The sequence below is a fragment of the Hylobates moloch genome, unplaced genomic scaffold (genome assembly GCF_009828535.3).
Source record: "Hylobates moloch isolate HMO894 unplaced genomic scaffold, HMol_V3 SCAFFOLD_11, whole genome shotgun sequence".
In the NCBI taxonomy this organism is placed as follows: domain Eukaryota; kingdom Metazoa; phylum Chordata; class Mammalia; order Primates; family Hylobatidae; genus Hylobates; species Hylobates moloch.
Genome location: NW_026652286.1, coordinates 58,636,694 through 58,698,065, shown reverse-complemented (window position 1 = coordinate 58,698,065; position 61,372 = coordinate 58,636,694). Strand labels below are relative to the sequence as shown.

The following is a 61,372-nucleotide window of genomic DNA, read 5'->3' as shown; positions in this document are numbered from 1 at the left end:
CTCTTGCCACTTCTGTTCAATGTAATACTGAAAGTCCTTAGAGCAATGAAGCAGAAGAAAGACATCCAAGTAGGAAATGAAGAAATAAAACTACTGTTATTTGCTGACAACATAATTATGCATACAGAAAACCTAAGGCCAAGTGTGGTGGTTCAAGCCTGTAATTTCAACCCTTTGGGAAGCCAAGGCAGGAGGATCACTTAAGGCCAGGAGTTTGAAACCAGCCTGGTCAACATAGTGACACCCCATCTCTACAAAAAAAGAAAAACCCTAAAGATTTTAACAAAAAGCCATTAGAATTGATCAACAAATTCAGGAAAGTTGCAGGATACAAAATCAACAAACAAAAGTCAGTAACATTTCTTTACATTAACAATGAACTTTCCAGAAAAGAAATCAAGAGAACATATCATTTACAGTAGCTACTAGAAATAAAATACTGAGGAATATATTTAACCAATGAGGTGAAAGATTTATACAAAGAAAACTATAAAACATTAATAAAAGAAATGGAAGAAGACAAATAAATTGAAATATATCCCATGTTCATGGACTGGAAGAATTAATATTGTTAAAATGTCCATACAACACGAATGATCTGCAGATTCAGTTCAATATCTATCAAAATTCCAATGTTATTTTTCATAGATATAGAAAAAACAATCCTAAAATTCATATGGAACTACAAAACAAACAGCCAAGGCAATCATGAGCAAAAAGAACAAAGCTTGAGGTATCACACTACCTAATTTCAAACTATACTACAAACCGATAGTAACTAAAACAGCATGATACTGGCATTAAAATAGATATTTGAACAAATGGACAGAATAAAGAACCCAGAAATGAAATCATGTATCTACAGTCAATTAATATTCACCAAAAGTGCCAAGAATATACAATGGGAAAAGGACAGGCTATTCTGTAAATTGTGCTGGGAAAACTGGATATCCATAGACAAGAGAATGAAATTGGACCCTTATCTCACACCATATACAAAAATCAACTCAAAATGAATTAAAGACATAAACATAAAACCTGAAACTGTAAATCTATAGAAGAAAACACAGGGAAAACTACATGACATTGGTCTGGGCAATGAATTTTTAGATTTGACCCAAAAATGCAGGCACCATGTGCAAAAGTGGACAAATGGGATTACATCAAAATAAAAAATTGCTACACAACAAAGAGAGCAATTAACAGAGTGAAGAGAAAACCTACAGATTGGGAGAAAAATATTTGCAACCCATAGATATGATAAGGGATTAATATCCAAATTATGTAAGGAACTCAACTCTATTAAAAAAAAAAAGAGAGAGACATGGGCAAGGAACCTGAATAAATATTTCTCAACAGAAGACATATGAATGGCTAACAAATACACCAAAAAACGTTCAACATCACTAGTCATTAGAGAGATGAAAATTAAAACTACAAATAGCTACCACTTCACATCTATTAGAAAGGCTATTATCAAAAAGACAAAAGATAACAAGTGTTGGCTAAGATATGGGAAAAAGGGAACCTTTGTACACCGTTGGTGGGAAATATAAATTAGTACAGCCATTATGAAACACTGTATGAAGATTCCTCATAAAACTACAAATATAATTACCATATGACCCAGTAATCTCACTTCTGGTTATTTGTCCCAAGGATTTGAAGTCAAATATGAATATGTCAAAAGAGATGTTCATTGCAGCACTATTCACAATAGCCAAGATATGGAATCAACCAAGTGTCCAACAATAGATGAATGAATAAAGAAAATGTGGTATATATACACAATGGAATAATATTCAGCCATGAAAAAGAATGAAATGCTGTCATTTATGGCAACATGGATGGAACTGGAACTTAGAGAAATAAGGTAAGAACAGAAAGTTAAATGCTGAATGTTCTTCCTCATATGTGGAAGCTAAAAAATAGTCGATCTCATAGACATAAAAAGGATATGTGGATAGCATTGGAGAACATTATGCTAAGTGAAATACACCAAACACAAACAAATACCACATGTTCTCATATGTGGAATCTAAAACTCATATAAGCAGAGAGTAGAATGATAGTTCCCAGAGGGTGGAGGATGGGAGGAATGGGGAGATGAATTCAAGTGTACAAAGCCTCAGATAGGAAAAATAAGTTTGATTTTTTTTTTTTTTTTTTTTTTTTTTGAGACAGAGTCTGGCTCTGTCACTCAGGTTGGAATGTGGTGACATGATCTCAGCTCACTGCAACCTCTGCCTCCTGGATTCAAGCGATTTTCCTGCCTCAGCTTTTCGAGTAGCTGGGACTACAGGTGCGTGCCACAACACCCAGCTAATTTTTTGTATTTTTAGTAGAGACAGAGTTTCACCATGTTGGCTAGGCTTGTCTCGAACTCCTGACCTCAGGTGATCTGCCTGCCTCGGCCTCCGAAAGTGCTGGGATTACAGGCATGAGCCACCACGCCCAGCCAACTTTGATATATTTTTGAGATCTGTTGCACAGTGTAGTGAATATAATGAGCACTGTACATGTCAATATCGCTAAAAGAATAAATTTTAAATATTCTTATCACAAAAAGTTAAATAAGGTGATGGACATTTTAATTCAGTTGATTTAATTATTCCACATTGTATTCAAAAATCACAATATCACTTTATACCCCATAAATATATACAACATAAATATTACAAATAATTTGTCAATACATAATTTTTAAAAATAGTTTTTAAAGGGTCTGACTGTAGTACTGACTGCTACCTGTGACAGTAAATTATAAGTTCAATTCCTCCAGTGAAAAGGTCTGTGAAGTTAAATCTGCTCACCTGAACATACCAAAATTAACTTTTTTTTCTTTAACAAGGAATTCTTTTTTTTTTTTTTTTGAGACAGAGTCTGGCTCTGTCACCAGGCTAAAGTGCAGTGGCACGATCTCGGCTCACTGCTGCCTCCACCTCGGGTTCAAGCAATTCTCCTGCCTCAGCCTCCAGAGTAGCTGGGACTACAGGCACGTGCCACCACACCCAGCTAATTTTTGTATTTTTAGTAGAGACAGGGTTTCACCATGTTGGCCAGGATGGTCTCAATCTTTTGACCTCATCAAAAGATTTGATCCACCCGCCTCAGTCTCCCAAAGTGCTGGGATTACAGGGATGTGCCACCGCACCCGGCCAGCATTCTATATTTTTAAAAAATATTAGTACAACACTATTATAGTAATTTATTATATATTAGAAACAAATTACTTCAAGGGTGCAGCAGATGTAGATTCAGGCAGGTCAGGCAGTCTTGGGGAAAGCCTATTGTTTTAAATATTGGTTAATGATGGTTGGCCCACCATAGAATGATTTTTTGAGGAAATGAAAGGCAGAAATGGAGAAAGATTAGGGAAGAGGTTCCAAAAAAATTGTGATCATCAGCAGGTATGCTTGTTTCATAGAAAAAGATAACATTAGCAACAAAATTTGCCCAATTTCAGCTTGAGTGAATATTTTCTCCGTAATTATTCAGGGCTCAACACATTCCTATTTTGTATTTGTAGTAGGGCAAAATGAAAGTTTAAATGTTCACAAACATCTTCCCACGTAAACTTTCCCTCATTTCCCAAGGGAGAGATGTGGCAGGCAGAGAGCAAATAGTCTAAAAGACGTCCTTCTTAGCTTTTGTATTTCAGAAATCTAGACTTCACTCTATTTTACCTCAATCGGTCAGACAGGGCAGGGAGAGGAGAAGAAAGTGTACCTGAGCGAGTTAGAGAAAACGCCACACTTTGAGACAATTAAGAGTCCGTTTAGCCGGCGGCAGAGACAGCCAACACTCAACGTTCTCCCAGCCCTGAAGAAGGGGCTAGATTTTCTTTTATACTTTGGTTTAGAAAGGGGAGGGGGGTCAAGTTAAAACAATTTTACAGAAATAAAGTAGGCAAAAAGTTAAAAGGATAAATGGTTACAGGAAAGTAAACAGCTCCAGGTGCAGGGGCTTTAAGACTATTACAAGGTGATAGACTCGGGGCTTTGGGCGTTATCAATCAGACGAATTCCTGGGAATTGCGGATATTGCTCGCCACAGGATCTTATCAGTTAATTGCAATCTTGGATGTGCGGGGAGTCAGCTTGCACAAGTTAAGTCCTTGAGGAAGGGGCTGCCAGTGAAAGAGCCAAGATGGAGTCTGTCTGGCTCTCTTAGCTAAGGGAGAGTCAATTCAGGTGGAAACAAGGCTAGGTGATTAAAGGAAAAGGGAGAGTCTAAAAACAGGGTTAGTAAAAACAAGGTTGGGCATTACAAAAGTATGAAGATAAATGAAGAAAGTTTTTAGTTGAGAACAACCATACCTTAACTGAAAGTCAGTGCTGTGACAGGGAGATAAGTCCTCTTGAACAGCACCTGCAGCTTAAGAATGAATGCAAGTGAAGTAGTGGGAGACTCACTTCACAGTGCACAGTTATTCCAAGGGTATAGAAATAGCTGGACAAGGGAATGGTATCTTGGGAGGCCCCACGAAAGTCCCAGGTATGTCATGAATGAGAAAACTCAGGGAGCATTGTTCTGGCCTCCTGAGGGTAAATAGTCTAACCCATCTCTGTGATGTTCACACATATACCCCTCTGGAAAAGTCTAGGATTGGGGGAAGAGGGAGGGGTAAAATGTACCATTATGAATCGTCGTGCACAGTCAGGCGCTTAGAAAATATTTATTATTGCCACTATTCATTACAGACGAAAAAAGTTTTGTACACAAAGTCATGAAGCAGCAGCAGGGCTGGGTCAGCAGCACCCCAGCAGCCATAGTGAAGCTGGGTCCGATTCCCAGCCCCTGTGCCGCAGGTTCTAGCCCTCAGGACCATTTAGACACCTTCACTGCCATCAGAGATGAGTATAGGAAATAAGTGGGGGGTGGGAGGAAAGCAGGAGTGAATTCAGTAAGGGCTTAACAAGCAATCTAATGAAAGCACCAAATCTAAACAATGATTTTTTTCTCTGAGGTAAAAATACGCAGTTTCACAATCACCCCCAAACATGTAAAAGATAAAAACTTTCCCCAGGAAACGCAGAGCCAGACTTTGAGTTCTACACAAGCAACCGGGAGCCAGGCAGGAACTTGTTCAGGGGCCACAGGTTGCTCTCGCCCACGTTGGAGGTGCGCCTCTGGCATTGCTTGCAGCGCCGATACTTCTCACACTGGTCGAGGAGAAACAGCTTGTCTGAAGCCCTGAGGAGAGGAGAGCAAATGCAGATCAGCAGGTTCCTGGAGCTCCTGGAGGCCCAACTTGGAAGCTGGTATGGCAGGAGGTACACAAAAGAGAAGTGACACCTTGCGTTCTCTGCCTGCCGTGCTTCAGTTCACCCCATCCTGGCATCCCCTGCTTCCAGACTTCTGCTGGCTTGTTGTTCTCTACTGAATAAAAAGCCTCGACTTGTGCCTTCACAACAGTCTGACCCTACCCCTCCCCAGCCTCAACCACCCAAGCCCACAGAGAACTTGCCAAAGGTCACACAGCCAGCAGACAGTGGCTCCAAAGCCTCTCTGTTGACTGCTTTCCCACCTGGATTATACCTCTACCTGTTGAGCTCCTGGGAGACGGTGTTTGAGAGGCATATCAACCATTAAGTTGCTGGTTATCAGCTAACAATAGCAGAGAGTTGAGAGGACTTAAATGAACTATCCCAGGAGGCCAGAAGCCTCTGGAGAATTTAAGGCAGGAAAGGGAGTGCAGACAAAGAGGAAGACAAAAGCAACTAAAAGCAGAGATAAAGAGGCAGTAGTAACTGATTTTCCCCTTTGATAGTTTTTCTTCGTTATGCAAAACAGTCCCTCTTGTGCTCCTCTACCCCATCAGAATTTCTCCACAGGTGGATTTTTTTCTTTTCTTTTTTTTTTTTTGAGACTAGGTCTCCCTCTGTCACCAGGCTGGAGTGTGCAATCACAGCTCACTGCAGCCTTGACTTCCTGGCTCCAGCGATCCTCCCACCTCAGCCTCCTGAGTAGCTGGAATGACAGGTGTGCACCACCACACCCAGCTAATTTTTGTATTTTTGGTAGAGAGGGGGTTTCACCATGTTTGCTCAGGCTGGTCTCAAACTTCTGAACTCTAGCGATCCATCTGCCTCAGCCTCCCAAATTGCTGGGATTACAGGCATGCGCCATGGCATCCAGTCAGAATTCTGTTTAAGAAGGATTATCGGCCGGACGCGGTGGCTCACCCCTGTAATCCCAGCACTTTGGGAGGCCGAGGCGGGCGGATTACGAGGTCAGGAGATCGAGACCATCCTGGCTAACACGGTGAAACCCTGTCTCTACTAAAAAATACAAAAAATTAGCCGGGCCTGGTGGCAGCCACCTGTAGTCCCAGCTACTCGGGATGCTGAGGCAGGAGAATGGCATGAACCCAGGAGGCGGAGCTTGCAGTGAGCAGAGATTGCGCCACTGCACTCCAGCCTGGGCAACACAGCGAGACTCCATCTCAAAAAAAAAAAAAAAAAAAAAGGATTATCAAGGGCAGTCAAAGAATAAACTATCTTGGAAATGAGCAGGGGAAGACCTGCCTGGCTTGGTAATGGAACACAGTATCATGAGCTAACTGCATACATATGGACTTTGGTTTTACTTTTGCTTTATTTTCTTTTTGTGCCAACCAATTCCTTCTTCCTACTGCTGCCTGCCCAAGTCTCTGTTCACACTTGGCCTAGATCCTCAGACAAGGCTGCTCCACGATATACCTGGAGTAGATTTGTTAGCCTGCCACTCAACATTATTTCCTGTGTCTCCTCAATCCTTTATCACCATGTTGGCCAAGCACTCTTCCCAAACACAACTAAAATCTCCCTGGCATTAATCTCACTGACTTTTACCTGCCTTCCCAGATCATTGAGAAAATTGAAATCCCTAACTGCCCTTTCCTCTCCTTTCCTCTCAGCCAAATGACTCCACTTCTCCTTTGGAACCTGTTTTCCACATCATCACTCATACTTTCATTGTCACAAAATATGGGTTCTACTCATTAAAAGACAGGTGAGAAATGCTTTACAAGAAAACCTAAAAGGAAAAGTAGAGTTACAGATCAAGATCCATTCTACAAATTTTATCCATGATTAAAAATTGATAATTGGCAATTTAAACTATTATTTTGGTATATTTGGGTTTTAATAATTTGATTGTATAGACTTGATCTTTTTCATCACATTTTTAACATGCTATAAAATCATACCTTACATTTGTATTTTAATTTTTTTCAAGGGTAATACAACAGTAGTGATGTGAATATTTAAGCTGAGGAGAGGGCAGGCATGTAATAATTTCAGAAAGATGCTCTTGGTTGGCTCCATAATAGGCATCTTACTTTTCCAATTGCCAATCTTACAACCCCTGACCCTGCTCTTAACCATTCCCTAAGCCTTGAAAATGTTCAGATTAGGCCGGGCACGGTGGCTCACGCTTATAATCCCAGCACTTTGGGAGGCCGAGGTGGGCGGATCACGAGGTCAGGAGATCGAGACCACGGTTAAACCCCGTCTCTACTAAAAATACAAAAAATTAGCCGGGCGTGGTGGCGGGCGCCTGTAGTCCCAGCTACTCGGAGAGGCTGAGGCAGGAAAATGGCGTGAACCCGGGAGGCGGAGCTTGCAGTGAGCCGAGATTGCGCCACTGCACTCCAGCCTGGGCGACAGAGCGAGACTCCGTCTCAAAAAAAAAAAAAAAAAAAAAGAAAATGTTCAGATTGGAAACTCACTCCCCCTACTTCCAAATAGTTATTTCCAAAGAGAATCTTCACTCTCCACAAAAAGCAAATAAAGCCACCCTAAGCAGAGGCAAATATTAGAGCAGAATTAGTAAATACCTAGCATACAACTTGGCATTCTCCAATCCCTTGTCTATAACAGACATTTCTAATCAATCACGGCAGTATTTCCCATGGAATACAGACTTGCTTTCTCCACAAAGTTCTCTAGGCAGCCACTACTAATCAAGTGGAGTTCCACTTGAAACCTGTTGCTATCCCACAAGAAGCAGGAGAATTTGGGGGTTCCAATCAGGCATTACCGTTCAAAAGCCTTCTCCTCCAGGTCTCGCTGCTTCTTCATCGCAGCACTCCTCTCCCAGTCCTCCTGTAAGCGTTGGTTGACTCTATTTACTCGCTCCAGCTCAGTGGTTCTGTCTGCCAAGTGCCTGGAGAGAAAAGAACAGCCTGACTTCATAATACTTGGAAGAGCATGCACCAACTTTGGGAGCCCCATTACTTTTATGTTAAACAAAAAAACCTTCTGGTTTTGTTCACTACTCTGAAATATACTAAAAAGCATGAACACTGTAAAAGCATACTGAAATTCCTAGCTCTCAAATAATTTATGGGTCAAAGATCTTTCATCTTCAATCCTGGTTTGATTTAATAGGATTGAAACCTTTTTCCAGTTAACAACTTCAGCCTCTAAAACCATTAATTTCCTTTGAGGCTAATTTAACTTATCTGAAGAATCATCCCAAATGGATTTCCTATACTCTGTTTCTTTCCTTTTAGTCCAGCCTCGCAGCTGCCAGTACTCAGCCTACCAGTCACTGCAGACATATTACAAGGCAAAATAGGTATACAAATGAAAGTCTACAAAAAGAGAAAATAAACACAAGTGACTAAGCAAGGGAAAAGAAAATAGAGAAAACATTAACATTGTGAAGAAGGCAAGAAAAAAAAACACGAATGTTTGGTGAAGGCCATATCATCAAAGAAGTGACTGCAGTATAATCTCTCTCTTCATAGGGAGATATTCCCAGTGTTGTGTTTCTATCACTGGTCTCCAAACACTCCATCACTACTGTTGTGAATCACATTAAGCCTGGTTCTGATTATGTGTTTATTTCTTGCCAAACTGAAATGTTTACTGTCAGTTCTCACTGAAATCTAGAAGGAGCTTCACAAAATGTTAACTGTTGATGTAGCCTGCTCTGAAGGGCTTTGTGTTACAGGTAGCAACGGCCACTGGGTGTCAGGATCCTCCAATAAAAATCAGTTAATGTCCTCTATACTGTCTCACTTTTTCCTTAAACGGCACACCCTTTCATCTAACAAGCATTGATTGAACAGCTATTGTATGGTTATTATAAAGACTAAATGATACACAGGAAGTGCCAGTGCCTATCATGTAATTGGAGCTCAATGACTGAAGAGTACCTATTACGTTTTTCATAAGTTATTTTTCTTTTCATAGATTTTTTTATCGTGGTTTAAAAAAACATGTAACAAAATTTACTATCTTAACCATTTCCAAGTGTACAGTTACTTAGTGTTAAGTACATTCACGTTATGCAACCAATCTCCAGAACGCTTTCACGTTACAAAACTGAAACTACACCCATTAAACAACTCCCCATTTCTGCCTCCTCTAGCCCTTGGCAACCAACATTCTACTTTCTGTTCCTATGAATTTTACTTCTCTGGATAACTCATATAAGTGGAGTCATACAGTATTTTGTCTTTTTGTGACTGGTTTATTTCACTTAACATAATGACCTTGAGGTTCATCCACAGTGTAGCATGTGTTAGAACTTTCTTCCTTTTTAAGAGTGAATAGCAATTCCATTGTACAGTGTATATATATATACACACTACATTTTGTTTATCCATTCATCTGTCAGTGGACACTTGGGATGCTTCTACTTCTTGGCTGTTATAAAAAGTGCTGCTATGAACATGGCTGTACAGATATCTTTTGAGATCAGCTTTCAATTTTTTTTGAATACATATCCAGAAGGGGAATTACTGGATGATACAGTAGTTCTATTTTTAATTTTTTGAGGAACCACCATACCGTTTTTCATAGCAACCGTACCATTTTATGTTTGCACCAACAGTACACAAAGGTTTCTACTTCTCACCAACGTGTGTTATTTTTTTCATAGTAGCTATCCTGATGGATGTGACATGGTATCTCACTGTGATTTTGGTTTGCACTTTCATAATAATTTGTGTTGTTAATCATTTTTTCATTTGCTTGTTGGCCATTATGTTATTTTTTTTTAAGGATAGGTTAAAATAATTTTAAATGCTCAGAAAGTAAGAAAATGAGGCAGAGATTATGCAGGGGACAACTAGCATCCTCACAACATTGCTGAGAAGCAAGTTGCTATGCCTTCTTAGAAATTTAACTGTCAGTTTCTGGTAATATTTCAAATATATCATACATTAGCCAGAAGTGGTGGCATGCACCTCTAGTCCCAGCTACTCGTGAGGCTGAGGCATGAGAATCACTTGAACCCAGGAGACAGAGGTTTCAGTAAGCCAAGATCGCACCACTGCACTCCAGCCTGGGTGACAGAGTGAGACTCTGTCTCAAAAAAAAAAAAAAAGGGAAAATTAGATGTATCGTACGTTTGACACAGCAGCCCCACTTTTGGGAATTTATCTGATAGAAACAAAACTATAAAAATATATATTAAAAATGTTTAATACAGAACTGTTGTAATAGCAAAATATCTGGAAACAAAGTGAATGTTCATCAATAATGTAAAAGTTAAATTATTATACATCTATATTATAGATAATATGCTGCTATTAAAGAAGAATGAATCTTATATATATGTACTGACTTGTATATGACATTGTTAGGTTAAAGAAAGATTAGTTTGCAGAGTAATGTATAAGATCTCAAAGACTATTTCATTTACAAAAGTAGAAGGAAAAATATAGATGTGCATATTACTTAAATAGGAAAAATTGTTTAAAATTTTTTATAAAAAACAAGGTTAATATGTAACCTACTTTTAAATTATTTTTTACAAAAAAATTTTTAAAAATTTTCCTATTTAAGCAATATGCACATATATATTGGCTACTTAGTAGGGGAGATTATTAACTGTTTTTTTTTTTTTTGAGGCAATCTCTGTCACCCAGGCTGAAGTGCAGTGGCGCAAACTCAGCTCACTGCACCCTCTGCCTCCCAGGTTCAAGCATTCTTGTGCCTCAGCCACCCGAATAGCTGGGATTACAGGCGCACACCAACACGGCCAGCTAATTTTTTTATTTTTAGTAATGACGGGGTTTCACCATGTTGCCCAGGCTGGTCTCAAACTCCTGGGCTCAAGTGATCTGCCCTCCTCGGTCTCCCAAAGTGCTGGGATTACAGGCGTGAGCCACCATGCCCGGCTAACCTTCAGTTTACTTCTTTTAATGAGCATGAATTGTTACTTTTGAAAATAAGAGTAAAAAGAAAAAAAACAAGTATAAATAGCTTAGCAGTCCTGTCTGGATCACCCTGACTAAATTATCCCCTCTGAAAGAAAGTGGCCTTCTATTTGTCACAAGAGAATCTAAGATCACATGTTGAGATGAACCAGAGAAGGACCAGGGAGTTGGAAAAGATAAGGGAAGTGAGAGAATCTGCCATAACCAGTAAAGAATATGTAAACAGAAAACGAGGATCTGACCAATACAGAAACAGGGATTTGTTCAGAGCTTACAGTTTCCGAAAATGCTCTCACATACATAATCTCATCTAATTCTCCCAGTAAGGTTAGGAGGGGCAGATGTGATTATCCTTCTTTCTCATATGAGGACAATAAGGCTCAGAGACTTTACATGTGATCTGGCCCAAGTCATACAACTTAAAAGTGACAATTTAACCCTCCAAGTTTAGGAAATAACTAGATTCCAAGTTTAGGAAATAACTAGATTCCAAGTTTAGGAAATAACTAGAGAAGCTAACAGATAGAAGCAGAAGAGGAAGTAGCAATAGTCTTAGCAACAAATACAGAGGGTCCCATATCTAGCTATGGAAAGCACATTTTGCTTGCCACTATGGGATAAGTGATGGTGGTTCTGCTGTTATAAAACAGAAGCTAAAGAGGAGCTGAATGCTTACCTAAGGGAATAAATTTTTTTAAAAAATCAGTGGGAAAGACATCTCCTTTCAGGCATGTTTAGGCTTTACAAATACATCAGATAAAGGACTTATACACAGAATATACAAAGAACTTTCAAAACTCAACAATAAGAAAAGAGTTTATAAAATAAGCAAAAGATTTGGATTGATACATTATACCCTTAACCAAAGAAGATACACGAATGGCAAATAGGCACATGAAATGATGTTCAACATCACTAGTCATTAAAGAAATGCAAATTAAAGCATGAGACACCACTATGCACCTATTAGAACAGCTAAAATTGAAAAAGACTGATCAGCCTGGGTGCTGTGGCTCACACCTGTAATCCCAACACTTTGGGAAGCTGAGGCAGGAGGATTGCTTGAACCCAGAAGTTCGAGACCAGCCTGGGTAACATAGTGAGATCCTGTCTCCCCAAAAAGTTTAAAAATTAGCCGGGCGTGGTGGCACTCGCCTATAGTCCCAGATACTCCAGAGGCTGAGGTGGGAGAACTGCTTGAGTCCAGGATGTTGAGGCTGCAGTGAGCCATGATCATGCCACTGCACTCCAGCCTGGGTGACAGAGCAAAACCCTGTCTCAATCAATAAAATAAAATAAAGACTGATTACACCAAGTTCTGGGAATGATGGGGAGGACTAGAATTCTCATATGCTATTGGTTAGGAATGTAAAGTAGTACAACCACTTTGGAAAACACCAAAGTGTCAAGAGAGGTTTTTAAAAATTTATTTAATAACTTTATCTTCATATAATGAAATAGGATAAAACAAGATGAAGCATGTAATAAGTTTAAAACAATGTCTTGCACAAATAACTCCTCAGTGTGTTAGATATTATTCTTACTTCTCCACTATTGTATGAGAAAGATGAGGGGCAGGGACAGGGTGGAGAAAGAGAGAAAAAGGAAGCGGAATAAGTGAGGAGAAGTGGAGGGAGAAAGATCAGGGGTCTCCTTACTCTCTTTGTGTCCTCTGAAGCATTTGCAAATCCCGCCTCTGGTCCACTAGTTGATGCAGGATGGCTTTCCTCTTGTGGTTAGCAGCTGCCTCCAGCTGGTGTTTCATGTAATTTTGTTCTCGCTTTTGCTTTTCCACCATCAGTTCACCCTCATTCTTACCAAAGATGGGCTCGGAGGAGTCCGGCTCAAAGCGGGGCAGCCGGGAGGGTTTGTTCTTTATCTTAAACAGAGATACACATAATGCAGGTTATCATTCTACGAGGGAATAAGCTTTATGCACAACCCTGTAATGTGGTAAAATACCAGTATCTTACAGGAAGGAATGCGGGGCACAAAAACTACCAAATGCGTAACACATAAAAATATTCATAAAAATTTACACATATTTTAGGATGTTATTGACGCATTGCATAATTTTAAAAACAATAATATTTGTCCCCTTACCTGTGCATCCAAAGCTCTCTTGTAACACTGTGTTTCTTCCATCTTATCTTTTAAAAATTTCGCTCTTTGCGCAGCAAGTCTGGCAGTTAAGAACAGGAGAAGATGGACCACAGTTTTGCAGTCTTTAGTAATACGGATTCACATCATCAAAACATGTTTAATAAGTATTAAATAGGAACAAGAGTCTGGTAAATAAAAATTGATGTTTTATTCTGGTAGCTTTCATTTTAAGAAAGAAAAGAGTAATTCAAATCCATAGGCGGCCGGGCACAGTGGCTCATGTGTGTAATCCCAGCACTTTGGGAGGCTGAAGTGGGCAGATCACTTGAGGTCAGGAGTCCGAGACCAACCTGGCCAACATGGTGAAACCCTGTCTCTACTAAAAATACAAAAATTAGCCGGGGGTGGTAGTGGGTGCCTGTAATCCCAGCTACTCAAGACGCTGAAGCAGGAGAATTGCATGAACCTGGGAGGTGGAGGTTGCAGTAAGCCAAAATCACACCACTGCACTCCAGCCTGGGCGACAGAGTGAGACTCCATCTAAAAAAAAAAACATGGCACATGTATACATATGTAACAAACCTGCACGTTGGGCACATGTACCCTGAAACTTAAAGTATAATAATAATAAATTAAAAAAAAACCTCAGGGTGCAAATGATAAAATGCACTCTTTACCCATGTAAAAAAAAATTTTTTTCTGTACATTTGGCATTTTAATATAAACTATATACCATTATAAGTCAAATCTTTGTAACTAATACAAGTCACAAATCCAAATAAACACGTTTTCTTCATAAAAAAATTATAGTTCTTTGATATACATATATTTTATACATACACATGTATGTGTGTTTCTAAATTTGAATTTATTCAACTCTGGTATTCTAAGAAAAAATGTAAATCTTATTTTTGTTATTATTATTCACTAATAGTATAAAGTATGGTTCCCAGTCTGTGGGTTGTAGGCTCCTGGGCTTGAAGACCTATAAATACCAAGTATTATCTTAAAAAAATGAATAAATATGTTTTGAAAAAAAAATCCATAGGCTAGTGAACAATGTGCTGAACACAGGACAAACAGGACAGGTATAGGCAGGTGACTGACCATATTGTCCAAATGCCTTACTACTAAAACAGCAGACACATCACCACCACTCCACCTCTTCCCACACCCACCAGTTCTTTTAAACATGTACATAAGAAAGCAGGAAGTGACCATTCTATAAACTGATTTATTTTCAACTCTCTTAAGTTACCTATCCTATTAAAAATTATGGTTCTGTTATATGTAACTTCTAAAGAACCCATATATGATCTTTCAAGTGAGTATAATGGAACATATACATTTTATAGAAACAGATTTTTTTCATCACAGAAACTTGCTTCTTATTTGTTTTAGGAGTTTCTGTTCACACTATAACAGCCTCCACAGTTGCTCTCCCAATCTCAGCAGCAAAAATGTGGGCCCCCTTAGGCATATGTATGTAAGCAGAGGGAAAGCTGCTCTACATGGCTTTTGGTCTCTGGTTCCAGTCCTTCCTATGTTCCCTGTACATTCCTGCCCTCAGGTTCCATGGGACACCCTTACATAATTATAATAAAACCTCAGCTTTGCCATGAGGTCATTTGAACATCTAATAGCTAGGAACAGCTGCTCAAGACAAGTTCCTTTCTTCATCTACTGGTACTGGCAATTGCAAAAACAATACAAGATGATGCTCTATATTATAGTAATTACAGATTGACCATCACTACTATAATGATAACTATGACAGCTTTTTCATTTTTGTAATAAAAAATTGTGGTACTGATACAGAAGGGAAGTGCTGGGAAGGGAAGAGCGTGGTCCCTTTAAACGATATGGAAGTGGGGGAAGGGCATGGTCCCTGGCTAGGGCTCCACCCTAGGACATGGTCTCTGGCTAGGGTTCCATCTGTGTGCCCATGGACCTAGATGAGGACAGGCATTTTTGTTTCCCTGCCTAAATGTTGCATTTCTCAAGACCACCCTGGCCTGCCACACCCCCATCCTGTGCCTATAAAAACCCCCGAGACCCTAGCAGGCAGGCACACAAGCGGCTGGACGTCGAGAGAAACACATCAGCAGAGGAACACACAAGTGGCTGGATGCTGAGAGGATGTCCAGAGCACACCAACAGGCACTGGCACGCCAGCAGGCCATCAACCAGCGGAATGACGTGGAGTTTGGCTGGGGTGGTTGGAGGGGAACCCGGGCCGCACAGCAGCCCAACTCCAGGGAAAAACCATCTCCTTTCTGGCTCATCCATCTGTTGAAAGCTACTTCCACTCAATAAAACCTTGCAGTCATTCTCCAAGCCCACGTGTGATCCAATTCTTCTGGTACACCAAGGAAAGAACCCTCGGATACAGAAAGCCCTCTCTCCTTGCGATAAGACAGGGGTCTATTGGGCTAACACTAACCACCTACAGATGGCTAAACTAAAAGAGCACTCTGTAACACATGCCCACTGGGGCTTCAGGAGCTGTAAACATTCACCCCTAGATACTGCCGTGTGGCCAGAGCCCCATAGCCTGCCCGTCTGTATGCTCTCCTAGAGGTTTGAGCAGCAGGGCACTGAAGAAGCAAGCCACACTCCCATTGCACGCCCTGCTAGGGGGACGAGGGAACTTTTCCCATTTCAGTACTGGCTGCTAACTGGGTTAGTTTGCTCAGTTGGTTACGGTGTGCTAATGAAACTACCAATGCTGATTCAATCCTACATGGAAATTAACTTCACATGAAAATTCCAAATCCATTTGTCAGAGCGTGTGTAGCTGGACTCACTCCTCTGTGAGTTGCACTTGTTCCAGGCGGTCCATCAACTCTCTGTATTGTCTTTGCTTTATTTCGTTTTCCTGTCTGTTATCCATTTGTTTCAGGAGACTCTGGGAATACTCCTCTTGCTTAAGAGCATTAAGCGCAGGACTGAGTGGCCGTTTGTCAAATAGGAAGGATTTCTAGAATGAAAGAGAAGCAATTCATTTATGCTAGAGTACCGAAAAACAAGGTTAATAATTCAGAAGACTAAAATAAATCAAAGTATTTCTTAATTTATAATATTTGCCCAGCCCTCAACACACTGACCAGCCAGTGTTGAGGTAACCTGTAGAATCATATGAGTGTGTTCAAGGATGAAGCTGAGCTGAGCTGACTGTGTTACCAAAACACCAGGAGTTTGGTCTAGGTGCTCACGGCACAGAAAGCCAATCACTGAGACAATGATTATTGCCAAGGAAGAGGGCTTTAATTGGGTGCTGTAGCCAAGGAGATGAGAGATCAGTCTCAAGTCCATCTCCCTGACCAACTAAAAGTAGGGGTTTATATAGCAGGGAAGAATTGAAACTATGGGAAAACCAGAATTCGGGAGGGATAAGGAAGCAATCATGGTCAATGGAGGGGCCTGGCTCATTGTCTGAATTGAATCATCTGGTGAGTTTCAATTGTTTGACACTTTTTGGAAGGCCTAGTGGTTCTTTTCTGAGGAGGAAACTCAGATAAAACAAATGTTAAGTTTCAAGCTTTAAGACCAAAAGGGTCAATTTCTATGTTTATTTAAAACAAAAACAAAAAAAACCTGTCTGTGGGACTATTGGGTCAGTTTCAACTGGAATCCCATTGCTGAGACAGAGATTAAAAAGGACTCCATGGAGTAGGTTGTGAGTTAGCATTTACAACATCCGATGGAAGGAAGAAGGAATTCTGAGTGCATGCAAAATCATGCAAGGACAGAGAGGAACTGAAAAGAGGGCAAACTGAATACCTACTGTGGGCCTGGCCATTCTAGACCCTGGTGATCCAACAGTGAGCAACAACAGAGATCCTCGCACTCATCAAGCCTGCATGCTGGTGCAGGAGACAGACAATGAACAAGAAACGGTACATCAGGTCATTTAAGATAGTGCTAAGTGCTAGGAAGCCCTTATGATAGCAAGTGGCTGGGTGGGAAAAGAGCTAAACTGGCTGGTTATTAGGGAAGGCTTTTCCATGGAGAAAATGAATCACCTTCACTGTAAATATCAGGGAGACCCGTGTTCCATACAGAAGGAACATTAAGTGCAAAGACACTAGATGGAAACAAACTAGGCATGTTCAATGAGCAGAAAAAAAGTCTCTGTGGCTGAGACATAGTGACCAAGGGAAAGGAGAAGGCATAGTGACCAAGAGGAAGGCAGGAGTCAAAGCGTGTAGAATTTGATAGTTGAAGGTGAGGAGTCTAAATTTCATTTTAACTCAATGGGAGGCCAGTGGAGGTTTTAAACGGGATAATAGTATGTTTTGGTTAACAATATTATAATATCACTTTGGCTGCTGTGTGGAGAATAAATTATAGGGAGCAAGAATGCAAGCAGTGAATCTAAAAGTATTGAAGAAGTTGAGCATAAAAATGTGGCTTGGCAACACTTTCAATGTGGCAACATTAAAGATGAAGACATTTGGACAGATATTGGATACATTTTGGAGGTAAAGGCAACTGGACTTGCAAATGATCGGAAGTCAGGAACAGAGAAAGGAATACTGAGATCATGACTAGATACAGGTTTGTGCAAAAATGGATGGTTGGTGATGCCACTTACTAACACGAGAAGACAGAAAGGAACAGGTTAAGGAGGGAATCAAAAGTTCTGTTTAGGTCTTTTTAAATTTAAGATGTGTATAGATCTATCAAAGAAGAGATACACAGCAGTGATAAATATAATCTGGAGCTTATATATAAGAAGAGAGAAAGATCATGCCTAAATTTCAGAAGCCCCATGCTCGCTCTCTCTCTCCTTCCTTCCCTGCTTCCCTGCCTGGAATGCTCTTCCTCCCTTGGTTTCTTTACCTAACTCCTGTATGCCAGAAAGTCTTCCCAGATCTCTGGTCTAGGTTAATGAATCTCTTCTTTTGCTCATATAGTGCCCTTTTTCAGAGATTTATCATCGCATTTATTACACCACACAGTTGTCTCTTTAAGTGTCTGTCTCTCCCACTACAGACCTCTTCAGAAGGGGGAACCTTGTATTCCTAGACACCAGCACAGTGGCCAGCATGGAGGAATTCAATAAATGTTTGATGATGAATAAATAAATTATATTTTATTAGATTTACATCCGGAATGTCGACTACCTAGATGGTGGTATATAAAGAGAAAGATTCAGGCAGAAATAAAGGTAGGCCCATGATGATTGAAAACATTAAATCAAGCAGTGAAGCAGTTGGCTCACCACCATCTGAATCTGAGTTTCTCAAACATTAATGCAAATGCAAATCACCTGGGGATCTTATTCCACCATAGATGCCCATTCAGGGAGTCTGGGGTGGGGCCCTAGATTCAGCATTTCCAGCAAGCTCCCAGGCAATGCTGATACTGCTGGTTCTCTTAGGTCCTTGGGCTGGACTTTAGTAGTATACTGCTCCCTCCTCTCCACCCATCCCACGTCCTGGTTGAGAATTACCATAATTAACAAGACCTGCAGTGACTAGTGGGAACGGTACAGTGAATGTGAGTGGTGTGGCTATAGACACTGGACAACACCTGCCCTAGAAGAAAGCTTCAAAGTGCACCACCCACTTTTCAACTCTGCTGCTTAAAAAAATGGCACAACTGGCCAGGCATGGTGGCTCACACTTGTAATCCCAGCACTTTGGGAGGCCAAGACGGGTGGATCATGAGACCAGGGGTTCGAGACCAGCCTGGCCAACATGGTGAAACCCTGTCTCTACTAAAAATACAAAAATTAGCGGGGCATGGTGGCGGATGCCTGTAATCCCAGCTACTCGGGAGGCTGAGGCAGGAGAATGGCTTGAACCTGGGAGGCAGAGGTTGCAGTGAGCCGAGACCACACCATTGCACTGCAGCCTGGGTGATGGAGCAAGACTCTGTCTCAAAAAATAAAAATAAAAAATAAGGCACAACCTGCAACACAGGGAGTGGATCCAAAGACTCACAGATGGGCCAGGTGTTAGCAATAGAAATTTTTTAAAGACTTACATAAAATTCCGGTTTCTCATTCTTGTGGCTTCTTATAGCTTCAGCAACTCCAAGATTATAGGCAGCATTTTTCTGATTCTGTTCTCTAGTAGCCAGACTTTTCATCTATTGTAAAAAAAAAAGAAAGAAAAAGAAAAAAAAAGTTTATTTTTAAATTTTAAATTACATATTGAAGTGGAGCCTCTAAAAATTTTAATTCTATTACATTAAAATAATCCAGCCATGGTAGAAACCTGCCTTTTGGAGGCAATGGTATTTTCTGATATCTCTATAGATTTATAAAAGTAGATTGGGAAAGGTATTTTATTTCCTATTCTTGGCCTTTAGGTACCACCACTAGAGGGATCTAAGGAATGGAAGAATTCATCACAAATGCATGAAAGGGCAGGCAGCAGGGTCAATTATTAGACACCACAGAAATCTGGATACAGCAAGTGTAAAAGTGCTATTCTGTCTTTGCTTGAAATAGGACATGAATCTGAAGGGTAAAAGCCTTCACCAGAGTTATATTTTTTCAGAAATAAGGAAGCATAAATCCTATAATTCCACCTTTAAAATTCAGACCTTAGGTTAAAGAAAATCAGTGATATGTGCAAACATTCGACTGCATGGATATTTGTCCCAGTGTTGTTTATTATTAGTGAAAACTTCAACACAAGTTTTAGTCTAACAGCAAATACATGATTAGATATGTCACAATACAGACATATGATGGAACACTTTTAAATTACATTATAGGCTGGGCTCAGTGGGTCATGCCTGTAATCCCAGCACTTTGGGAGGCAGAGGCGGGAGGAATGCTTGAGCCCAGGAGTTGGAGACCACCCTGGGCAACATGGTGAAACCCCATCTCTACAAAAAATACATAAATTAGCTGGGTGTAGTGACATGTGCCTGTAGTCCCAGCTAATCTGGAGGCTGAGGTCGAAGGATCACCTGAGCCCAAGTAGGTCGAGGCTGCAGTGAGCAGAGGTTGTGCCACTGCATTCCAACCTGGGTGACAGAGTGAGACCCTGTGCCAATAAAAAATAATAATAAATTACATTATATAATCATGTTCTACTGCCCCATATTAAAGACTAATCGAGGTGTTGGACTACCTGGTGTCTGAAGAGAGCCTCCTGATCTTTCAACATCTGATACTGCTGTATGAGTCTCTCATCTTCTATCTCTCTCCTCCTTTCCTCACTGTAGTACAACAGGGAATTTCGTTGTGCTCGTTGCAAACATACATAGCACATTTCCTACAATCCCAAATTTCAGGACAAATAAATTTTTACATTTTACCTTTTTGCTTTCACATTCCCTTCACAAGCTCTCCAAAGGCTAGGTATCTCAAGAAACCTGTTATTAATGGATATATTAGTGACAGCAAAATGAGATTTGCAGAGTGGACCCCAGAAATATTCTAAAGGATCTTCTGAACTCTCACTTCATCAGAAGTATTTATAGCAGCTGAAACTTAGAAAGGGATTTCTCAACTCTTTTTTTGTTTACCAGTACATCTTGACTAGTAGACAGATTTATCACAGTCTGGTTTTGAGCCTGAGTACTTGAGTACTTGAGCCATACTCATATAATTAAGCAAGAGAGATTCCCAGAACTCTCTTTGAGAAACAAAAATCAGTATAAGATTCTGATGGGGCTTATTTGTTTGGAAACACTGTACCTGTCCTGCCTTATTATGATCCTGGCAAGCTGGAGATGTTTGGGGCTTCATCTCACTGTCATGTTTCAGACAACTTGGAGATGATAAGCTATAAAAACAATGCAACATTAATTAATGTTTAATACAATCTGATCTCAAGAGCAATAATAATTTTAGAGGCAAGTATAAGATGAAGAAAAATATCTCAGTGGTTTACTTCAGAACAGCTTTATGTATAGAGGTTAAGAATATGTACCACAGAATCTGAATTTGTGTCAGATAAAGGTGGGTTTGAATCCCAGCTTTCTTCCTTACGAGATGACTGACATCAGACCAGCTGCGTAATCTTGCAAAGTCCCAGTTACCAATTTGTGTGAAATGGGGGTGAAATTTATTCATTCCACAGAAACGTACTGAGTGCTTACGATGTACACTGTTGTAAGCACAGGAGAAGCAATGAAGAACAAAATAAACACATACAAAAGTCCCAGCCCTCATGGAATTAACATTCTGATGGGGCTAGACAGCCCAGTGACAAGATAAATAGGTGAACTCTATAGTATGTTCCATGATGATAAATGCCTTGCAATGCTGGAGGAATGGAGTGTTAAACTGTAAAGAGAATGGCCAGGGAAGTTCTTACCAAGGAAGTGACATATGAGTAAATACCTGAAGGAAGTAAGAGAACAACAGTGTAGATATCTGATGGAAAAGACATTCCAAGCAAACAAACCAGTGCAGTCCTTCAGGTAGATGGTGCCTGTGGTCAGTGTGGTGGAGGGAGATGAATTAGGGGTGAGTATTAATATTAATACTAGTATTAATTCATTAGAAAATAGGACTGATAATATCACCTAAAAAGCAGCTCGAAGAATGAAAATATTTATTTTTAAATTTTATTTACTTTATTTTATTTTTTGAGACAGAGTCTCACTGTGTCATCCAGGCTGGAGTGCAATGGCACAATCTCAGCTCACTGCAACCTCTGCCTCCCAAGTTCAAGCGATTCTCCTGCCTCAGCCTCCCAAGTAGCTGGGACTACAGGTGCACACCACCACGCCCGGCTAATTTTTGTATTTTTAGTAGAGATGGGGTTTCACCATATTGGTCAGGCTGGTCTCGGACTCCTGACCTAGTGGTCTGCCCACCTCGGCCTCCCAAAGTGCTGGGATTACAGGCGTGAGCCACTGAGCCAGGCCAAGAATGAAAATATTTAAAAGTAGAGAAATGGAGAACAGATTCAGAAGCTCAAACATGCATTTAGTAGGAGTGCTGAATTTTTAGAATAAAGGAAATGGCAAAGAACAATATTCTAGAAAATAACAGATAAGAATTTTCCAGAAAGTCATGACTCCTAAGAATAGTCATGCAGAACATCAAGAAATAAGAAAGATTCTTAAAAGCTACAAGAAAGAATGACAACCAGATTGATTCAGATGTTGCATCAGGACAAGTGTCAGGAGAAAATGGAGCAATATCATTAAAATGCTGAAGGAAAATAACTGAACCAAGAATCAGCACTCAAGAGCAACAACATAATAAGAATCATTTTAAGCAATACAAAGAATAAGTGTACTGAAAAGACAGGGAACCATTACAGGATATACTTTAGCAAGAAGAAAAATGAACCTAGGAGGAAGGACAGGGATATAAGAAACAGGCCAGGCATGGTGGCCCACGCCTGTAATCCCAGCACTTTGGGAGGCCGAGGAGGTGGATCACTTGAGGTCAGGAGCTCGAGACCAGCCTGGCCAACATGGTGAAACCCTGTCTCCGCTAAAAACACAAAAATTAGCCAGGCATGGTGGTGTGCGCCTGTAATCCCAACTACTCAGGAGGCTGAGGCAGGAGAATTGGTTGAGCACAGGAGGCAGAGGTTGCAGTGAGCCAAGATCACGCCACTGCGCTCCAGCCTGGGCAAAAAAGAAAAAAGAAGAAATGATGGTGACCAAAGAAATTGGTAAAACATGTTGACAAATCCAAATTAATCATTGACCATAAAATAATACAAAATGTTTTAACACTTAAAACCAAATTGGAACAAAAATTCTAGACAAAAAAAATACAGGTTTGGAAGGGGATGCAGTTTGAAGGAAATTGAAAGCATACTGAAGAAACGTGGTCAAAGGAAATTCAAAGCATACTAAAGAAATGAGATCAGTCCAACAGAAAAGGGGTAATAATGAAGTTAAATGCACAGTGCACAGTAAATAGAAAATACAAAATAAGACAGTAAAGATAGGTTCAAATATACCAATAATTACAACTGAAATTAAAGTCTAGATTGAGTTTTAAAACATCCAAATATAAGCTATTTAGTAGAGACACACAGGAAATAATAAAACACACACAAAACTTCTTAAAATGGCATTAAAAGGCTATTCCAGGTAAATACTAATCAGATGTTGCATTGTTAATTACATAGTACAGAAATGAAGGCAAAAGATTTTAGTAGAGACAAAGGAAAATATTTCATAATGATAAAAGGAACTGTCTACCAAAAAAAACCTAGACGTGTAGAATTTAATATTGCTTAAGAAGCAAAAATTGATGTAATTACTGAAAAACATACCATCATGGTGAAAGATTTTTAATATCTCTCTCAAAGAAAAAAATAGTGAGGATTTAAAAGCTTTTAACAACTTATTTTAACAAGGTTTAGCTAATATCTAAATATCTAGAAATTTACATCTAAGGAATAGTAGTATATGGTGTCTTCAAGTATACATAAAACAATTACTGTAAAAGTACTCAAGCTAGAAAAGAAGGTTCAGCAAATTACAAAGTACCAAATAACTAACATTAAATGAACCACAGCATAAAATGAGAAAGCGCCCCACTAAAAACCTCTATTCATTTGGAAAAAGTAATAAAATGTGTCTTCTGAATAACCAATGAATTAAGTATTGTATAAGTCTACACTCCCTTACTGCAATTCCAAAATGCAAATGCTCGACTCTGACCACACTGGTCATGTTTTCTAATTTCTTATACCATGTTCATACTTTCCATTCTTTTAATTTATGTAAAGATTTTAAACATCTTATTATATATTCTGTATTTTATAATATTCAGGATCCAAAATCCTTGAGAGCTCAATTCTTCCATCTTTTGTTTCTGATGGCTCTCATTATGTGGCAGCTTATTTCCATGTGGTCTTTGTAATTTTGGATTCTGACCTAATTTTTAGCCCAATCCGTCTGTCAAAAGTCAGGAGCCTGAGATGAAAATAAGATCCTTTAGAGCAAGGGTTGGCAAACTTTTTATGAAAAGAGCCAGAGAGTGAATATTTTAGGCTTTGAGGGCCATACAGCCCCTGACACAACTAGCAGGTGCAGATAATATGCAAATGGATGGGCATAGCAGTGTTTCGGTGACACTATTTATAAAAACATATGGTGGACTAGATTTGGCTCTCAGTAGAGGACTTTTTCAGATTATTTAGACTACCATATTGCTAGAAGCAGAACACTTTATTTTTTAATAACTTTTAGGCCTCAAAATCTGGGGTGGGGCGAATGCTGATTCCCTAAAGGTTTGATTTAAATAACCTGTCAGATGCAACTGACATGAAGAAGTAATAGGAAATATGTCTCAATCTGGTTTCTTATGATCCAAGAGGATTCATTTGTATTTTTTTTAATCCTCTAACTTGGAGTGAAAATTTTACAGACTCACTAACCACTACATGCCCTTCAGCACCATCCAAATTTGCACTTCCTATAGTAGTCCCTATTTTGAATAATGGTGCCATCTTCTCCCAGTTACCTAAGCCAAAATCTGGGGTCGTCTTCGACATCTCCTTCTTAACCTCCCTTAACTAATCCCCAACAAAGCTAAAGCTCTCCATCTGATCTTTGTTTCATACCCTTATTACCTTTCCCCAGACGAGTTATACTCAACTGTTAAACAATGAAAGTCCTATCCTTCTTAGTTTAAACAAATCTTACTCAAACCCCAATATATAAAACAGAAAAATAGCACACATCCTCCAGTGGAAGTGAGGAAATAGAGCCCAGAGTCCCACCCACATGACCTCACTCTCAGCCTTTGATATGCTCTTAAGGCCCTCTGAGGCCTTAGGGTCTTTTGCTGGAAACAGATTCCCTAGACTACTGCCTTGATCTGCTAAATTGTGCTACACTTTTCCATTTTATTACACCTCTTCCTCTGCTGCTAATCTTATCCCTCTAAATCATTCTTTACTCTTCTAAAAGAATATTTTTTTCAAAAGGAAAATGCAATCATGGACTGACATTCCCAAACATGGTGTTTGGGGACTTGGACGGGTTGGTAAATCAGAAAAGATGTATTTTAAACTTCTGTGCACTAAATGGTGCAGAAACAAAATTAAAAAGAAAAAAAGAATGGGGAAAATGTTTAAAACATACACATCAGATACCTATGATACATGAAGTTCTCTTTATAAGAAATACAACTTGTTTTTAAGAAAAAGTAAAGCTCCCAGTTGAAAAAGGACACAGGATTCAAGCAGGAAAATTGTAAAAGAACTACAAATGGCTAAGAAACAAGATAAAAATAAATGTAGGCCAGGTGTGGTGGCTCACGCCTGTAATCCCAGTACTTTGAGAGACCGAAGTGGGAGGATTGCTTGAGGCCAGGAGTTCTAGACCAGCCTACACAACATACTAAGACCCCATCTCTACAAAAAAAAAAAAAAAAAAATCAAAAAATTAGCTGGTGTGGTGGTGCACACCTATAGTCCCAGCTACTCAGGGTCTGAGGCAGGAAAATCACTTGAGCCCAGCAGGTTGAGGCTGCAGTGAGCCACGATCATGCCACTGTTCTTTAGCCTTGGTGACAGAGTGAGATGCTGTCTCAAAAACAAAACAAAACAAAACAAAACAAAACCCACTAGAAATCAAACGCACACAGGTTAAAAACAATAATGAAATACCATAATTTCACTTTGCTAAGGTATTAGCAAAGCTGTAGAAAATATAGCAGTCTCTCATATTACTGTTGCTGAGAGGATAATTTGCTACAACCATGAAGAAGATAATTGGAAATGTGTATCAAAGGCACGAAAATGGACTCACCTCTTATCTCTGAAATTTAACTTTAAAGTTTTTATCCTATGGAATATCCAGATGTATGCATGGAATTATGTTTAATTATATTTTCACAACATTATTTATAGTACTTAAAAACTGGAAGCCATCTAAATATCCAATAGGAGATTGGTTAAACAAAAGGTTTAATCTTTCATTAAGATGATATGCAATTATTTGTTAAGGTTTTAGAATATTTAATGTCATGGGGAAATCACTTATTAAATGTAACAGAAATCCATATAATATCTCAATTTTATTTAAAAACTGTGTATATTCCAAGTGTAAGTATCTGTATATATTGTATATGCATTGAAATAAACGACATACACCATAAGGTTAATATAAAGTTTCCTCTATGTAGAGGGATTATGGGTGAATTTTTGTAACTCTTGCTTTTTTGGTTTTCTCAAAATTTCTATGATAAACGTGTTGTTTTAGTAATCAGCACAAAAAATATTTTTTGGTTAACTTTTTTTTTTTTTTTTTGAGACGGAGTCTTGCTCTGTCACCCAGGCTAGAGAACAGTGGCACAATCTTGGCTCACTGCAACCTCTGCCTCCCAGGTTCACGCCATTCTCCTGCCTCAGCTTCCCAAGTAGCTGAGATTACAGGTGCTCGCCACCACGCCCGGGTAATTTTTTTTATTTTTAATAGAGACGGTGTTTCACCGTGTTAGCCAGGATAGTCTTGATATCCTGACCTCGTGATCCACCTGCCTCAGCCTCCCAAAGTGCTGGGATTACAGGTGTGAGCCACCGCGCCTGGACTATTTTTTGGTTAACTTCTACAGGAAACAAACATTTTTGAGTCAACTTCTATAGGAAACCTTTACCAACCACTTCCAACAATTACTCTGTCCTTTTGCAGCCTCTGTACTTTTGTTATCTTCATCGCATGCACTTTTTTTTAATTTCAGTCTTCCTGCAAGACTATTTTATAAAAGCAGGTTTATACATCTGTAACTCTGAATCTTCGGTGCCTAGAATAGTACCTGGCACATGGTGGTGCTCAGTGTTTGTTGTATTGAATTAAATTCCCAAGGACTATACATCTAATTCTCAATTATCTTTCATAACAGTGATATTATCCAAAACAAGCATTCCTAGAGTTTTTAACATGACTTTAGTAATCCACAAAGTACACAAATGGCACATATGATAGCTGATAAATTTTGACACATTAATAAATTAAAGGTTGGCAGCACAATGCAAAGTACATAGTTACGTGCTCAGTAAACACTTAATGAATGAGCATGGTTGAGTATGGTTGACTGATTTGAGGTCTTAAAAAGTATCCTACTCAGAGAGAAGGATAAAATATTTTAGAAATCTTTTGACATACCATCACAAGAAGAAAACGACCATGATAAATTGTAATATACTCATTCATTCAAGTCATGTTTATTGAGAACTAACGGAGTGCTGGCTATGTTTGGCAAAACTACTTTCCAGTTTGATGTAAATATAACACTGTGTCACATCATAATATCCAAGCACTCAGAAAACAGGAAAGTTTTGTAGATTTGGGAAGCCCAAATCTACAGAAAAAGTTGGATGATCCCAACTCTGTGCTATTTTGTTTCTGCCTGTGTCATAACATCTATTCCACTGAATCATAATTTATCCCTCTGCATATGTCTGGCTTTCCCACTAGATGGTGAACCTTGGTCACCTTTATTATTCCCATCATGTTGCATATAGAAAGCTCTAAAGAACACTGGATAAATGAATTAATGAACAATTACAGTTCCCTGCATCAAGCAATGACTCAAAAATATATTTAGTAAAGTACAACAGAAAAAAAAAAGTCAATGCATTACCTTTCAGGGGTCGTAATCTTCCCACCACTCTCACTTCGGTCAAACTTTTCCAGCAAGCTGACATTTGTCACTTTGGCAGGGAACAAAGCTTGTCTATCTCGAAGTCTTTTGGGTGATGAGATATCTGTAGAACAAAGAATGAATGAAAACGAGTCTCCTTTCAACTCTCAAACCACTAACTGTGTAGTTTTTACCAAGGGAAATTTTCATATAAGATACACTCTCTTATCTTTAAATAATCACCCGTTGTTCTATTGTGGTATAAAAAAATGTTTTTTGCTGTATATTTACAAAGAAAGCACTGTGCTAAGCATTTAGAAGACAAAAAGAGGCAAGTAACATAAATGCAGAAAGTGGGCTGGATATAACACGACCAGGAGACATGTTAGTTTAGTTAACATTTCTTATGAAAAATGAACAGTGGTAGTTTTACAACTTTGGTATCTGTAGATTTAGACATTTTGCCTGTAAAGATCTTTCAATAGATATAGTTGAAGAGAAAAATAAGATATAAACAAAAAAGTGAGAGCTCCCATTTGGAGGTCGTCTTATGTGCTAACAGTGCTAAGTGCTTTATAATATACATTTAATAAATAACAACTTAGGACAGTGATGAAAAATGTATAAGTCACAAATAAGTGTTGCAGACTTTTTTTTTTTTTTTTTTTTTTTTGAGATGGAGTCTTACTCTGTCGCCCAGGCTGGAGTGCAGTAACCCAATCTCAGCTCATTGCAACTTCTGCCTCCCAGGTTCAAGCAATTCTCCCACCTCAGCCTCCCGAGTAGCTGGGATGACAGGTGCACGCCACTACTCCCAGCTAACTTTTTTTTTTTTTGGTAGTAGTAGAGATGGGGTTTCGCCATGTTGGCCAGGCTGGCTTTGAACTCCTGACCTCAGGTGATCCACCCACCTCGGCCTCCCAAAGTGCTGGGATTACAGGCGTGAGCCACCATGCCCAGCCAAATGTTGTAGTCTTTAAGGATCTGATATGTTCAGAGGAGAGAAGCCACTTCAGAATTCAGTGATAAGTTTTCATGGAGGATGTGAGATATGAAAAGTGTACTAAAAGGTGAGTAGGATGGAGATAGACTGAAAGAAAAGGAAGGACAATTCAGGCTGCAGGAAAAAAAAAATGAAAAAAATGAACAAAAGGATGAAGTTGGGGAAGGGCAGGCATGTTAGAAGAGCATGAATAGGCCAAGCATAGTGGCTCACGCCTGTAATCCCAGCACTTTGGGAGGCCAAGGTGGGCAGATCGTTTGAGCTCAGGAGTTCAAAACCAGCCTAGGCAACATGGCGAAACCCTGTCTCTACAAAAAGTACGAAAATTAGCCAGGCATGGTGGCGCACACCTGTGGTCCTAGCTACTCAGGAAGCTGAGGTAGGAGGATCACCTGAGCCCAGGAGGTTGAGGCTGCAGTGAGCCAAGACAGTGCACTCCACCCTGAGTAACAGAGCAAGACCCCAGCTCAAAGAAAAAAAAAGGAGAACATGAATAGATAATTTTGCCCAAAAAAGGGGTCTGTGTAGGGCACAGTGGGAGATGAGACTAGAGAAATAAAAGCATACGAATATTAGGCTAAAAGTTGATATGCAATCCTGTAGGCCACACATAGAAAACAGACATCCACAAGCCAATGTTCACCCATTGGTAAGTTTTGTTTGGCCTAATTAGCATTTTTTGTTTCAATATCAACAAAAGTCGTCAACATTTAACAACCAATAGATTTTACATTAAAGTCAGGATCTCTGCTTCTTTTGAAAAATCAGAAGATTGTGCTCACTTTGGTAGCATATATAGTAAAATTGGAAAAATTAGAAGATTTGATACCACTTGGGCCACATTTCCGCAAAGCAACAATCTGCTAGAGGAACAGTCCTCAAAGTGTGGCCTGGCAAGCCATACTTTTTGGGGTCCCTAGGACCCTTTCAAAATGTCTGTGGCTGCGTGTGGTGGCTCCCGCCTATAATCGTAGCACTCTGGGAGGCCAAGGCAGGCAGATCACCTGAAGTCAGGAGTTTGAGACCAGCCTGGCCAATATGGTGAAACCCCATCTCTACTAAAAATACAAGATTAGCTGGGCGTGGTGGCACGCGCCTGCAGTCCCACCTACTTGTGGGGAGGCTGATGCAGGAGAATAGCTTGGACGCAGGAGAATCGCTTGAACCCAGGAGGCGGAGGTTGCAGTGAGCCCAGATTGTGCCACTGAACTCCAGCCTGAGTGACGGAGCGAGACTGCATCTCAAAAAGAAAATAAAAAGTCTTTGGCTAAAAAAAACAAAAAATCTTTGGAGTCCTAAGATTTTCTTCATTTGCTTCCACCAAAACAACCTATCACAACAGATTAGATGCAGACATAGGTATGAGAATCCAGCTTTCTTCTACAGACATCAAAGTGATAAAACTGCCACTCTTTGTTTTTCGTAAGAAATGTTAACTAAGCTAACATGTCTCCAACCCACTTATATCCAGACCACTTCCTGCATCTGCGTTACCTGCCTGGTCCCTGTAGTCATCTGAGTTTTGGCCCCTTTGAGCAATGGGGAGCCAGCAAAGAGATGATGATCTAAGAGCCTGAGAGTCGTAGGATCTAAAGCTCATAAAGTAAGTAAGCTCATAACTAAGGTCGGATGCAGGATTCTAGGAATAGAACATATTTGTTAGAAATAATATAGTGATTATTTGTGGCTGGGTGCAGTGGTTCACGCCTGTAATCCCAGCACTTTGGATGGCCTAGGTGGGCGGATCACTTCAGCTCAGGATTTCGAGACCAGCCTGGCCAATGTGGTGAAACCCCATCTATACAAAAAATAAAGAAATTAGCCAGGCATGGTGGCACATGACAGTAATCTCAGCTACTCGGGAGGCTGAGGCAGGAGAGTCGCTTGAACCTGGGAGGTGGAAGTTGCAGTGAGCTGAGATTATGCCACTGCACTACAGCCTGGGCAACAGTGAGACTCCATCTCAAAAAAAACAGTAATAATAATAATATAGTGATTATTTGTAAATTTAACTTTATTTACCTTGGGCTAAGCAATATGGCTGGGCTCATAGCAGTAAAGAGTGACAGATTGTACCCAGAAATCATTGGCCTACCTCTGGTGCCTTCTTCTTTGTCTGACTGGTCTTTTAACTTGCACTTCCTTTCTCTATTCTCTCCACATTCTTCTACAAGGGTCTCCACAGGCAGTTTGTTTTCCATCTCCTTGAGCTCAATCCTAGGAATGAGCCAACATGTTTTTCCGCTGCACTGAACCTGAACAGGTAACTGTGTGAACTCTCAAGTTTTGGAAGCAACCCAGCCAGCTGGCTGATTCTGAAATAAGCCCACTTTCTTCAAGGGGTGAGTGCTCTGATGTGCTGAGTACATATCATAGATTTATTTTCTCCAAGGCTTTCTGGAAGCTGACCAAGGCCTTCCCCTCTATACCATAGTTTCAAAGCAGCTAGCATATACAGAAATTGCCTTTAAGTCCTTTATTTAGGTTATTGGTTTTTGTTTCAATTTGAATTTTTATATCCTAGTTCTTTAACTAGATGCTATGGGGTGATATAGTGGAAAAAAGGTTGTTGGATAGCTTGAAGGCAAAGATTCATAGCGTGGTAGAGTATGCCCCAAAATAACCATTTTTCTCCTCCCTCCTTTGCCACTTGGCTTCATCATTCTCTCCCCAGGCAAAAATGAAGGACTTGCAAAGCTACAGTTTGCAGCGGGGAGGAAGGGGGATGTTCAGTTGGTGTGCATAGTTGTAGGATTTCTTTGGCCTCAGGTATGGAGTACTAGGTTGGAGTAGGGAGTGGGGGTGGGGGTGCCTTCAGTCAATTCAGGGGCCAAATGTCACATAAATAAAACACCAACAATTGTTTTGAGTATTTAAGTCCCCGTGTCCATTTCTAGGCCCTTGACTTGATGGAGCCTCCATCTCTGTTCTTTGACCCACTACAATTATTTCCCTCCTGGAGTGCCTAAGCCAAAATATGTCAAAGGAACAGCCACATTTGCCTTCCAAAACAATCAAAATAAAATTCTTTTCAATCCACTCATTTATTTGTAGTGAGTAAGGCAATATGGTGCAATGGAAAGAACACTGGACCAGGAGCCATGGTCTTATTTCTATAAGCTTGGCCGCTTATTAGTTGCATGACCATTTCATGTGCAAGATGAGACAGTTGGAAAACAACCTCTAAGGCTTACTCTGGACTACACACTGAATCTTCTGAGGTATGTGTCATACAGCTCTTCCAGGAGGGGGTTGTTCCAAAGCAACAAACAAGAGAATGTCACACTCAAAACATCTCAGAAATTCTCATACTTTTATACTTTACTCATACTTCCTAAAGTAATAATGCTTTAGGAAGCTAGTTGTTATTCCCCAAACTTCCTCCACCTGAAACGTACAGTGGTTAATGGCACAGCAATTAAGATTATTAACATAATTAAGGGCACACAATGAATAAGTGATGGCCAAACTGGAAATAAAACTAAAGTCTCCTGACTCCTACTCCAGTGTTCTCAATAGTGCACCATGTTGCTTCATTCATGTAAAAGAAAAAAATTAAAATTAATTTTGTATCATGATAAAATGGAGAATTATAATACGTAAGTCACATGGTTGTCGTGAAGATTAAATACAGTAATATGCAACCACCAGTAACAACCACTGTGCTCATGGAGTAAAGCTGTTTCCTTATTCTAACTTATCTGTTTAACCCGTTTAGTGGTAAAAATCCAAGCTCAGATAGGAAATGGGCTGAACTGAAGGAAGAAGAAGCAGCTAGGGCAGAAGAAGTGGTACAAAATAGAGGAAAGCTCAGCAGGTGAGAAGAGTTTTACTAATACTGCAGGGACTAAGGTTAATGGAAGGTAGTACCAGAATTTCCAGGAGCCAAGGGTAGTTTTAAAAAAGAGTAAATGGGCCAGGCGCGGTGGCTCATGCCTGTAATCTCAGCACTTTGGGAGGCTGAGGTGGATGGATCACTTGAGACCAGGAGTTCGAGACCAGCCTGGCCAATATGGTGAACCCTCATCTCTACTAAAAGTACAAAAATTAGGCAGGTGTGGTGGCGTGTGCCTGTAATCTCAGCTACTCGAAAGGCTGAGGCAGGAGAGAATTGCTTGAACCCAGGAGACTGAGGTTGCGGTGAGCAGAGATCATGCCACTGCACTCCAGCCTGGGTGACAGAGCAAGACTCCGTCTCGGTGAGGGGGGATAAAAAAGAATAAATGTCCATTATTATTTAACTTAACTACAGAAAGTGTATGCAATAAACTCTTCTTTGTTGGTGCATTTAGAGAGAGAGAAACAGAGAGAATACATTAAAAGGAACATGAGCTACAAAACATTGAGAAACACTGCCCAATGAGATCAGCAGATCAGCAAGGAGTGCTAGTGCCTAGAGGAACCCGTGAAGCAAAGCACTCACCTTGGAAACGCAAGCACACTGCTGGGCCACTTCCTCAAGGCCTCTCTGCTAGACAACACCGAGTCCACAGTGCCAGGCCTCTAGAGGACAGCGACAGAGCAAGGTTACATCTAGGCTGCGGTCCAGGACTCAGACAAATTAAAAACTGCAGGCTGTCTCATAGGCAAGGCTACCATGATACTTTTCTTGTTGTTGTTTATGTTTAGCGCTTGTAAGTCCAGAGCTTGAAAATCCAATGAGGAATGATCTCATTCATCAGAGCAATCACCCTGCGTAGCTGCACCGCAATTCTTTTGGTGTTGCCTTTTCTCAAACCATTTCCTTTTAGGGAATTGCCTTCAGAGTCGACAGATTCTTTTAGATGTCTTTAAGAAGATAGCAGACTTTGTAAAAATATATGGAAAGTGAGCAAGCTGTCTAATTCCACTCTTGACCCAAATAACTAAAATTAGGCAATTAAGAGAAAAGCTTTCGAGTCAGGTGGGCTCATCTTCAAATCCCCACACTGCTAACAGGTATGTGGCCTTAGGCACTAGGTTTCTGGGGATAATAAAAGGATCTAATAGCACTTCCAATGAGGTCCTCTATGTAAGTAGCTAGCACATAGTAAATACTGAACAAATGACTATTTTAATTATCATGTAACTATAAACATAATAGTCACATTGTCACATTTTTACTGTAGAATAATATATAAAATTATTATTTTTGCATGAATGCTATCGCTTACAAAAGCCCTTTGAAGGGAATTCCCAAAAAGAAATATAGAAAATATTTCTAATAAAAGCAGCATTACTGAAATAAGCACACAGCTTTCCAAGGGGACTACTCTACAAGACAGTTTTAAGTTACGGGTCATTTGGGAATAAATTCTCACTCACACCACTTTACAGCAGTTTTCCAGAATGTGTCTTACAGAGCTAAATGAGATATTGGATTAACCTAGAATTCCATGATTAAATACATTCAGGCAGTTAAACTGACTGCTTTCCAGCCAGACTTCTCAGCCCCTTTAACGTGCTGATGTGCTCTGTCCCTCTGTCCATGAGGGTGATTGATTCAATCAGCAGTTTTCAGTCAGCTTTGACCTCCAAACCCTTTTTTCATAGAGTATCTTTCAGGACTAGTTCTTTTGGAAAATGTTCTGTAAAAGATGTGCTTTAGAGTTCAGCAGGTCAAGGAAAATGCTATCTTCTCTTTTAAACACATATTGAAGCTACAAAGTTCGGCAGAATCCCTGAGGGTTAGAGATGAGCTAGCCACTTTGGCCTTGCTTATGGACTTGCAAATCTTGCCTGTGTTTTCATGGAAAAGCAGGGGTTTTTCCTGCATGTGCTTCCCACTTTCCATACACAGGGTTGGCAATCCTCTTAGTAATCCTGTATGAAACCAGATTGTGTAGAAAACACCAGGAGTTTCATTATGCACTACTCCATTTCCTAAATCTCTATCACAAAGCTTCATAAAAGGAGAAATGGGTAGACTGAGATTATATGAATAGCCTTTTCATTAAAAAAAAATCAGAATTTGGCTTTATGGGATATAGGATTATATAACATTCCATAATAATTCAATTCATTCATGTCTACTTTGTTGGTTTCCAGAGGAGTACCTGAGGCACACTAAGTATTCAGTAAGTCCAGTAGATTGACTATTTCATTTGTTTAAACTCTGCTGTATCCAACTTAGCATGAAGGTCACACCAGCTACTTAATGGTTGACAATAATGATGCCAATTAGGAAATTTCTTCTACAACATGGCAAATTAAAAGCTAAAGATTCAAAAACTCCATGACTCAAACTACATTTTGTTATAGAACTTTCATTAAAAAAAATAGTAGAACCAACATTAAAAAATAAAATAGTAGAACCAGCAAAAACTGAGTGGTTAGGAAGTCTGGGGCTTGAATTCCAGTTCTAGTTCACCTCGGGATTCCCACATAGCCTCTCTGAGCCCCTACTTTTCTCACTTGTAAAATTAGGATGATAAGGCCGGGCGCGGTGGCTCACGCCTGTAATCCCAGCACTTTGGGAGGCTGAGGCGGGCAGATCACGAGGTCAGAAGATCGAGACCATCCTGGCTAACACAGTGAAACCCCGTCTCTACTAAAAATACAAAAAATTAGCCGGGCGAGGTGGCGGGTGCCTGTGGTCCCAGCTACTCGGGAGGCTGAGGCAGGAGAATGGCGTGAGCCCCGGGGGGCGGAGCCTGCAGTGAGCCGAAGGCCGGAGGGGTCATGCCTGTAATCTCAGATTTGGTAAGTCATTGGTCTGACCAGGGTTCGAGCCAACCTGGCATACTAAAAATACAAAAATTAGCTGGGCATGGTGTCATGCGCCTGTAATTCCAGGTACTTGAGAGGCTGAGGCAGGAGAATCACTCAAACCCGGGATGTGGAGGTTGCAGTGAGCCAATATCGTGCCACTGCACTTCAGCCTGGGTGACGGAGTGAGACTCTGTCTCAAAAAACAAACAAAAAACCTATAAGGTACTATAAAATGTTCAGAATTCTAAGAGTTTCCATTACTATTTATATCCCTCAGTTGACTTTGACTCTTAATGTTCCTTTGGCTTCCTAATCTTTTTTGTCAAAGAGTTAATCAAGTATAAACAAGCACATCCATGTACTTCAGGTAACTGTCACTCAAAATATGTCAACCTTCATTTTTCTTAATTACAACACACCTATAGATGAGTCAGAACCACAATTAGGAGAAGACTTAGGAGAAGGAAAATATTAATTTACATTTGCTAGGGCCTTTGCCAAAGCCCCACTTCCATCCATGGTACAAAGGAAGTCTTTATAAAACCTCATCTTCACTTTGCTGTCTCTGATCATGAGGACCCCAATTCCTTTGAATGTAAACTCCACATTTTGTTTCATGGAAATGGATTGCGATAAAAAAAGCAACGTCTCCTTCACACATCCTTCCACCACATCTCTGTTAAATGGACCCTCCAGGGATATCATGACAAAATTAAGTGGAACAATTGGGATATCACCTAGAGGAGAAAAGACAGTTGGGGTGGGAGAAAGAAAGTGGTGATTACGATAAGGACATATCATACACACTCACAAATAATTATCTGATTCTCAATACCCTAAAATAGAATCTTCTGGATGAAGCCTTTAGTTGTAACCAATGTAATATTATTACTACAGACAATTAAGTAGTTACTAACATATTAATTAGCACAATTTTCTCTAAAAGTATAAGGTTCAGTGCTCAAAATAAGAACAATTAGCTTTCTAAATAACACTGTAGACAAGCTTTTGATTTTCTCTAGGACACATATAATAACTAACTGATTCTCTTCCTCGGAGAGTTTCCTAAAGTTTGCATCCGCCTTATCTTTTAGGACATACTGCAGCAATATTTGCTGATATGGTTTGGATCCGCATCCCCACCCAAATCTCATGTTGAATTGTATTCCCCAGTGTTGGAGGTGGGGCCTATTGGGAGGTGATTGGATCATGGGGGGCGGATCCTTCCTGTATGGTTTAACACCATCCCCCTGGGTGCTGTCCTCATGATAATGAGTGAGCTATCATGAAATCTGGTTGTTTGAAAGTGTGGAGCACCTCCCTCCATCCTCCCTCTTACTCCTGCTCCAGACTTGTAAGACATGACTGCTTCCCCTTCGCCTTCTGCCATGATTGTAAGTTTCTTGAGGCCTCCCCAGCCATACTTCTGTACAGCCTGTGGGACCATGGGCCAATTAAACCTCTTTTCTTTATAAATTACCCAGTCTCAGGTATTTCTTTATAGCAGTGCAAGAATGAACTGATACATTTGCCTATCTCCTCCAGTTATCATGCCATTTTTACATGATTACAATAACCTACAAGTGTTAAATATTTTGAAAAGATACCCAACTTCACTAGAAGTTATCATTTAAATGAAATAGGGTCTTATTACAAGGGTATCAGACTAAATGACTCACAGAAAGCTTTTCCTCTCTAATGAGCCCATATATGACATTACAAAGGAATACGATTATATCTAGCTTGAAGGAAGCACAGGGTCTATCCAACTAGAGCAGATGTAGGAGCAATATAAGGTTCACGAGTCAGAAAAAGGGTAAATAGCAAAGAGGTTCACGATGACAAAGCCAAAGAGAGACAACAACAAGGTCCACTGATAAACAGGACATAGAGAAGATGAGAATATTCTAAACATTCACTCAGTAAGCATGAGTTATATCCTTTCAAGTGTCCACCGCTGCTAAATGATGAAAATTAACAAGACCTGAGCTTCACTGCATCAACCTGCCATCTCCTGCACAATTTAACAGTAATTCTAACCACCTCCCTCCATTTTTAAAAAAATACACATTTCTTAAAAAGAAGGCTGTCTTGCCTGCCTCTGGATTTTCCCCTCCCATTTGCCCACTGCCTCTCTGCAATCTGTCTTTCAGACCACTCATCTGAGTTAGGACACTATTATCTCATAGATTGTCAAGTCAATGGATACTTTGACTCCCTGGCCCCCTTTGCTGGCTTCCCTCCTTTTCTACATCTTATAAGATACTGAGGTTTGTTTATTTGTTTTATGGATTTTGTCCTTGTTTATCTCTTCTGCTGAGTGTATATTCTCTCCTAAGTAAATGTCCAAATCTTGATCTCTAGTCTTCACTCTTCTCCTAAGCTCTGGAATCACCTCTACCTAAATATCCCCACATGTATCTCAAATTCAGCATGTGCAAAAGCAAATTCACTATTTTATCCACCACCGAAATTCACCTTTCCCCTTCATTCTCTATAAAGGTAGTTGATAGCATGAGCATCCATCTGTTCTCCAACCAAGAAATCTGAGTCATACTAAACGCCTTTCTTCCTCTTCCTATCCACCACTCTCAACTTAAGCCCTACCAGTTCTACATCTGAAATGTCTCATGAGTAGATACCCTCATTTCCCCTCCTGATGATCACTGTCTTCATTCAGGCTTTTGCTGTGTTTTACCAAACTACTGTAACTGAGAGTATCTTTCTAAACTAATCCTATCTGTGCAGATAATTCCCTGCTCAAAAATTTTCAGTGGCTCCTCAGTGCCTACAGGATGAATTCTAAAGTCCGATCACACCATACAAGGCCCCTCACAATTGGCCCCTACCTACCATTTTAATCTTATCTTCCTCTGCCTGCCTCCACAATCATATGCCTCAGCCATACGGAAGTACCCATTACTTCCTTAACAGGCTTCATTCCATATTCTTGACTTGTTCATATTGTTCCTGAAATACCTTCCAACTGATTCTCTGCTCACAGAGTCCTATCATCCTTTAAGACCTCTTCACATATCATCTTCCTAAAGCAGAGTTAGGCATGCTCTCCTCTGGGCATCATAGCATTTGATCCAGTTCTGATCAACTCAGCTTTCATAGCACTTAATCATGTTTCATCTTTTCTTTTCTTTTTTTTTTTTTTTGAGATGGAGTCTCACTCTGTCACCAGGCTGGAGTGCAGTGGCGCAATCTCAGCTCATTGCAACCTCCACCTCCTGAGTTCAAGCAATTCTCCTGCCTCAGCCTCCTGAGTAGCTGGGAGTACAGGCATGCACCACCACGCCCAGCTAGTTTTTTGTATTTTTAGTAGAGATGGGGTTTCACCATGTTGGCCAGGATGCTCTCAATCTCTTGACTTTGTGATCCGCCTGCCTCAGCCTCCGAAAGTGCTGGGATTACAGGCGTGAGCCATCGCACCCAACCCATTTCTTATATATTAATTATCTATGCTAGATTTAAAAGAACTATGTCTTACTAATATTTAAAAACCATTATAAAATGTTTGATTAGTTACTGATATGGTCTGGATTTGTGTGCCTGCCCAAATCTCCTGTCTAATTGGAGGAGGGGCCTGGTGGGAGGTGATTGGGTCATGGGAGTGAATTTCACCCTTGCTGTTCTCATGATAGTGAGTGAGTTCTCATGAGATCTGATGGTTTAAAAGTGTGTGGTGCCTCCCCATTTCACGCTCTCTCTCTCTCTCCTGCTCCACCATGGTAAGATGTGCTTGCTTCCCCTTTGCCTTCTGCCATGATTGTAAGTTTACTGAGGCCTCTTAGCCATGCTTCCTGTTAAGCCTACAGAACTATGAGTCAATTAAGCCTCTTTTCTTCATAAATTACCCAGTCTTAGGTAGTTATTTATAACAGTGTGAGAACAGACTAATACAGTTACCTAGTTAATTAATGATGAAGAATCATAACCCCAAAGCTAAACTGTAGACAGAAATTTTTCTTTGGGGGTTTTAAATTTTTATTATTTCCTTATTTATCTTATTATTATTATTATTTTGCAGCCTTCAACTCCTGGGCTAAAGTGATCCTCTTGTCTCAGCCTCCCAAGTAGTTGGGACTGCTGGTGTGAACCATCATGCCCATCTAAGTTTTTTTAAATAATTTTTTGTAGAGGCAGGAGCTTGCTATGTTGCCAAGGCTGGTCTTGAACTTCTGGCCTCAAGTGATCCTCCCTCCTTAGCCTCCAAAATTCTAGGATTACAGGCATGTGCCACCATGCCCAGCCTAGAATTATTATTTTGAACTAATTCGGTCATATATGTCTAATTCTGAAATTGCCTCACCCAGTAAGAAATATAATTTTAGATCTAAACTACTTTTTTGGACTACAGTACAAGATCCAAGATAGAAAATGAGCTTTAATTCTAATGCACAGATGTTTTTGCAAAAATGTTAGCTTTATTTTCATTTTCTTTGATAGGTTTTTGATGAAATAGGATGTATTTCTTCTGACATAAAACTCTAGGTATTTCTTTTTGTTCCCCTGAAAGGGGAAAACAAAGAAAAAAGAAAAAAAAACTCTAGGTAAAAATAGCTGAAAAGTTCATCAAGCCCACCACACTGAATATATACCTAAGAAATTCTAAGTATGGTTTGTTGACATTTGTTTTTCTAATATAACTTTCTTTTGAAAGTAGAAAGTTACTCAAGTGACTCTGAAAATTAACTTTCAGGAACATTAACTTAGAGGACAGTTTCAGCCTTTTCACCTGTTGCCATCGGAGATAGATTGTCTCCATTTATCCAGGTGTGAGTCTGATGTGGGGGGCGGGGACAATCAGGAAGGTCAAAAGGAACACAGCCAGGAATCAGGAAGTATGCACCCAAAGGCCGCTAAGTAACCAAGGGAGGTGTTACGAAGCCCACACACTAAAGCTGGATGGAAGTGGTCTGTGGCAGAGATTATGCCTATTTTGTTTACCACTATATCTCAAGCACCTGGAACAAGGTCTGACACATAGTTGGCTCTCAATAAATATTTGAGGAAGAAGGAAGGAAGGAAGGAAGGAAGGAAGGAGGGAAGGAGGGAAGCAGGGAGGGAGGGAGGGAGGTGGGTTGGCTTTAGGGTATAAGAAAGGTATATAAGGTATGCATTAAGTCTTTATGGAAGTATTCAACTTCTAACTTTTAAATTTTAATGATTTGGATTATACATACGATAGAAAGACAGTTATCTTTTTGACAGCTGATACTGACTGTAGTTCTCCCAACCAGAGATCCTAATTAACTTTCTCTTCTTTATAACCACTTTTAATTTCTTAGGAGCTGAAATAAAGGGCTTACAGCTCTGTGGTGTGGCTTTTACATAACTTTTCCTTTACATTACATCAGGTTTTTTCACTCCTTCCTCTTAGGTTACTGGGGTTTAAAATGGCCTTCAGGAAGACTCTATTATTTTTCCACTTTGGCCCCTCCCTCTGCCAAAAGCACCTTGTGAAAAGTGAGTTCCTCGAATCAGAAGGTGAGACAGCAGCACTGGCTACGCTTTGCCCTTTCATTTTTTTTTATCCCCAGGACAGTAACCTTCTGGGAAAATCCTACATAGCAGAATTATTTACCAGGAGTGTATACTTTGTTTTGTTTGAGTCCATGGATCTGCACTAGCTTCTCCGCCATGATAAACACAGGCCTCTGGATTAAGATAAATTTGTTGTTTCCCACCTCGAGCTTTTGTCTTATGAAAGTGAAAGTTCCAAATCCTGGAATCTGAACCCCCTGAAAGGAAAAAAAAAAAAACAGAATTCATTGAAGGAGTGAAGAAAAAATAATCCTTAATATTATTATCTAAAAAACATGAAGAGAAGTAAGCTTAGGCCTTAAAAATTCAGTGATCTCTAGGACTCTTCAGGGCTATAGCATTTTCTAATTCTAAGTTTTCAAATAAGCTGAGTATAAAATGTAATACATTGGTCCATGATGATTTGCAGACATCAGATCGCTCATCTCTGTATCATCAAAAGGCTAAGAAAATTGGTGTGAATGCCATAGCATCTTTTAATCTTTAACCCAGATTACTCCTGACCTAAATTGTGTGACATTTTAAATTTTAATCATCTGCCATTAGAGGAATTTAAGAGGGCATGAGAATCTCTGCCTTCTCATTCCTACTTTTAGATTTTATGTCTGCCACAGCAGACAACCAGCATCCAAATCATATGCTGCAATGTAGTGATGCTGGCTGATGAGCAGAAGCAAATGTTTTTGGCTCTCATACTGCGTTGCTGTCTGCCTGGAGATATCATACATCAAGGACTACAAACTCAAATGCCTACAGGAGCCAAAAAAGAAAGCAAGACAGTGAAAGTAGCCAGCCAGGGAATGTGATGGCTACGGACTGCACACCCCGTCTAAAGGGAAGAGCACATCTTGAGCTCCAAATGTGTCACCATGTAGCAATGGAAGACTAGTGTTGTTAGATCTGCTGATTTTTCAATGAAAGGGAGGGAAAAAATCCAAAACATTATATAATTTCTCCCAAGTTTAAGTGCTGATAACAAATTCAAATTCTCAAACAAAACAAAATAAATTTGAAGTATGAATTCTGCCCAAGGGCTCTCATAGTAGGACCTCTGAATGGGGTATAAAAGTTCCACAACTTCCCAGCTTCCCCCAAGCTCATCCCCAAATCTCCATCCAGTTCTATGGCATCTAAACCCAAGACTTAACAGGAGGGAACAGTCCAGCCCTAGGCAAAGTTTCTCATTTTGGCAAGTCTTCTATTTCAATTAAAATCCATTCCCTGCAAGGAGGCAAGACAAGAAGCCTTATATCCTTCTACAGCTATGACAGGAGCTATCAGATCACAGACAAACAGAACTCATCTAGTTTCCTTACACACCCAGCTGATCAGCACTACACTCTGTAACACTAGAAAAGCAGAACTTACAAATTCATTACCTAAAAATAAAATTCATGTTTGTTAAATCTATTACCCATAAGTCTGAAGCATGAGCATCATAAAATCATAGGACTGAAAGTTAAATGAGATGGCTCTAAAGTCTACTGCCCTGCTCCCAGCAACATTATGCAAGACTATGGAGGAAAGATCCTTTAGATGCCTACATTAAAATTAATAAATAAATTTAATTTATTAATAAATTAATAAATAAATTTAATTTATTAATAAATTAATAAATAAATTTAATTTATTAATAAATTAATAAATCTTACCTTGTGTAGGGTTAACTGCCGTCCCACAAATTCTGATACATTCCCCCAGATAATAGAGACTTCTGAAATTCAAAAGTAACCAGAAATTATTTAATTTATATGAGCACCCATGTGATAGTATCTTAGTGCTAATAAATAAAAATGTAAATATGAAATGCGGAAGCAAATGACATTAATTCCTGATTAATTTAGAATTAACAAAAAACAAGGCCATTCCCAAAAGTTAATTTTCTTGGTAACTAAGGCTTACTCCCTTTAAGTTCGGAAGATGTGATTTAAAATAATAATAATACATTTTTAAAGAAAATATTTCTACAGCAAAGGGAACTCTGTCACACCCTTTTCTTTATTCTATAAAGAGAGTTAATCAAGTATAACCCAGCCTTTTCTTAATGACCCATTCAGCAACTCTTTATCGGGTGTCTACTCTGTGCCATCTGATTAATAAGAACGTTCATTCTCACCCCACTCCATAACACAGGAATAAGGCAAAAGGCCACTAAGGCATGAAAGGCTGTTGTGTGTACATTAACTTTTCCTACACTTCTATTTTTGCTAAATCCTCAAATCTGCTTTTTATTCTCATTTTTCACTGCTAAGCTACCAGCTGTCACTTGCGCTACTAGTACTCTGTGGGCTCCTGGACCAGTCATAATTCATTGCTTCTTATCTACTGTGTTCTGGAAATAACAAATACTATGTCTAAAATAATTTTTTTTTTTTTTTGAGACAGGGTATCACTCTGTTGCCCAGGGTGGAGTGCGGTGGCGCAATCTCGGCTCACTGCAACCTCCGCCTCCCGGGTTCAAACGAGTCTCCTGCCTCAGCCTCCTGAGTAGCTGAGATTACAGGCGCCAGCCACCATGCCTGGCTAATTGTACTTTTAGTAGAAAGTAGAGACGGGGTTTTGCCATGTTGGCTAAGCTAGTCTCCAACTCCTGACCTCAGGTGATCCACCTGCCTCGGCCTCCCAAAGTGCTGGGATTAGAGGCATGAGCCACCATGCCCAGCCTAAAATAATAATTTGTAAAAACATACTTTTGAGTAGGACAAGAAGCTTTACTTTGAATTAATGCATACTCTTTGCACTATCAATTTTGACTGATTGGAGGGAAGCCTTCCAAGTTTATCTTCTTGTTCTGAGCTGTGTTCCAAACAACTGTGGTAGAAAAATAGGTAGTTGCCAATAACTAAAGTGTTAATGTATGATACGAACCTATACTATAGTATGACTAATATTTCGAAGTCTAGAAAATTATATCTGTGTTAACATCACCCTTCCAGACCTAATCATGTGTTTATCCAAGATACTTTCCAGTTAAGAACTCTTTGCAAATCAAGAGTGTTACATTTTAATTCTCAAAATAAAAAATCAAGAACAGTGACATTAACCAACTTGTCATTTAGGGACACAGATGCAGCTGGTGACAAAAGTCCAATCCTTTTTCCACTTTGGAAACTGCTTGTTTTATTGGTTTATTGGTTTATCTTTTTTCTAACAATTTAAACCACTAACTAAAGCACAGAGAGTGCAATCTTTTAATTCTGGTATATCAGAGTTATAAATATTTTTATTAATAGGCCAGGAAAGGGGAAGCTTTGGTGGAGGAGAAGTAGCAATGACTATTATGAATATCTGGGAACAAGTTTGGTGATGGAAACTCACTCACCCATTAACAAAATTAGGGCTGCGTACTACAATGAGCACGAGGGCCAACATTCTGCCCCTCATTAATCACTTTCTATAATCAGGCATTTCTCCTACTCTGCCCACCTTACCTTGTTCCCCACTCCTCCCCACCCCTACAGCCCATAGAATTCTACTATAAGCTGCTAAGAACTAAGAACCAGTTCTAACTGTATACTGAATTAAAATTTTCATCATGACCAAAAATTTCATTAATTCACGAATGCAAAATCTCAGTATCCAGATGTACACAGAGAACTTTCAAAGTTATTAAGACAAAATTGTTAAATTTATGACTCTAAAAGTCTTTTGCCTCTAAAAGCTTGTATTTTAGGAAAACAACTACACTGAAGATGATATGATTTCATTAGAGCCAGGAGAAAGTGTATGGTTTTCAACCAAATCCCAGTGAAAAGGCTCAGCTAGTTTAATTGAAAAGTTGAAGATTTTGTCTTTCTTCATTTGGATGATATATTCAAGCCCACTGTACTGTTTTATTCCATAAAGCCTAAGAGACAACATTATATAAGAGCAGAACTAATTATTGTAAACTAAAATTTGCTATTTCTCATTGAAGAGAAAGGAAATTATGCATATCATTTGCCTTAGGAGGCTTTAGGCCCCTGCAATTCAATTGGAATAGATTTGGAAAGCTTACAGACTGTAATTTCTGAATTTGACTTTTTCTGACATCCCAAAGAGTCAGAGAGGATATCATTAAATCTCAAAATGAAAAATATCAAGTCTAAAAAGCAAATTGAAGGATATACTAGTTTCATATTTTAAGGGAAGCCAGGGTTCTTACTTATTTCAATCAAATACTGAAATGCCAAGAATCACTCTTATAAAGAACTAATCCCTAGACATATACTCTATATTCAGTTCAGCCTTCATTTGGCTTTAAATTCTTAACATTCCATGCACTCAAAACCGTATGTTTAAACACAGTGCCAAGTAACAGCAATACTGTATCTTATATATGATCATTATAAAAAAAAACCTACATGCCTGCTCTGTAAATTATACAATACTATATGCTTGAAAAAGAGATTAATGTCAAAAAACAGATATGTTTCCTGATGTTATAAAACTTATCTTCTAAAATTAAAATACTGATATATGGAATAGTATAGCAGAATAGTAAAGGATGATTTGAACAAAGAAACATATTCCCAGAGCATAATGCAATGGAAACGGCAGTGTGCTGCGTGGAAGACCCACAGCCTTCCTGCCTCCATGGACTCAAGTTTTACCCAGTTCACATCTGTAAAATGATGACAGGGCCTTCTAAGCACTATAATTACATAATATTAAACTTTGCTAAAACATACAGAAGCAGCAGGAATATACAATGATGAATATATACACTGATGAAAGTTAATTTATGTGTTTTGCTGAGTTTGAAGTATATTTTCATCCTTGTTGCAATAGATCATTTGTGAAAGTTAATAAATAGTAGTTTGACTTTGACTTCAGCCCTTGCTGAAGTCACCAGTGGTCTCTTTGTCAATACGTTCAATAAACGTATTTAATTCTGAGCCCTCAGCCCTGTCTGACACTATTGATCATTCCCTCCCCGTTTAAGCACCTCTCCTTTTGGCTTTTATACTACTACTCTCATTTGAGTTTTCTCCTAACTGTCTGGCCATTTCTTCGGTCTCCCTTGCAGGCTTATCCTCCTCCATCCAACCATTAAATGGTAGGGTTTTTCAAGGTACAGTCCTAGGCTGCTTCTCTTTTCACTTTATACTCTCTGCTTCAGCAGTCACACCCACACTCAGGATGATTCCCAAATGTTTATTTGCAGACCCAGACTCCTTCCCACCCCCTCTTTGAGATTCTGGACCCGTTTATCCAACTGCCTACTTACATATCACACAAAGGCCCTTCAACTTGCCCAAAACCACAATCTTTCTTCCCTTAAATCTTGTCTTTTATCCAGGATTTCAGTCTCAGTGAATGGCACCACTATCTGTTCAGTTATATGAGCCAGGAACTCAGAAGTCATCCTTGAGACTTCTCTTATCCCTCACCCCTAACATCCAGTCCATTACCATAATCTGTAGATTTTACCTCCAAGTTGCCCCTCATTCATTGCATTCCTCTCCATTTCTACTATTACCAGTTTTAGACCAAGCTACCATCTGTTCTCACCAAGACTATTGCTATAGGTATTCTTGACCCTCCTATTCATTCCCCACATGGCAACCAGAGTAATCTTTTCCAAATATAAACTGATCATGTCATTCAACTTCTCCTTGACCTCCAGCTCAAAACACTTAATGGCTTCCCATCAGGCTTAACATAAAGGTCAACATCCTTAATATGACTTACAAGGCCCTGCATTACTTGACCCCTTCCTTTCTCTCTAGCCTACTTTAGAATACACTCCCTCCCCACATCTACAGAGCAGCCAATCAACTGTCTTTCAGTTGCTCTATCACATCATACTCTCACCATAAGTTTTTGCCCCTGTCATTCCCTTTGCCAAAATCATTTTCAACTCACTTCCACTCTCCACCTCTCTGATCCATTTCATCTACTTAATTCCAACTCATTCTTCACAACTCAGCTCAAAATATCCCTTCTTTAGCCATTCTTGGCACACACCCCCATCCTTACTCTCCATTAAATATTCTCATTTGACTTCCATTTCTTGGTGCTGTATGTAAGGAAGTCACCACTCCATCCTAACAACTAAAAAGTTGACCAGACTGAAAAATCAACAACTCTTCCTGGATCCATAAGATGAGGGGGGACACAGGGCAAACTGCTGCCCCTAAAATTGGAGAGACAGAAAGGCAAATACCAGGAGGAATGGCTTCCTGAAACAGACTCACATGCAGAAACAGCATCAAGAACCAATGCTGGGTAAGAAAACTCAAAGTGTAATTGACAAATTTCTGGAGGCTCAGTGTGGACAACACCAAGAGTTAAAACCTCCAGGGGGACCCAGTCATGGAGGGAGGGTCCCCACATATTTTAAGGTTTATTTCCCAGAGCTCAACCAGATTCCCGCAGCCAAATATCCAGGTAAATATAAGAGAAAAATCTCCTTGTGCTTCTGGTGGGGGGAAGAAAAAAATACCATTTTTAAATATGCCAGAGTACTCTGTTGTTCTTAATGGCCTGCCCTCAGAAGAAACTAGTTCACCAGAGCCTAACCTGCTGGGATATTTTCAGAGCCTAACTGACCTGAGAGAAGGGAAATGACCAACTCCAGTCCACTTTAGCCATTCTGTCCTACCTAAGGAGAAAGGAAAAATCTGAGAAACATTTGTAAAGTTCACAGTCCAGAGGCACGGCTCACTAAAAGACTGAGACCTGATCATAGGACTATATAATGCTTTCCCACCCCCCACACTGTACCCCTACATTACTAAAGGCCTATTTATAGCAGTTACTTTTACCCAGTACATCACTTCCAGCTATCAAGAAAAAATTACAAGGCATACTAAAAGGCAAAACACACAATATGAAGAGACAGAGCAACCATCAGAGCCAGACAGGCAGGGATGTTGGAACTATCACACTGGCAATTTAAAACAACTATGGCTAATATGCTAAGGGCTCTAATGGATATAGTAGACGGCATGCAAGAACAGATGGGCTATATAACAGAGAGATTGAAATCCTAAGAAAGAACCAAAAATAAATGCTAGCAACTAAAAACACTGTAACAGAAATGAAGAATGCCTTTGATAGGCTTACTAGTGGACTGGACATGACTTAGTAAAGAATCTCTGAGCTTGAAGATGTGACAAGGAAACTTCAAAAGGAAAGTGAACAACGACTGGAAAAAAAAAACCCAGAATATCCAAGGATTGTGAGGCAACTACAGAAGGTGTGTACCCATAATGGGAATACCAGGAGAAGAGGGAGAAATAATAGAGGAAATACTTGAAACAATTACTGAGAATTTCCCTCTAATGTCAGACATGAAACCACAGATCCAGGAAGCTCAAATAACACCAAGCTGGATAAATACCCAAAAAAAGACACCTCGGAATATCATTTTCAAAGTGCAGAAAATTAGAGCTAAAAACAAATCCTGAAAGAAGCTGGGCAGAGAGAGGGGAAGGAACACCTCATCTACAGAGAAACAAAGATAAGAATTATATTGAACTACTTATCAGAAACCAAGCAAAAAGAGAGTACCGTGAGACATTTCAAGTGTTGAGAAAAAGAAAACACCAACTAAAATTCTCCATCCTGTAAAATTATTTTTCAAAAGCAAAAGAGAAATTATTTTTCAGAAAAACAAAAATTAAGGGAATTAATTGCCAGTAATTAATTTGCTTTTCAAGAAATGTTAAAAGACGTTCCTTAGAAAAAAGGAAAATGATGAAGATCAGAAAATTGGATCCACATTAAAAAAAAAAAAAAAAGGAAGACCATCAAAGAAGGAATAAATGAAGGTAAAAAAATTTTTTTTTTTTTTCTTTGAGACAGGGTCTTATTCTGTTGCCCAGCCTGGAGTGCAATGGTGCAGTCTTGGCTCACTGTAACCTCCACCTGCTAGGTTCTCAAGCAGTCCTCCCATTTCAGCCTCCTGAGTAGCTGGGACTACAGTCGTGTGCCACCATGTCCATCTAATTTTTTTGGTTTTAACTTTTTGTAGAGACAAGGTCTCACTATATTGCCCAGGCTGATCCTGGACTCCTGTACTCAAGTAATTCTCCCACCTTGGCCTCCTAAAGTGCTGGGATTACAAGCATGAGCCACTGCACCTGGCCTATTTTTATTATTCTTAGCTGAGCTAACAGATAGCAGTTTGTCCAGTAATAGCAATAATGTATTCAATTATGTATGCTTATGCATATATCATATATATTTATGTTTATATATAAGTGAAATGAAATGAATGCCAGCAATGATACAAGGGATGGGAGGAAGGAATTAAGATTTTGTTATTATAAAACAATCACACTACCTGTGAAGTGGTACAGTGTTATTTGGAAGTGGACTTGAATTGACTGTAAATACATATTGTAATCTAAGGCAACTACTAAAATTTTTTTAAAAAGTATAACTGGGCCAGGTGCAGTGGCTCACGCCTGTAATCCCAGCACTTTGGGAGGCCAAGGTGGGGGGATCACAAGGTCAGGAGATAGAGACCATCCTGGCTAACACGGTGAAACCCCGTCTCTACTAAAAATACAAAAAGTTAGCCAGGTGTGGTGGCAGGTGCCTGTGGTCCCAGCTACTCAGGAGGCTGAGGCAGGAGAATGGCATGAACCCAGAAGGCGGAGCTTGCAGTGAGCCAAGATCGCACCACTGCACTCCAGCCTGGGTGACACAGCAAGACTCCGTCTCAAAAAAAAAAAAAAAAAGTATAACCGATATGCTAAAAAAGGAGAAAATGGAATCATAAAATGCTCAGTGGAAAATAAAGATGGGTACAAAAAACAAGGGCAAAAAGTAGAAAACAATAACAAATATGGTAGGTATTAATCTAGCTATATCAGTAATCACTTTGAGCATAGGCTAAATGTACAAATTAAAAGACAAAGATTGCTGGAGTGGACCAAAAAACAAAACCCAACTATACGTTGTCTAAAAGAAACCCAATCTAAATCTAAAAACAGATTAAAAGTAGATGGATGGAGGAAAATACATCATGGTAATACTAATCAAAAGAAAGCAGGGGTAGCTGTATTAATTTTAGAACAGACTTCAAATCAAGGAGAGTTGTCAGAAATAAAGAGCATTACGTAATAATAGAGGGGTCAATTTTTCAAGAAGACATAAGACTTTTTAATATGTATGCACCTAAAAATAGTATGTCAAATTACATGAGGCAAAAACTAATAGAAGTGCAAGAAGAGATAAATGAATCCATTATCATACTTGAAGACTTCAGTACTCACCTATCAGAAATGAACAGATCCAGCAGGCAGAAAATTAGTAAAGACATAGTTGAACTCAACATCACCATCAATCAAATGGATATAGTTGATATCTACAGACTAATTAATCCAACAGCAGTAGAATGCACATTCTTCTCAAGCTCACATGGAACATTCACCAAGACAGACCATGTTCTGGGCCATAAAACACACCTTAACAAATAGAAAAGGATAGAAATCATACAATGCCTGCTCTCAGATTACAATGGGATTAAAGTAGAAATGAATAAGAGGAAGATAAATGGAAAATCCCAAAATACATGGGGACTAAATAATATGCATCTAGATAACACATGGGACAAGTCAGAGGACTGTCACTACCCAACTTCAAGATTTACAATAAAGCTGAGTCATCAAGATGTGCGTTATTGACAAAAGAACAGACAAATAGATTAACAGGACACAAAAGAGAGCCCAGGAATAGACCCATATAAATACAGTCAACTTATCTTTGACAAAGAAGCAAAGGCAATACAATGGAGCAGATAGTCTTTTAAACAAACATTGCTAGAACAACTGGAAATCCACATGCAAAAAATAAAAAATAAATGAACCTAGACACAGACCTTACACCTTTCACAAAAATTAACTTAAAATTGATCATAGACCTAAATATGAAGTACAAAACCATAGAACTCCTAGAAGATAACATAGGACAAAACTTAGATGATCTTGGGTATAGCAATGACTTTTTAGATAAAATACCAAAGGCATAATCCAAGCAAGAAATAATAAGATGGACTTCATTAAAATTTAAAACTTCTGCTCTGCAAAAAACGATGTCAAGAGAATGAGAAGACAAGCCACAGACTGGGAAAAAAATATTTGCAAAAGACACTGTCATGCAAAATATGCAAATAATTCTTAAAACTTAACACTAAGAAAAGAAAAACTCAATTTAAAAATGAGCCAAAGCCCTTTATATATATCTCATCAAAAAATGACAAGCATATTAAAAGGTGCTCCCCATTATAGATCATCAGGAAAATGCAAAATAAAACAATGAGATACCAATACACACATCTATTAGAATGACCAAAATCTAAAATACTGACAACAACAAATGCTGACAATAACATGGAGCGACAAGAATTCCCATTCATTGCTCTTAGGAGTGCAACATGGTACAGCCCCTTTGGAAGACAGTCTGGCAGTTTCTCACAAAACTAAACGTCCTCTTACCGTACAATCTAGCGATTATGTCCCTGGGTATTTACCCAAGTGAATTGAAAACTTATATCCAATTTTTTAAAACCTGCACACAGATACTTAAAACAGCTTTATTTATAATTGCCAAAACTTGGAAGCAACCAAGACATTTTTCAATGGGTGGATAGATTAAAAAAAAAACAAACCTGTGATACATCTAGATAATGGAATATTATTCAGAACTAAAAAGAAATGAGCCATCAAGCCACAAAAAGACATGGAGGAATATTAAATGCATATTGCTAAGTGAAAGAAGTCAATCTGAAAAGGCTTAAACTGTATGATTCCAACTATATTCCATTCTGGAACTGGCAAAACTATGAAGACAGTGGAAAGATCAGTGGTTTCCAGATTTTGGGATTAGGGGTAGGGGTGAATAGGCAGAACAAAGGGGAGTGAAAATACTCTATATGACTATAATGATAGATATGTGTCATTTTACATTTGTCCAAACTCATAAAATGTACAACACCAAGAAAGAACTCTAATGTAAACTATGAACCTTGGGTGATTTTGATGTGTCAATGTAGGTTCAGTTGTAACACATGTACCACTCTGGTGAGGGATGTTGACAATGGGAGAGTCTATCCAAGTGTGGGATTAGAGAGTATGTGGGACATCTCTGTCTGATATGGTTAGGCTTTGTGTCCCCACCCAAATCTCATCTTGAATTGTAATCCCTAGGGGTTGAGGGAGAGGCCTGGTGGGAGGGGACTGGATCCTGGGAGCAGTTTCCCCCATGCTTTTCTCATGATGGTGAGGGATTTCTCACAAGATCTGAGAGTTTTATAAATGGCAGTTTTCCCTGGTCCCCTGGGCTTCTCTCTCTCTCTCTCTCCTGCCGTCATGTAAGACATGCCTGCTTCCCCTTCTGCCATGATTTTAAGTTACCTGAGGGCTCCCCAGCCATGCAGAACTGTGAGTCAAGTAAACCTCTTTGCTTTATAATGACCCAGTCTGGGATAGTATCTTCATAGCAGTGTAAGAATAAATTAATATATTGTCCCTCCTTCTTAATTTACTGTGAATTTACAACTGCCCTAAAAAATCATCTTTTAAAAAAGTTCTTACTGTACCATTTACCTCCTCCCTGGTAGCATTTACCTAAATGGTAAATTTGCATTGATTTGTGTGATTACTTGATTAATGTGTATCTTCCCCACTAAACAGTAAATTCCAAGATTTTTGTTCACCATAAGTTAACTAGTGCTCAGCATATAGCAGGGTTTCAAAATTACTTGAATGACTATACATAAATTTACAAATATAGCAAATGTTTTTAAATTCATTAAACCATTATCTTCAATGCATCTTTCAGGATGATTTGAGAGGAAAAGATAGGAGTGATGCAGGGGAAGAGAAAGAAGCATCCATTCCTATTTGTTTTCTGCAGTCATTTGGTTAAAGCCTAAGCAACATCTATATTATAATATTATAATGGTTTGGTAATAATAAGAGTTTGCATTCCTGCAGCACCTTTCTTCTCCTATGGTTTGCAGACAGATCTCAGCCTCACTTTGGGGTGACTCTTCTACAAACGATGCTGAAAACAGATCTTGTCTTGCTACTAACCAAGCCTAATGAGTTTTCTCTGAGAAGGTGCCAGGTCCCCTTCCAAAGTACTTACCCTGTATCTTTTTATGATCATCTCATTTTCTTAATACAACCGCATGATGTCAAAGGCAACAAAAGCAACCGTCTTTGCATGAACTCTCAAAAGGAGCCATTTACGGCCCCTGCACCTCTTTTCTCTAGGTAGGCAAAAGGGTTGTGATCCATCCCAGTGGGTGGGGTGGGAGTGGTTGTTTTTACCTAACCTTTATTGAGCACTTACTTTGTGCTAGTCCGTTTATTGAGCACTTACTTTGCGCTGTCTACGCATCACCTGGTTTAATCAAAACCAGAAAAGGGTCTCTGGGCGCCCAACGTGGGCAGGATGTGATTACCAGCTGGTTGTCAAGGCAACTTAGCCACTGCAGGCCAGGCCTGAGCCAGGGGAATAGGGAAGTGGGTCCCCCCGCCTCCCCTGCAAGCAGATGAAGATTCAATCTCCAGGGCCACCCCCTGCTACCCAACACGCTTACCCTCCTGGCTCAGCGAGGGCAGAGTGGGCAGCACCTGCCTGCCCAGGTCCTGAAAGGCACGGGCGATCGTATCCAACATCTCCAGTTTCCAGGTGACTCCGTACTGAATCTTCGATGGGTCTCTTCTTTCTTACATGGAATGTGCACAAAAATGATTTTCCCACTCTCCAGCCCCTTCTCCAAGGAGCTTTGGATGTGCCTTAAAAATAAGAGTGACGAAAATCTTGAATTTTTTGACTCTTTTTCTTCTTTCTTAAATAAACTTAAACATTGTTTTTCGCCGTCCCTCCCCACTGCTCTGGCTGTCGGGCAGCTCCCACAGCAAGAGCCGCAGGAACTGCGCTGTCCGGCACCGAGTGAGAGTATGCAGACCCGCGCCCTCCGGACCAACGAGAGACCCAAGGAGGGATGAGCTGCAGCCTCGAGGAAGGGAGGGGCACCAGGGAGAATAGGCTGGGCAGAGGGAAGGGCCGGGCAGAGGGAAGGGCCGGGCGCGTTGCTGGGACGCGAGAAAGGCTCGCTCGGTTGCTAAGGCGTCAAGGCTGGGATTCGACCTCACCCCCTTAGATGGGCGGCTTCCAGGTTGCCCAGGTGATTCAGAAGCTCGAGGCAGCGAGGTTGGAGTAACTTAAAAATAAATAAATGAATAAATAAATAATTGGTTTTTACTTCTCTGACCCCGGGCAGCGAAGAAACGTGGTTAGAGTGGTAGTTTTTGTACCTTGGACAAATCTAGGAATGCCTTTTGCCCAAAGAGATGGATATTTGAGTTTCCAGATCTGTTTGAGGGTTTGAGTTTGAGCTGGAATTTGTTTCTTGGTTTGCTTTTCCCTGGACTCTCTTCCTAGGAAATGGAGAGCTGGAGAAGTGGGGAGGAGGGAATTGACTTTTTTTAAACTACAGTCATTTCTCCCTTTTCTCTACATGTCACCAATCTCATCCTGAAGAATTGTGTGCATACTCTCCCCTCTGCTGGTAATTATCACAAGTTGAACATACCTACGCAAAACCCATCCAGGTCAAAAAATAGAATGCTGGCACACTGCACAGATCAGCACCTCATTACCCCTCCAGTCATTAGCCAACACATACTGCAGATTCATTTTTCCTGTTGAATCTTTGGAATCATATAGTATGTATTCTTTTCTGTCTGGCTCTATTCAAATTCACATCATATTTGTGAGGTTCATCCATAGTTTCTATGGTAATAATTTCTTCATTTACACTGTTGTGTATTATTCCTTTTTATGAGTATGGCACAATTTACGCATTCCACTGTTGAAGGGCATTTGCGTTGTTTCCCTTCGAGGCTACTGGGAATAATGCTGCTGCAAACAGTCTCACAGAACAATTTTGACAGATACATGTACTCATTTCTGATGTGTATATAACTAGGAGTAGATTCATGGGTCATGAGAAATGCATATGATCAATTTTAATAGATAATGCCAGCTAATTTTTAGTGGCAATATCAGCATTATTGTTCCATATTAAGATAATGGATTATAAAAATAATTGTTTGACAATACATTAGATTTTGAATTAAATATAGTGATACTTTTAATCTCTAGAAAAGCTGTCTTCAGTTCCAGAAGATGGTGGTGGATGCTAATTATTAGTGAATTGTAGATGGCTAAAGGAAGCTCTAAAAAGAATAAGGACAAAGACTCTTCTTCCAAGGTCTTATTTTCCTTTTGTCAAAGGTCTCTTGACAAAAGAGGCTGTGTAAATACATGTAACCCTGTGTTGACTAGAAACTTTTAATGAGCTATAAATATTATATATCCTAAAATACATACTTTTCAGTTGCTATTAAAACTCAGGCAAACCATGTACTTCCACTGCTACAAATTTGCTCCTTGGATATATTAGCATGATACACACAAAGATAGATAGATGATAGATGATAGATAGATAGATAGATAGATAGATAGATAGATAGATAGATAGATATGCAACATTGTTTATAATGTTAATTCTTAGAATTAGCCTAAGATGACCATCATAGGGAACTGGTTAAATTGTGAATACATACACTGGAATACATTTCAAGAGTTTACTTGAAAGAAAACTGCACATTTACGTGCTGATGTTGAAAAAGTTTCAAAATATAGTAAGTAAAAACCAGTAGCAGCATAGTATTTTTATATAATGTAATCCTGTTTCCTTCAAATATAAGTATATAAGTATGCATACGTATTCCTATATATTTTTGTAAACATATGGGATATTTGAGGAAAGATACATACACAAAAATATTAACAGTGGAATTTTGGATCAGGCAAAATTTTGTATGGTGGAGGAGGCATTCCAAGAACATTTATACTCACTTTTCTCCTTTATTTACTGTTTAACAAGAGCATGAATTACTTTATAATATTTTAGATAATTTACGAAAGAGAGGAAGAGAGAGAGGTACAGGTAGAGTGTAGGGATTTATGCGAACACTGAAGGAAACAAACAGGGCCAACATTTTCCCAAGTATTTCAATGTACATTTACTTTTCTGCAAGCTCCAACTTGCCTTGCAAAACCCACAATGAATGGGCAGTCATTTTTACCCAAGCCCCAAGGCACACACAATATTAAGTGGCTTACATTAAAGGCAACTTGGAAAACTACTGAAAAAGAAAACATAATACTCATTATACAACACCAGAATAGAAATTTGCAATAAATAATTTAACCCACATCTATTGAGTACCTAATTTGTGCCAAGCACTTTGCTAGTTGCTAAAAGGAATACTGACACTTATCAGAAAACCCCTACAGATAAGAAGTTCATAATTCATTTTTCACCATTTTAACAAATATTTATTGCAGGAAGTTCTAAAATCAGGATTGGGTTTCAAAGTTAAAGTGTAAATTGAAAATTAGATGTGGGAAAACTACTCTAGAAATCCCTTCTTAGGAAGGGATCATATCAGAGACCCACATATGCCATCTCTCAATTTATAGACCCAATGCAGTCTTTCTCCCCTCACACTGGAGCAGATCACTTTCTTCAGGAGAGATGCAATGAAACAGTTGGCTAGAGTTTAGGAAACCAGTCTTATTCTAAAAATTCAACCAAATAGAATTGTATGTACTCAACACTGTGCCGTGCTTACACTATGATACGCACTCATGAACTGAGACAGATTAAAAATATAGCAGATGTGTATCTTCTGTCCTTTGCTTACTCAAGGATTTATGCTGAAACAGACTTGCGGTAGCTTCATAGAGTGTCAACTTGGCTAAGATAGAACTACATTTTCCAGAATTCCCTTTCCTATAAGATTCTAGGTTAGGGTTAGTCAAAAGAGAATGCGTGTGAGATTTGGAAGGCAGAAGTAAAGCAGCAGCCATTTGATCTGAAGCCCTAAAGGTCATTGTAGGGCCAGGCACTGACCTGCTGGCTCACCGTGTAGGCATGGGCCAGCAGCCTGGCCTGCAGCTCTGCAGCTCCTGCCAGATCTCCTCATTCTGCTTCTCTCAATCTTAGACCAGGTACATGTGCAGCAGTGTTGCCAAAGGCACTGCCTAATCCTATAAGTCCCTCACGTCACTGAGGTTGGATGCAAGGAAATACAGATGCAGGTTGCAATTTGTCCTCACAGGATCTAGTTTGCCTGTGTGTAACCGCCCAATGGGTTCTTCTTGCCTACTGCCCAAATGAAGCTGATTTATCAAGATGGGGGAATTGCAATAGAGAAAGAGTTTAATACAGGTAGAGCCGGCTAAATGGAAGGCTGGAGCCTTGTTATTACTCACATCAGCCTCCTTGAAAATTCAGAGGCTAGGGTTTTTTAGTTTGGTGGAAAAGAAGCTAGGGAATGGGGAATGCCGATTGGTTGGGTCAAGGATGAAATCATAGGAAGTTGAAGCTGTTGTTTTGTGCTGAGTCAGTTCCTGGTGGAGGCCACAAGACCAGATGAGCCAGTTTTTCGGTCTGGGATGTGCCAGCTAATCCATCAGAATGCTGGGTCAGAAAAATCAGCTCAAACACCAATCTTAGGTTTTACAATAGTAATGTTATCTATAGGGGCAATTGGGGGAAGTTAGCAATCTTGTGGCCTCTGGCTGCACGACTCCTAGGCCATGGTTTCTGAGCTTGTGGCTAATTTGTTGGTTTTACAAAGACCAATCTGGTCCCCATGCAAGGAGGGAGTTTGTTTCAGGGAGGGGCTGTTATCATCTTTGTTTCAAAGTTAAACTATAAATTCCTCCCAAAGTTAGTTCAGCCTATGCCCGGGAACGAACAAGGGCAGCTTGGAGGTTAGAAGCAAGATGGAGTTCGTTAGGACAGATTTCTTTTACTGCCATAATTTTCCTATGTCAGATTTTTCTCACTGTCATAATTTTTGCAAAGGCGGTTTCACTTGTAGTTTCCAGATTGTTCTCAGCAGTTCCAATCTTTCCTTATTCTTCCCCATTTCATGACCATCTTTTCTTCCTATTAGCCTTGCTGGCTTTAGGCCCTACACCAGACACAGAGGCCAACACCAGACAGAGATGACTTAACCAGCTCTTACAACTATGTAAAGGCTAGTGCTCATAATAAATTTTATATTTTCTATCACTCTTACAGGTTCTGCTTCTCTGATTGAACCTGAATGATACAGGACCGGTAGAAAAAACTAAAGTATTTCAATTTAAAGTATTCTCATTAAGTTTTACTTAGACTTGAATCCACATAAATTACGTGTTTGTGCACTGCAACTGTATTGTAAAGATTTACCTTAGTCTGTTTTGTGTTATTATAAAGGACTACCTGAGAGACTGAGTAATTTATAAAGAAAACATATTTATTTGGTTCACAGTTAAGAATGGCTGGAAGGTTCAAGATTGGGTATCTGCATCTGGTGGGGGCCTCAGGCTGCTTCCACTCATGGCAAAAGGCCAAGGCAAAGGGGAGCCAGCTGTGCAGAGATCACTTGGTGACAGAGGAAACAAAAGACGGGTAAGGGAGATGCCAGGCTCTTTTTAACAGCCAGCTCTGAGGAATTAATAGAATGAGCACTCACTCCATACCTAGGGAGGTCATATATCTATTCATGATTCACCCCCATGACCAAAACACCTCCCATTAAGCCTCATCTCCAACATTGGGCCAGGATCAAATTTCAGCATGAGGTTTGGAGGGGACATCAAACCATAGCATACGTTAAATGTCATGTTTGAGGCATGAAGACAGTGTAATGGGAATTCAAGGGGAGGAAGATTATATCTCTATTAGGCCATTCTTGCATTGCTATAAAGAAATACCTGAGACTGGGTAATTTATTTTAAAAAGAGGTTTAATTGGCTCATGCTTCTGCAGGCTGTACAAGCATGGTGCTGGCATCTGCCCAGCTTCTGGGGACGCCTCAGGGAGCTTTTACTCATAGTGGAAGGCAAAGCAAGAGTAGGCTTATCACATGGCGAAAGCAGGAGCAAGAGAGAGAGTGGGTGGGGGAAGGTGCCACACACTTAAATAACCAGATCTCGCAAGAACTCATTCACTACCGTGAGGATAGCACCAAGCTATGATGGATCCACCCCCATGATCCAAACCCTCTCTGCCAGGCCCCACCTTCAACATGGGGATTACAATTCAAGGTGAGATTTGGCGGGAATAGATATTCAAACTATATCAGCTTCTAACTGGGATGATTGGCCTGAATGCTAAACAAAGAAGCTTACATTGTATTGGGAAGCTGTGGATAGTTCCTGAAGGCCTTGAATAAGAGAATGACCCAATCACCACTATATTCTTCTGTATTACATTAAAAAGAAGTTTGAATTTCATTACATGTTATAAGTAATCCATATGTCAGATAATAACTAATCAGAGAAATTTCTCAGAGAGATAGGGGAAAGCTACCAAATAACTAAAAGGATAACCACAGGAAGGCTGGCTACAGAATGATTAATGTGGTTGAGTGACAGCCATTTAGAAGCTATTGACAGATGAAACTGCAAAGATGCGTTCACTTTCTTACAACACAAATGAAAAAAAGTAAATTAGCTAAGGTGATAAATGAGATTACCTTGACATTAAGCTGTGGAATGATCTCCCAAAGAAAAAATATAGAAAACTCATCAAGTCAGACTATCTGAAAATAGACCATTTCAAGTAGGAGTTAACACACTATCGTTATTCTACCTGGACTCTTTGCAGAATAAAAGTCATAAAATAGGGCTTTCTCATGTTTAATAGATGTTGTCTCAATGAATAATAAATATGATAATGATACCCGTGTATATAACATTATCTATTTATGAATAGAAGAGAAAGTTAATATTTAAGCTGTACTCATCTGATCTACACCTCTTATAAACACTTTGCACCTTTTTTCCATTTTACTTAAGCTAAAGGGAGGAATTCAGCAGTTAGAAATCTGAGCTCATGTCTAGTATTAACATAAATAGGTTTGTGTTTATAACTGAATAAAATCTTAATATTTCTGAGCCTGTTTGTTGTTAAAATAGTAATAATGACTGTAAATGTTAACAGAGTATATCCCAGTAAACTTAAAGAAATAATGATAAAAGTAAAAACAGGAAAAAAAAGCTCTTTGGCTTCCAAAAATTATAAACCTGCAGATTCTTGCCCCATTTTACCATAAGATGATACCACTTTACATAGGCAAAACCAAATGTATATCCTATAAACAAAAGAATACCTCTTGACTATTTTTTAAAATGGAGACTACTGATAAATAAATTTTGAGAAATTGTAAAATAAGCGACTTTAGGCAATGTAAGTTGGTCAGCCAATTCACTTCACACAATATACAAAAATTAACTTAAAATAGGTCATAGACCTAAATCTAAAGGTAAAAGATATAAAAGTTCTAGAATATTACATAAGAGAAAAATCTTGTGATCTTGAAGTTAAGCAAATATTTAAGACATAAAGCATTAATCATAAAAGTTAAAAACTTGATAAGTTGGACTTTATCAAAATACAAAACTTTTGCTCTTTAAAGGCATCATTAAGAAATGAAAAGAAAAGTCACAGAATAGTAGAAAATATTCACACTACAAATACCTGACAACTGGTATACAAAATGTATTTTTAAAATCTCTCAAAGCTCAATAATAAGACAATTCAATTTCTTTAATGGACAAAATATTTGAACATACATTTTATAAAAGCAGATGTATAAATGGCCAGTAAAGAGATGGAAAGGTTTTCAACATGGTTAGTCATTAGGAAAACACATATTAAAACTACAATGAGACAACACTACATTAGGATGGCTACAATTAAAAAGACTGATAATACCAAATGTTAGTGAAGATGTGGAACAATCGGAGCTTACACTCTCAAGGTGTGAATGTAAAGTAGTTCAAAAAACTGGCAGTTTCTTATAAAGTTAAACATACACCTACCATATGACCAGCCATCCTAGTTCTAAGCATTCAACCTATAGAAATAAAAAGTCTGTGTTCACACAAAGTGTTAAATGCAAATATTCATAGCAGCCTTATTCACAGTAGCCAAAAATGTAAAACAGCCCATGTGTCCATCAAATGGAAAATGGATAAACAAGTAGTAGTATATCCATACAAAGTAACACTACTTAGTAATAAAAAGGAATGAACTACTGACATAGGTAATAACATGGATGAACCTCAGAATCATCATGCTGGCTGATAAAAACAAGATACAAAGAATACATACTGTGTGGTTTCATTTATATAAATTCTAGAAAATGCAAACTAATTTATAGTGAGTCCAGCAAATCAGTGATTGGCTGGTGCCAAGATCAGAAGGAGAAATGAACTGCAAAGGGGGCATGGGAAATATTTTGGGGGGTAA

General features: G+C 39.4%; 1 protein-coding gene across 5 annotated transcripts; it reads right to left on the bottom strand.

Moving 5' to 3' along the window:
- Positions 1-4,662: 4,662 nt before the first annotated feature.
- On the bottom strand, positions 4,663-54,180 carry CCDC81 (coiled-coil domain containing 81). Of its 5 annotated transcripts, XM_032167106.2 has the most exons (15): positions 53,585-54,175; positions 42,696-42,757; positions 41,084-41,240; positions 35,971-36,227; positions 33,224-33,303; positions 30,896-31,017; positions 27,798-27,921; positions 20,925-21,012; positions 20,356-20,499; positions 19,256-19,360; positions 16,069-16,241; positions 13,262-13,340; positions 12,817-13,037; positions 8,026-8,151; positions 4,663-5,196 (listed from the first exon to the last, which is right to left on the bottom strand). In XM_032167106.2, exons 1-15 carry the CDS (start codon positions 53,661-53,663, stop codon positions 5,055-5,057), a joined length of 1,959 nt encoding a protein of 652 aa, XP_032022997.1. In that variant the 5' UTR covers positions 53,664-54,175; the 3' UTR covers positions 4,663-5,054. The 5 variants fall into 5 exon arrangements, with proteins under 5 accessions (XP_032022997.1, XP_032022996.1, XP_058302745.1 ...); XM_032167105.2 differs by lacking the exon at positions 20,356-20,499 and having other exon boundaries at positions 53,585-54,180; XM_058446762.1 differs by lacking the exon at positions 42,696-42,757 and having other exon boundaries at positions 41,097-41,240; positions 53,585-54,177.
- Positions 54,181-61,372: the final 7,192 nt, after the last annotated feature.

Bases quoted from the DNA above. Each gene is read 5' to 3' on its own strand.
- CCDC81 (XM_032167106.2), bottom strand. From the start codon at position 53,663: ATGTTGGATACGATCGCCCGTGCCTTTCAGGACCTGGGCAGGCAGGTG. The intron at 33,304-35,970 runs GTAAATTAATAT...GCTGTCCTCTAG, and splicing joins TGGCAAAGGCCCTAGCAAAT to AGGCCTGGCACTGTGGACTC. The intron at 21,013-27,797 runs GTAATGCATTGA...TTGTTTTTATAG, and splicing joins AAGATTACGACCCCTGAAAG to CTTATCATCTCCAAGTTGTC.